The following is a 72,089-nucleotide window of genomic DNA, read 5'->3' as shown; positions in this document are numbered from 1 at the left end:
ACGGAATTGGGAACTTAATATTCCTGGTTATAACATTTGCAGGAGGGTATAAGGAGGTGGGGTGGGTGGCAGTGTTAGTAAAGGATTCTATCATCACACAAGAATCTAAGGATGTCCTGGAGGGTTGTGTCAAGACAGAATCTATGGCTGCGATTTTATCAATGGAGGCGGGTTGGGTGCGGGTCAGGTGGTTTCCGGCTTCCAGTCCCACCCCCAGCTGCATCCGGCCCACAGACGTGATTTTGCCTTGATTGACCTTGTTAAGCCCCCCCTGTGGGCTTGCTGACCAATTAAGAGGAAGCAGGTAAGATTACGTCATTTGATGATGCATCATCTGCTGGTTTCCTTAAAGGGACCACGCACAATTTTATTTTGACAGTTGATTTCGCAGTGTTTGACAGCATTGTGGTGCTGAAAACACTGATAATCACTGCACCCAGGCTCTCCAATGACTCCCTCCATATGTTGGAATAGATGGCAGCTGCAGGTGAGGTGGCTGAAGCGATCTGTCACTGGTGAGAGAAGTTCTCCCAGTAAGGTGGCACTGGACATGGATTTAAAAACTTGTAACCTAAAGAAAAGTGTAAGTGTATAAAAAATGCAGTTCCCAACATTTTCTTTCCTCTGAGGCTCACCATGGGCAACATTGGATCCTTCACACCACTTCTGCAGCTGTCATCAATCCAGAAACATTACAGCAGACTTACAGCATGCCACACTTACCTGGTGTGGTGTCCAGATGTCAGGAAACCCGAGCCAGAAATGGTAAAATTCAAAAATAGGCTGTCAACTACTGGCAACTACCTGTTAATAGACAGGTAATTGCCTTTAATCCTCTTCCTGCCGCTAGGTGTCGGGTCCATTCACAAATCGGGGACCCGACACTTGGGAAAGTTGTTTGGAGGCGGGTTGATGGCGGGATCACAACCCGCCGTCAATCAAAGCGATTTTAACCTTTGACCCGCCTCCAAACCCGCCCTCTGAGCGCCGGCAAAATCGCGGCCTATATGACTGAAGTCAAGAAATAAGAAAAAAAAATGTACAATTCTTGGTGTGCATTACAGGCCTTCAAACAATGGAGAAGAGATACAGGTCGAGAACTGCAGACAGTTTAGAGATAGGTAAGAGTAATAAGGCAATATTAATGGGTGATTTTAACTATCCTAAGATAGGTGGTCAAAGTGGGGAATATTTTTTATAATGCATCCAGGACTGCCTCCTAGATCAATATGTTTCTAGTTCAAAAATCAAAGGAGCATGACTTGTTTTAGTTCTGGGACATGAAGTGCGGCAAATACTGATAAGAAATAGTAACCACAGCATAGTCAAATTCATTGTAAGAATAAAAAATGATTATGAAGATTCGAAGATAAGGATGCTGGACTGGAAAAAAGTGAAGTTCAGTGAGCTAAGAAGGGATCTGGCCCAAATTAACTGGATGTAAAAGTTAGCAAACAGATCAATGGATCTTCAAATATGACATGGTTGGCATACAAAATAAATATATTCCTAAAAGCTGAAAAAAAAGCAATAGCTTGCATTTATATAGTGCCTTAATGGAGTAAACCATCCCAAGGTGCTTCGCAGGAGCATTAACAAACAAAATTTGACACCGAGCCACGTGAGATATTAGGACAGATGACCAAAAGCTTGATCAATGAGGTAAGTTTTAAGGAATGTCTTAAAAGAGGAGAGAGAGGTAGTGATTCGGAGAGGTTTGAGGTGGGAATTCCAGAGCTTAGGGCCTAGGCAGTTGAAGGCAAGGCCGCCAATGGTGGAGCGATTAAAATTGGGGCTACACAATAGGTCAGAATTGGTGGAGCGCAGTGATTTCGGAGGGTTGTAGACAATGTTTCCATTAATTTATTTTTGGGTGCACAGCACCTTTAACAGGCTGCCCGTCCTATTCAAATTTCTGCGCATGCGTGGTTTTTCCATTCAACCGCCGGTGAGCCGGCTGTGTGGGGCCTCCAGACCGCTGGCGGCTGTGCAGCTTAAAGGGAACATTGGTTGTGGGGCCGGAGGAGGTTACAGAGATATGGCGGAGCGTGGCCATGGAGGGATTTGAAAACAAGGGTAAGAATTTTACATTCGAGGTGTTGCCAATGTAGGTCAGTGAGCACAGGGCTGATTGGTGAACGGAACTTGGTGCGAATTAGGGTACGGGCAGCCGAGTTTTGGATGAGCTCAAGTTTATGTAGGGTGGAAGAGGGGAGGCCGGTCAGGAGAGCATTAGAATAGTCAAGTCTAGAGGTAACTAAGGCATGGATGAGGTTCTGCAGCAGATGAGCTGAGGCGGGGGCGGAGTCAGGTGATGTTACGGAGGTGGAAGTAGGCAGTGTTGGTGATGGCGCGGATATGTGGTCGGATTCTCATCTCGGGGTCAAATACAACACCAAGGTTGCAAACGGTCTGGTTCAGCCTCAGACAGTTACCAGGGAGAGGGATGGAGTCGGTGGCTAGGGAACGCAGTTTGTGACGGGGACCGAAGACAATGGCTGCGGTCTTCCCAATATTTAGTTGGAGGAAATTTCTGCTTATCCAATACTGGATGTCGGACAAGCAGTGTGACAAATCAGAGCCAGCACCTCGATTGTAGGGGTTGAGAGAAGTGATGGTGAGATAGTGCTGCGTCATCACCGTACATCTGGAACCTGACGTTGTATTTTCAGATGATGTTGCCAATCGGCGACATCATCCAAAAATGTGGAGCATCAAAGTGTAGAATCATGAACAAATAGATTAAAACTAAACTGAAACTTAAAAGGGAGCCATATAATAAAGGCAGAGCCAAAAATACTAAGATAATCATCAGCAATATAGAGAGTGTCTTGGGAGGTGAAAAGGGAGATTAGAAGGGCTAAAGGGGAATATGGAAAATAAGCTAGCAGATAATAAAGAACAAAATAGTTTTAATAAGCAACTAAAAAATGAAAGAATTGTTAAATAAATGATAGGGCTGTCTAGCGATGAAGAAGGGAGTCTAATTGTGGAGGATGCAGGTATGATGGTGATATTAATTACTTTGCATCAGTTTTTATAAACGATGGTGGAAGGAAACTGTAGGCGTAATAGAGAAGGAAATGGAACATGTGTTCGAGATAACAGTCGAAAAGGAATTGATTCTGAAAATAATAGCAGAATTCAAGGTGGATGAGTCATCGGACCCTGATGACAAACACTCCAGGCTGTTGAAAGAAATCGCAGAGGAGATAGCAGAGGCTCTAGCCAAAACTTATCAAAGCTCCTTAAATATGCACATTGTCTTAAAATTGGCCTTAATTATGCAAATCTTTATGATGGGGATGTCGAGTTTACAATCTGTCAGGTTCAACCTGAGACAATGGCCGTGGAGGGGAGTGGAATTAGTGACAAAGGTATGGAGTTTCTGGTGGGGACCACTTCCTTCATGGGAAGACTGAAGGCATCTTTTAAGAGAAAAGAGGAAATACAAGGCTACAAGAGAGAGCAGGCCAGCAAAGAGTTGACATAGACACAAAAGCGCCAGTTTTAACCTAACTCGTCCAGTGGGAATGGGGTAGGTTTGGGTCGGATGGCCATTTTAATCCCTACCCAATTTTACACTTCATTGACTTCATAAAATGTGCAAAATGGGCATCCGGCCCGAACCTGTCCTGTTCCTGCTGGGCGGGTTAGGTTAACATTGCCCCCAAAGGGCTGAAAGACCTCTTTCACCATACCTGATAGGCATATACCTAAACCAGCCTTCTGGTAACCCAAAGAAAGTAGGTGCCTTGCCAAACCATCGGACTGTTTTGACATATATAAACAACCATAATCTCAACACAAATAAAATCCCAAAAAGAACCCAAGGTAAAAATGATGGCATCACTTTATTGCGATTTCCTACATTACAACAGTGACTACACTTCAAAAGTGTTTAATTGGCTGCAAAGCGCTTTGGGACGTCCTGAGGTCATGAACAACGTTATATAAATGCAAGTCTTTCTTTTCTTTCTTTACTGCTCTATGTGCCAGATGAGCTCCGAGAAGGATTAAAGTATGAAGCTCATTATGATAAATTCCTTTCCTAATTACTTTCAGCATTATTTTATCTTGCTTAATCAATGCCGTCAGCAGCAGGAGCATTCCTACTTGTAATTATCGTGCTTTCTGAATGTTTACATTTTATTTAAAAACTGATCAGTTGGCTGACTGGACGTGAGTTTGGTTTCAATTCTTTCATTTGGACTATTATCCTGGGGATAGCCAATCACAGGCAGGTACACAAAACAAATTAGAGTCGTCTGCATTGGGTCATTTTTGAAATGTTTGTGTTGATGGCAGCCATATTGATCCAGTGTCCTAATATACTTGTTGCATTATGTTAACGATAGGATTTTCAGAATTTTACATTTATATAAAATTTTGACTCTCCTACTCTCATTCTTTTCAGGAATCTCAAAAATATGGAAATCCTTACCTCACTCACTTTTCCCTCCTCTAGGCTTAAAATCCCACGCTTAGGCCCCGATATTTACAGGGGAGCGGGGAGGGAGGAGCTCCGGACGGGAAACCCAGAAGTAAGGGTTTCTCGCTCGTCCTGATGATATTAATAGCACGACGCGTTTTTAAATTTTTTCACCAGGATTCCTGCCCTACAGCCAGCCTGCCTGTCAGGCGGGAATGCCTACAGCACAAGGCCGCAGCCATGGAGAAGAGAGGAGGGAGGGAAGGAGGGGGAGATCGTGGTCAGGGCAAGAGATCGTGGCCGGGGGGGAGATTGCGGGGAGCAGCAAGAAATCTTGGTTGGGGGGCGAGATCGTGGTCAGAGGGGCGATTTCGTGGTGGGGGGAGTTCGTGGTCAGAGGGGAGAGTTCGTGGTCGGGGGGAGTTCGTGGTCGGGGGGGAGAGTTCATGGTCGGGGGAGAGTTCGTGGTCGGGGGAGAGTTCGTGGTCGGGGGAGTTCATGGTCGGGGGGAGTTCGTGGTCAGAGGGAGAGTTCATGGTCGGGGGAGAGTTCGTGGTCAGGGGGGAGAGTTCATGGTCGGGGGAGAGTTCGTGGTCGGGGGAGAGTTCGTGGTCAGGGGGGAGAGTTCATGGTCGGGGGAGAGTTCGTGGTCGGGGGAGAGTTCGTGGTCGGGGGGAGAGTTCGTGGTCAGGGGGGAGAGTTCGTGGTCAGGGGGGAGAGTTCATGGTCGGGGGAAAGTTCGTGGTCGGGGGAGAGTTCGTGGTCGGGGGAGTTCGTGGTCGGGGGGAGTTCGTGGTCAGAGGGAGAGTTCGTGGTCAGGGGCAGAGTTTGTGGTCGGGCAGAGTTTGTGGTCGGGGAGAGTTTGTGGTCGGGGGAAGAGTTCGTGGTCGGGGGGCGAGTTCGTGGTCAGAGGGGGAGTTCATGGTCGGGGAGAGTTCGTGGTCGGGGAGAGAGTACGTGGTCGGGGGCAGAGTTTGTGGTCGGGGAGAGTTCGTGGTCAGAGGGGAGAGTTCGTGGTCGGGGGGAGTTCGTGGTCGGGGGGAGTTCGTGGTCAGAGGGGGAGTTCATGGTTGGGGAGAGTTCGTGGTCGGGGGGAGAGTTCGTGGTCGGTGGGAGAGTTCGAGGTCGGGGGGAGAGTTCGTGGTCGAGGAGAGAGTTCGTGGTCGGGGGCAGAGTTTGTGGTCGGGGAGAGTTCATGGTCAGGGAGAGAGTTCGTGGTCGGGGGCAGAGTTTGTGGTCGGGGAGAGTTCGTGGTCAGGGGGGAGTTTTCATGGTCGGGGGGAGCTCGTGGTCGGGGGGAGCTCGTGGTCAGAGGGGGAGTTCATGGTCGGGGAGAGTTCATGGTCGGGGGGAGAGTTCGTGGTCGGGGGGAGAGTTCGAGGTCGGGGGGAGAGTTCTTGGTCAGGGGGAGAGTTCATGGTCAGGGGGAGAATTCGTGGTCGGGGGAGAGTTCGTGGTCGGGGAGAGTTCGTGGTCAGAGGGGAGAGTTCGTGGTCGGGGGGAGAGTTCATGGTCGGGGGGAGAGTTCGTGGTCAGAGGGGAGAGTTCGTGGTTGGGGGGAGTTCGTGGTCGGAGGGAGATTGTGGTCGGGGGGAGTTCATGGTCAGAGGGGAAAGTTCATGGTCGGGGGGAGTTCGTGGTCGGAGGGAGAGTTCGTGGTCGGGGAGAGTTCGTGGTCGGGGGGAGAGTTTGTGGTCGGGGGGAGTTCGTGGTCGGGGAGAGTTCGTGTTCAGGGGGAGAGTTCGTGGTCAGGGGTGAGAGTTCGTGGTCGGGGGGAGAGTTCGTGGTCGGGGAGAGTTCGTGGTCGGGGGGAGATTGTGGTCGGGGGGAGAGTTCGTGGTCGGGGGGAGAGTTTGTGGCCGGGGGGAGATTCTGGTCAGGGGGAGATTGTGGTCGGGGGAGAGTTCATGGTCGGGGGGAGAGTTCGTGGTCGGGGGGAGAGTTCGTGGTCGGGGGGAGAGTTTGTGGTTGGGGGGAGATTGTGGTCGGGGGGAGAGTTCGTGGTTGGGGGGAGTTCGTGGTCAGGGGAGAGTTCGTGGTCGGGGGGAGTTCATGGTCAGGGGAAGAGTTCGTGGTCGGGGGGAGAGTTTGTGGTTGGGGGGAGATTGTGGTCGGGGGGAGAGTTCGTGGTTGGGGGGAGTTCGTGGTCAGAGGGGAGAGTTCGTGGTCGGGGGGAGTTCATGGTCGGGGGGAGATTGTGGTCGGGGGGAGAGTTCGTGGCCGGGGGGAGAGTTCGTGGTCGGGGGGAGAGTTCGTGGTCGGGGGAGTTCATGGTCCAGGTTGAGTTCCTGGTCGGGGGGAGTTCGTGGTCGGGGGGAGAGTTCATGGTCAGGGGGAGTTCGTGGTCAGGGGAAGAGTTCGTGGTCGGGGGGAGAGCTTGTGGTCGGGGGGAGTTCGTGGTCGGGGGTGAGTTCGTGGTCAGGGGGAGTTCGTGGTCGGGGAGAGTTAGTGGTCGGGGGGAGAGTTCATGGTCAGGGGGAGAGTTTGTGGTCGAGGGGAGTTTGTGGTCGGGGGGAGTTCGTGGTCGGGGGAGAGTTCGTGGTCGGGGGGAGAGTTCGTGGTCGGGGGGAGATTTTGTGGTCGGGGGGAGAGTTCGTGGTCGGGGAGAGTTCATGGTCAGGGGGAGTTTGTGGTCGGGGGAGAGTTTGTGGCCGGGGAGAGTTCGTGGTCAGAGGGGAAAGCTCGAGGTCAGAGGGGAGAGTTCACGGTCGGGGGGGAATTCGTGGTCAGAGGGGAGAGCTCGAGGTCAGAGGGGAGAATCCGCGGTCGGGGGAGAGTTTGCGGTCGGGGTAAGATCGTGGTGGGGGGAGTTCATGGTCAGAGGGGAGAGTTTGTGGTCGGGGGAGTTTGTGGTCGGGGGGAGATCGTGGTGGGGGGAGTTCGTGGTGGGGAAGATTGTGGTGGGGGGGAGTTCATGGTCAGATCGGAGAGCTCGCGGTCGGGGGGAGTTCGTGGTCGGGGGGAGATCGTGGTGGGGGGGAGTTCGTGGTCAGATCGGAGAGTTCGTGGTCAGGGGGAGTTCGTGGTCGGGGGGAGATCGTGGTGGGGGGAGTTCATGGTCAGAGGGGAGAGTTCGTGGTCAGGGGGAGTTCGTGGTCGGGGGGAGATCGTGGTGGGGGGAGTTCATGGTCAGATGGGAGAGCTCGTGGTCGGAGGGAAAAGTTCGCAGTCGTTAAAACTGGAAGAGGTCGGGCTTGAGATATTTTTAATTTTTACTTCTCACCCGTACCCATCCCACCCACTCTTCGGGGTTAAAGTTCCTCCCTTTGCACCTCCTAACCACAACTTATTTTACCTTTTCTTCTCTCATAATTTGTGAACCTTGGGGAAGTCTTGCACAAGGGTTAATGCTTCACTGAGGTTTCCAAATTTTAGGAAAAATAATCACTAAGTAACAGAATAGTCAATAAAGAGAAGAATAATTAACAACAACTTGCATTTATATAGCTCCTTTAACATAGTAAAATGTCCCAAGGTGCTTCACAGGAGTGTTATAAAACAAAGTTGGACAGCGAGCCACATATGGAGATGTCAGGACAGACGACCAAAAGCTTGGTCAAAGAGGTACGTTTTAAGGAGCATCTTAAAGGAGGAGAGAGAGGTTGAGAGGCGGAGAGGTTATAGAGAGGGAATTCCAGAGCCTAGGGCCAAGTCAGCTGAAGGCACAGCCACCAAGGGTGGAGTGATTAAAATCGGGGATGCGGAAGAGGCCAGAATTGGAGGAGCGCAGCGATCTCAAAGGCTTGTAGGATCGGAGGAGGCTACAGAGATAAGGAGGGGTAAGACCATGGAGGAATTTATAAACAAGGATTTGAATTTTAAAATTGAGGTGTTGCTTAACCGGGAGCCAATGTAGGTCAGTGAGCAGAGGGGTGATGGGTGAACGGGACTTGGTGCGAGTTAGGACACGGGCAGCCGAGTCTTGGATAAGCTCAAGTTTATGCAGGGTGGAAGATGGGGGGCCGGCCTGGAGTGCATTGGAATAGTCAAGTCTAGAGGTAACAAAGGCATGGATGAGGGTTTTGGCAGCAGATGAGCTAAGGCAAGGAGCGAAGTCGGGCGATGTTACGGAGGTGGAAGCAGACGGTCTCAATGATGGCGCGAATATGTGGTCGGATTCTCATCTCGGGGTCAAATACGACACCAAGGTTGCGAATGGTCTGGTTCAGCCTAAGACAGTTGCCAGGGAGAGGGATATCATGGGTGACTTTAATCTACATATAAATTGGGCTAACCAAATTAGTAATAATACTGTGGAGGAGGAATTCCTGGAGTGTATACGAGATGGTTTCCTGGACAAATATGTCGAGGAACCAACTAGAGATCAAGCCATCTTAGACTGGGTATTATGTAATGAGAAAGGATTAATTAGCAATCTTGTTGTGCGAGGCCCCTTGCGTCGGAGCAATCATAATATAATAGCATTCTTCATTAAGATGGAGAGTGAAGTAGTTGACTCAGAGACTAGGGTCCTGAATTTAACTAAAGGAAACTACGATGGTATGAGGCGCGAGTTGGGTAGGATTGATTGGGGAATGTTACTCAAAGGGTTGACGGTTATTGGCAATGGCAAACATTCAAAGATCGCATGGATGAACTATAGAATTTGTTCATCCCAGTTTGGCATAAAAATAAAACAAAAAAGGTGACTCAACCGTGGCTAACAGGAGAAATTAGGGATAGCATAAGCTCCAAGGAGAAGACATATAAATTGGCCAGAAAAAGCAGTAAACCTCAGGACTGGGAGCAGTTTAGGATTCAGCAAAGGAGGACAAAGGGATTAATAAAGAGGAGGACAATAGAGTATGAGAGTAAGCTTGCAGGGAACATAAAAACTGACTGTAAAAGCTTTTATACATATGTGAAGAGAAAAAGGTTGGTGAAGTCAAGCGTAGGTCCCTTGCAGTCAGAATCAGGGGCATTTATAATGGGGAACAAAGAAATGGCAAACCAATTAAATACATACTTTGGTACTGTCTTCACAAAGGAGGACACAAATAACCTCCCAGAGATGTCGGGGAACATAGGGTCTAATGAGAGGGAGGAACTGAATGAAATCGGTATTTGTAGGGAAATGGTGTTAGGGAAATTGACGGGATTGAAGGCCGATAAATCCCCAGGGCCTGATAATCTACATCCTAGGGTACTTAAGGAAGTGGCCCTAGAAACAGTAGATGCATTGCTGGTCATCTTCCAAAATTCGATAGACTCTGGAACAGTTCCCATGGATTGGAGGGCAGCTAATGTTACCCCACTGTTCAAAAAAGGTGGTAGAGAGAAAATGGGGAATTATAGACCGGTAAGCCTGACATCGGTAGTGGGGAAAATGCTAGAGTCCATTATAAAGATGTAATAGCAGAGCAGTTGGAAAACAGTGACAGGATCGGACAAAGTCAACATGGATTTACAAAAGGCAAATCGTGCTTGACTAATCTACTGGAATTTTTTGAGGATGTAACTGGTAGAATAGATAAGGGAGAACCAGTGGATGTGGTGTATTTGGATTTCGGAAGGCTTTCGATAAGGTCCCACATAAGAGATTAGTGTGTAAAGTTAAGGTACATGGGATTGGGGGCAAGGTACTGACTTGGATAAAGAACTGGTTGGCAGACAGGAAGCAAAGAGTTGGAATAAACGGGTCTTTTTCCGAGTGGCAGGCAATGACTAGTGGGGTACTGCAGCGATCGGTCCTAGGACCCCAGCTATTCACAATATATATAAATGATCTAGACGAGGGAGCTAGATGTAATATCTCCAAATTTGCAGATGACACAAAGCTGGGTGGGCGTGTGTACTGTGAGGAGAAACTCCAGTATGATTTGGACAGGTTGGGTATTGGGCAGAAGCATGGCAGATGCAGTATAATGTGGATAAATGCGAGGTTATCCACTTTGGTGGCAAAAACAGGAAGGCAGATTATTATCTGAATGGCAATAGATTGGGAGAAGGGGAAGTGCAACGACACCTGGGTGTCCTTGTGCACCAGTCGCTGAAGGTAAACATGTAGGTGCAGCAGGCGGTTAAGAAGGCAAATGGTATGTTGGCCTTCATAGCGAGAGGGTTCGAGTACAAGAACAAGGATGTCTTGCTGCAGTTGTACAGGGCCTTGGTGTGACCACACCTTGAGTATTGTGTGCAGTTTTGGTTGCCTTACCCGAGGAAGGATGTTCTTGCCATGGACGGAGTGCAGCGAAGATTCACCAGACTGATACCTGGAATGGCAGGAATGACGTATGAGGAGAGATTGGGTCGATTGAGCTTATACTCGCTGGAGTTTAGAAGAATGAGGGGGGATCTCATTGAAACTTATAAAATTCTAACAGGACTGGACAGACTGGATGCAGGAAAGATGTTCCCGATGGCCGGGGAGTCCAGAACCAGGGGTCACAGTCTAAGGATAAGGAGTAAGCCATTTAGGACAGAGATGAGGAGGAATTTCTTCACCCAGAGAGTGGTGAACCTGTGGAATTCTCTAGCACAGAAGGCAGTGGAGGCCAATTCATTAAATATATTCAAGAAAGAGTTGCATATATTTCTTAAGGCTAAGGGATGAAGGGATATGGGGAGAAGGCAGGGACAGGGTACTGAAATTGGATGATCAGCCATGATCTCATTGAATGGCAGAGCAGGCTCGAGGGGCCAAATGGCCTACTCCTGCTCCTATCTTCTATGTTTCTATGTTTCTATGGAGTCGGTGGTTAGGGAGCAGAGGGGACCAAAGACAATGGGCTGGATTTTGTCAATGGAGACGTGATGGAGGCAGGACTCCCAATTTTTGTTTTCTAGTCCCACCTCCATCGATTTGTGGCCAACCCACGCAATTTTCCCTTGATTGACCTTGTTGAGCCCACCCAGCAGGCTCAGCAGGCCAATTAAGGGATACCCGGTTACAGGTGACATTAGGGATTGACATTTCACCTGTCAAGAGCTTTTGACAGATGAAATATCAGCGTTTGACAGCTCTGTGAAGCTGTCAAACACTGACAATCTGACTTCTAACATGTGTCCTTCTCCACAGACTCAGTTAGAAATCTCTCCAGAACAGAAAGCTGAATGCTACAACTTTTGACAGCTCACGGCCATTCTGCTTTCTGTGCCGGTGAGATGAGGGACTCCCGAGACCCGAAGGAAGGAAGCCTGCATTAGTAAGTAAAGGTAAGTAAAACTTATTTAAACACTTTACACACACCAAACACACTTACCTCTGCACTCATGCACCCATCACTCACCTGAATACCGGACATCTCGAACCCTCCAAGCGCTTCAGCCCGACAGTCCGCCTCGCTAACTTGGAGTGGTTTGGAGCCGTCGGGAAGCCCACACTTCAGGGCTAAAAATAGGGATTAGGCCAAAAACTGCCGGTTAACTACCTGTTAACAGGCAGTTAATTGGCACTAATCCACTTCCCGCCTCGGGGAAGATGACTCCCAGCACAGGTCGGGTCCCCGCCTCCTGGGAAACGGGCATGGAGGCGGATTGAGGGCGGGAAGGGTTCGTGACCCCGATTCTGCAATTTTAACAGCCCACACACCTCCATTCCCACCTGCACAGCCCTGGGAAATTCAAGCCCAATGGCTTCGATCTTCCCAATATTTAGTTGGGGGAAATTTCTGCTCATCCAGTGCTGGATGTTGGATAAGCAGTGTGACATAGAAACATAGAAACATGGAAGATAGGAGCAGGAGTAGGCCATTCGGCCTTTCGAGTCTGCTCCGCCATTCAATGAGATCATGGCTGATCATCCAAATTCAGTACCCTGTCCCTGCCTTCTCCCCATATCCCTTGATCCCTTTAGCCTTAAGAAATATATCCAACTCTTTCTTGAATATATTTAATGAACTGGCCTCCACTGCCCTCTGTGGCAGAGAATTCCACAGGTTCACTACTCTCTGGGTGAAGAAATTCCTCCTCATTTCAGTCCTAAATGGCTTACCCCTTATCCTTAGACTATGACCCCTGGTTCTGGACTCCCCGGCCATCAGAAACATCCTTCCTGCATCTAGTCTGTCCAGGCCTGACAGAATTTTATAGGTTTCGATGAGATCCCCTCTCAATCTTCTAAACTCCAGTGAGTAAAAGCCCAATCGACACAATCTCTCCTCATACGTTGTGATAAAAATGCTAACTTCCGAGAAGTTATGTCATCACTTCCTGTGAACTATGAACTATGAACTATGAACTGTGTACATACCTCACTTCCTGTAAATGTCACTTCCTGTTGGACTGGTATAAATACTGGTCTGTTCAGTATTGTAAGAGGCTTCTACCAGAGGCATGGTAAAGACCTCTCTTGTATATAGTGTGTTTATAAGTTACTTAAAGCTTACTTTAAAGTTACTTGATGGTAAGTCTCCTTTTTCTTACATCAATTTAAGTAACTTAGTATTTACACTGACAAATACTAGACCTTCAGACAAACTCGGAAGTTAAGGATCCAGGGAACCACCCATCATGGAGAAAATCCTTAGACCTATTCGTCTGGACTTGGACCCGAATACACCAGCAGCTGGCAGGGTATGGAAGCATTGGTATCGTACTTTTGAGAATTTTCTGGATGAATGTAAAGCGGATGCTCCTGCTAAATTGAAGATACTTGTCAACTATGTGACCCCAAAAGTGTTCGAATATGTTGATGACTGGGATAATTACGAAGAGGTGATTCGGGCACTTAAGAAACTGTATGCGAAGACCCCAAATGAGGTCTATGCTAGACATCTACTGGCCACAGCCCGACAAGGGCCAGGGGAATCAATTGACGAATTCCTGCAAGAACTTCGCAGGCTCAGCGTAGATTGTAACTTTCAGGCAGCCTCAGCTGAGCTGTACCGCCAAGAAATGATTCGTGATGCTTTCATCTGCGGGATTGCCTCTCCATTTATACGCCAGCGTCTACTAGAAAGTAAAACACTTGAGCTACAAAAAGCTTTTGAACTAGCTTGTTCACTGGATTTGGCAAAGAGAAATGCAGACCTCTATCAGCTGCCCAGATCTCGATCTGCTGCTGTAGCTGCAACCAGACAATTCAAGCGGTCTCAGGTGAACCCTATCATGGGGGAATCTAATTCTGATAATTCTGATGAAGAAGAGGAGGACGACCCCACTTTAGCAGCCTCTTGGCAATCTAGGAAGGAATGCTTCTTTTGTGGAGATGCTTTTCACCCTAGGAAAACCTGCCCTGCTCGCAATGCAATCTGCAGTTATTGCGGAAAAAAAGGACACTTTGCTAAAGTTTGCCTATCAAGGGCCTCTACGAGGGCCAATCCAGCTAAGGCCTACCGAACTGCCCCAATTAGGGCCTATCAAGATGCTCCAGCTAGGACCTATCAAGCTTCCTCTCGAGCTCTCTCCCGAAGAAGCACACCGAGAGTTTTAGCCACTCTCTGTGCAACGACACCAATTACAGCTGCTTGCCCACAGAACCTGTCTCAGGCAGCCACAAAAATTTCAATTAAAGGGCATACCTTAGATGCCTTAATTGACTCAGGAAGTACTGATAGTTTCATTAAGGAACAGATTGTTGCGAAATTGAAACTACATGTCTTCCCATCGGACCAGGCAATTGCGATGGCCCAGTCATCACTTAATACCAGAATCTCCGGCTTTTGTGTTGTTGATATGACACTTCATGGTCGTATGTATCCCTCCACCCGACTTTCAGTGCTCAAAGACTTATGTAGTGATCTCCTCTTAGGGCTGGACTTCCAAAAACAGCATAAGAAACTCACCATTGAGTTTGGTGGATCCAAACCCGGACTTACTATTTCTAATATACCATCTAAATTACCATTTTGTGCACTATCAGCAGCTTCACTTGATGAACCCTCATTATTTGCCAGTATTCCGCCTCAATGCCAACCGATAATAACGAAATCGCGGCGCTTTAATCAGGGAGACCAATCTTTTATTGCGGCTGAAATCTCTCGACTTCTAGCAGAGGGTATCATTGAACCATGTTCGTCGCCCTGGCGGGCTCAAGTCGTCATTGTCAAGAACCCTCTAAAACCTCACAAACAACGACTATGCATCGATTATTCGCAAACCATCAATCAATATACCGACTTGGACGCCTACCCATTGCCACGCATTGATGATATGGTTAATAAACTGGCCGAATACAAAGTGTTCTCAACTTACGATTTAAAAAGTGCCTATCATCAGTTACCCTTGAAGGTCTCAGATAAGCAGTACACAGCCTTTGAGGCTAATGGACGGCTGTACCAATTTCGTCGCCTCCCATTCGGGGTTACTAATGGAGTGGCTGTCTTTCAACGGGCAATGGATGGCCTGGTTAAGCAGGAAAACCTAAGGGACACTTTTCCCTATCTTGATAACATTACCATTGCAGGTCACGATCAACAGGAACATGACTCCAACCTCCAAAAATTTCGGGATGCCCTCCATCGCCGTAATTTGACCCTGAATGAATCCAAATCTGTTGAGTCGCAACCGACCATCAACATCCTTGGCTACTGCGTAGGCAATGGTATCATTAAGCCAGACCCAGAAAGACTTCGCCCGCTCCAAGAGCTCCCGTCACCTAAGAATCCGGCTTCTTTACGTCGGGCTCTCGGTCTGTTTGCATACTACGCTAAATGGATTCCTCATTTTTCAGACAAAATCCAACCCTTGCTGCATGCTAGATCATTTCCACTGGGAACAGCGGCTGTTGCAGCCTTTAACCTTCTCAAAAAACAGTTGGAGAAAGCGGCTCTTCACTCCATCGATGAGAATCTCCCTTTCGTGGTTGAATGTGATGCCTCGGAGGTGGCGATCTCGGCTACTCTGAATCAGGAAGGTCGTCCTGTAGCATTTATGTCCAGGACCTTACAAGGTGCCGAGCTACATTATCCTCCGGTTGAGAAAGAAGCCACAGCCATCATAGAGGCAGTACGGAAGTGGAACCATTTTCTAGCTCGCCAGCACTTTACATTGATCACGGACCAACGATCAGTCGCCTTCATGCTCGATAATCGAAAACGAACCAAAATTAAGAATAATAAAATACAACTTTGGAGGATGGAACTGGCCTCTTTTGGTTATACCATTCTCTATCGGCCTGGCAAGGAGAATGTGGCCCCGGACACCCTCACACGGGCATTCTGCTCCACTATGTCATCCTCCACTCTCATGGATGTCCACAATGGTTTGTGTCATCCTGGCGTTACGCGCATGCTACATTTCGTACGATCACGGAATCTCCCTTTTTCCACTGGAGATGTAAAAAAAATATGCTCAGAATGCCGGCTTTGTGCGGAATTAAAACCTCAGTTCTTCCGCCCCTCAGATGGTATACTCATACATGCAACCCAACCGATGCAACGACTTAGCATCGATTTTAAGGGCCCAGTGCCCTCTTCAACTCGGAACACATATTTGCTCACCATGATCGATGAATATTCACGTTTTCCGTTTGCCTTCCCCTGCTCCAATATGCTGGCGTCCACAGTAATCTGCTGCCTTGAGCAGGTATTTTCTCTCTGTGGCATGCCGGCTTATATTCACTCAGATCGGGGTCCATCCTTTATGTCAAGGGAACTCAAGGACTACCTCTCAGAACGGGGAATTGCTACAAGCAAAACAACACCATACCATCCCATCGGAAATGGGCAGGTAGAGAGGTATAACGGTATCATCTGGAATTCCGTACGTCTCGCTTTAAGATCTCGGGGCCTACCAGACCAGCAATGGGAAACAGTGCTTCCGGATGCATTGCACTCTATACGGTCCCTGCTTTCTACAGCCACAAATACTACACCTCATGAGCGGTTCTTTGGATTCCAGCGTCGCTCATCTCATGGGACATCACTCCCGTCATGGCTAACTACTCCTGGACCTGTTTTACTCCGAAGATACGTTCGGACGTCTAAAAATGACCCTCTTGTAGACGAGGTCGAACTAACCGATGCCAACCCCACCTATGCAAACATACGATATTCCGACGGCCGAGAATCTACCGTATCATTACGGGATCTGGCTCCCTGCCCACCAGGACCTAGTGGGACATCGGGTGATGGCATTTCACCAGGAAACTCTTGGGACCTATCGGGTACCCCTCTCCAGGATCCTGATCGGACACCAACTAGCTTGGTGCCGGTAGAACCCCGTGCTCAAGGTTGCGACCCTCCCAGTACCGCGCATGAAAGTACTGATCCGCCACAGACCAGCTCTGCACCTCCCTCTGAACAGAGGCAGTCCGACTTTGAACCTATTGGGGCTCGTACTCGAAGCCATGATCTCCCCGACCCTTCAGAGGGCAATCCAGGCCACACAGACTCTGACCAATGGCCAACCGCATGTAAGCGGACCAGCGACCCTCTACGACGGGAATCCAAACGGGTGCGACTCTTCCTTGTTTGGCGGCTGCGGACCAAAAGGTAGACCACAGCCTCCTAATCCTGCAGGAGGGAAGAATGTGATAAAAATGCTAACTTCCGAGAAGTTATGTCATCACTTCCTGTGAACTATGAACTATGAACTATGAACTGTGTACATACCTCACTTCCTGTAAATGTCACTTCCTGTTGGACTGGTATAAATACTGGTCTGTTCAGTATTGTAAGAGGCTTCTACCAGAGGCATGGTAAAGACCTCTCTTGTATATAGTGTGTTTATAAGTTACTTAAAGCTTACTTTAAAGTTACTTGATGGTAAGTCTCCTTTTTCTTACATCATACGTCATTCCTGCCATCCCAGGTATCAGCCTGGTGAATCTTCGCTGCACTCCTTCCATGGCAAGAACGTCCTTCCTCAGGTAAGGCGACCAAAACTGCACACAATACTCAAGGTGCGGTCTCACCAAGGCCCTGTACAACTGTAGCAAGACATTCTTGTTCCTGTACTCGAACCCTCTTGTTATGAAGGCCAACATACCATTTGCCTTCTTAACCGCCTGCTGCACCTGCAAGCTTACCTTCAGCGACCGGTGCACAAGAACACCCAGGTCTCTTTGCACTTCCCCTTCTCCCAATCTATTGCCATTCAAATAATAATCTGCCTTCCTGTTTTTGCCACCAAAGTGGATGACCTCACATTTATCCACATTATAGTGCATTTGCCATGTTTCTGCCCAATCACCCAACCTGTCCAAATAGTACTGGAATTTCACGACATCCTCCTCACAGCATACCCTCCCACCCAGCTTTGTGTCATCTGCAAATTTGGAGATATTACATCCAATTCCCTCGTCCAGATCATTAATATATATTGTGAACAGCTGGGGTCCTAGGACCGATTCTTGCGGTACCCCACTAGTCACTGCCTGCCACTCGGAAAACGACCCGTTTATTCCAACCCTTTGCTTTCTGTCCACCAACCAGTTCTCTATCCAAGTCAATACCTTGCCCCCAATCCCATGTGCCTTAATTTTGCACGCTAATCTCTTATGTGGGACCTTATCGAAAGCCTTCTGAAAGTCCAAATACACCACATCCACTGGTTCTCCCTTATCTATTTTACCAGTTACATCCTCAAAAAGTTCCAGTAGATTAGTCAAGCATGATTTACCTTTTGTAAATCCATGTTGACTTTGTCCGATCCTGTCACTGCTTTCCAAGTGCTCTGCTATTACATCTTTTATAATGGACTCTAGCATTTTCCCCACTACCGATGTCAGGCTTACCGGTCCATAATTCCCCGCTTTTTCTCTACCACCTTTTTTGAATAGTGGGGTAACATTAGCTACCCTCCAATCCATGGGTACTGTTCCAGAGTCTATCGAGTTCTGAAAGATGACCAGCAATGCATCTACTATTTCTAGGGCCACTTCCTTAAGTACCCTGGGATGTAGATTATTGGGCCCTGGGGATTTATCGGCCTTCAGTCCCATCAATTTTCCTAACACCATTTCCCTACAAATACTGATTTCTTTCAGTTCCACCCGTTCATCAGACCCTATATTCCCCGGCATCTCTAGGAATCAGAGACAAATCAGAGACATATAACAAATATATTAAACTCATCTTTCAAAGAGGTAATCCAGAAATTCCAAAGCACTCCCAATCCAGTTATTGTATTTTAATTTGTTTCATTATTTTTCAGTTTGCTGCAGTAATTGAATGGGAACTAAATGCTGGCAACCCCTTGTTATTCCATATAGTCAGCATTGCTTCGAGGTCAGGAAACAATTTACTGCGCAAAGCAAATCATTGACATTGAATGTGTGATGTAAGTGATTTTGGATGATCATAATTTGAGCTGAACTCAAACAGAAGTGCTCCAAAATATACCACCATGTCATAAATTGTCTTCTTCCACACATATCTATCAATGCTTCTTAATATTGTTGTCTGAAACTGTCTAAATGGTCTGGGTATAAAACCTATTAATATATTTTGAGATGTTTCATTTTCTGTGTTGCCTGAAGCGATTATGGCATAGATGATGGATGTCGCTTGATGTGGAAGGCTAATAAGAGAGTAATGTAGATTAAGTCCTTGGGTCTTATTATAACAATAGGATAATCCACACAGTTAGATATTCTAATGAAGTGGCTGCTAAACAAATATTAAGGAATACATGTCATGTGGAGAATCTACTCTCTAAGCCACAAACTCCAATTTACACAATTTAACAATGGCAGCAGATCAGTCTACACACCCCTCTATAGTGTCAAAGTGCCATTTCAATAAAAAAGCCTTCAAATTTGAATCTTACCGATGTGTTGACAAGGCATAGGTACTGTTATTCCTTCAAATTAGCCTTTGCAATGCAGGGTGAAAGGAAAATATCCGCATTTTATTTATTTATGTTGGTGTGGCCAACCAACCCTTAATCCCAGAATGAGGATGTGACTTTGGCATTTGATTTCTGATAGGCTGTTTTCTCTCTGAATACCAAAGGGCAAATATAGGGCCCACAATCATTGGATATTATTGAGTCCAATGTGCTTAAGAGACTAAGCCCAAGTGTCATGAAAAACTGATCAGATATCACAGGATTTCCTCATTATCATCATCTTTGTTTTTTGTTGAGTGGCAGGACCTAGGCTCTATATTCAGTGATGTGGAATCCAATAGTTGATATGGTAGGACTAGTTCATCTCCCTTGTTTCTGAATTTTGAGCGCGAACAGCCCACTGCCATGAAATTCCTCCGTGCAGCTCCATGGCCTCCTGAAAGCACTGATCAGGGAGAGATTACAGGGGTGCAGTTGGCATAGCTAAAGAGCTTTGTGGCATTCAGAACACTGCCACCAAGATTGGTAAGATGCACTGATTAGAAAAGAAAGAAAAAGCTTGCATTTATATAGCGTTTTCACCAAACTGGGACGCTCCAACACTCGCACTGCCAGTGAAGTACTTCTAAAGTGTAGTCACTGTTGTAATATAGGGAAACGCAGCAGTGAATTTGTGCACAGCAAGGTCCAACCAACAGCAATGGGATAAATGTTTAGATTATCTGTTTTAGTGATGTTGGTTGAGGGATAAATATTGGCCGGGACAAATAGTGTCACAGGATCTTTTACATTCATCTGAGAGGACAGTCGGGGCCTTGGTTTAACGTCTCATCTGAAAGACAGCACGTTTGACAGTGCAGTGCTCCTTCAATACTGTACTGTCAGACTGGACTATTTGCTTAAAGCTGTTGAGTGGGGTCTGATCTCTTGACCTTCTGACTACCACTGAGCCAAGACTGATGAGGTTCCAAATAGAGTGTATGGAGGTTCTGTGCAGAGGGTTGAAGCTAACAAGGAAGCTATTGTCGTTTGTGACCCTACCTGCTGCTTGTAGCTAAATGTACTCCCCCAATTATAAGGAGGAGCCATGCCAAGAGAGGCATCTATCAGGAGACTACGTTTGTTAAGATACACTGAAGCGCTGTCCATGCCTCCTACTTCAGCATTACCCTCTGGATATGATCGGATTGCTTCCATTGGGTGTTTTTAAGATTAAAATGACCCCCTGTGTGTGAGTGAGAGAGAGACATAGATATAGACATAGAAGATAAGAGCAGGAGTAGGCCATTCGGCCCCTCGAGCCTGCTCTGCCATTCAATGAGATCATGGCTGATCATCCAAACTCAGTACCCTGTCCCTGCCTTCTCCCCATATCCATTGATCCCTTTAGACTTAAGAAATATATCTAACTCCTTCTTGAATATATTTAATGAATTGGCCTCAACTGCCTTCTGTGGTAGAGAATTCCACAGGTTCACCACTCTCTGGGTGAAGAAATTCCTCCTCATCTCTGTCCTAAATGACTTATCTCTTATCTTTAGACTGTGACCCCTGGTACTGGACTCCCCGCCATCGGGAACATCCTTCCTGCATCTAGTCTGTCTAGTCCTGTTAGAATTTTATAAGTTTCAATGAGATCCCCTCTCATTCTTCTAAACTCCAGCGAATACAAGCCCAATCGACCCAATCTCTCCTCATACGTCATTCCTGCCATCCCAGGTATCAGTCTGGTGAATCTTCACTGCACTCCGTCCATGGCAAGAACATCCTTCCTCAGATAAGGTGACCAAAACTGCACACAATACTCAAGGTGTGGTCTCACCAAGGCCCTGTACAACTGCAGCAAGACATCCTTTTTCCTGTACTCAAACCCTTTCGCTACGAAGGCCAACATACCATTTGACTTCTTAACCGCCTGCTGCACCTGCATGCTTACCTTCAGCGACTGGTGCACAAGGACACCCAGGTCTCATTGCACTTTCCCTTCTCCCAATCTATTGCCATTCAGATAATAATCTGCCTTCCTGTTTTTGCCACCAAAGTGGATAACCTCGCATTTATCCACATTATATTGCATCTGCCATGCATCTGCCCAATCACCCAACCTGTCCAAATCATCCTGGAGTTTCTCGGCATCCTCCTCACAGCACACACGCCCACCCAGCTTTGTGTCATCTGCAAACTTGGAGATATTACATCTAGTTCCCTCGTCTAGATCATTAATATATATTGTGAATAGCTGGGGTCCTAGCACTGATCCCTGCGGTACCCCACTAGTCACTGCCTGCCACTCAGAAAAAGACCCGTTTATTCCAACTCGTTGCTTCCTGTCTGTCAACCAGTTCTCTATCCAAGTCAATACCTTGCCCCCAATCCCATGTGCCTTAACTTTACATGCTAATCTCTTATGCGGGACCCTATTGAAAGCCTTCTGAAAGTCCAAATACACCACATCCACTGGTTCTCCCTTATCTATTCTACCAGTTACATCCTCAAAAAATTCCAGTAGATTAGTCAAGCACGATTTACCTTTTGTAAATCCAAGAGAGAGAGAGAGAGATACTTCATAGAAGTTGTAGTTTTTAGCCTGTTCCTATAGAACAACAATATCCAGAGTGTACTGTGACAAATCAGATAGAAAATTTACAAATAACAACTGTGAGGTGTGAGAAGCAGAAAAATATATATATATTTTTAATTTCAACATTTTATGCAATTTAAGCCATTAAATAAAAATTCTGAGCTGGCAGTGTTTTATTGGGTGAAGTGTGCTTTTTGTGTTGGTATGGGTGAGTGATGTTTACGTGAGACTAGTGAGGAATGCTTATCAGATGATTTAATGTCAACCTTAAACTCTATTGTGGCTGGAGTCAGTCAGTTGGGCAGGGACAACGGAGAATGATCACCTATGAGACCCAAGATTGCAAACATCTCCCTGGGCAACATTACAACAAAGGTAACTTCAGCAAGGACTGCAACCGCACCGTGGGAAGTGAGAGGGGGGAAACAAAATCTAACAGGGAAGAAGGCATAACATTTATAATGTAAATACTTGGGAATAAGAGGTGTTGAAATAGAACAACTGCCAACGTTACTTATATCTTAAGCACATTTTGAAAAGTAGTAAGTAAATAGTAATTTTAATATAACTGCCAGGTCTTTGCCTTTCAGTATTAGTAAGGTATGTGACACTTTTACTTTGAGTTAGTCAAGTGTTCTATTGCTTCAGTAAGTTTATTGTATTACAGTAATGGATGAACCGCTGTTGTATGTTTTGGTACATCAAGCAACAGAAAGGGCTACAGCTGGCAATAGCTTCCCCGTCACCCCACCCCTCTGCGCAAAGCCAATGCATCTTGCACAACTTTGGATAAACATTTAAAAATGATTTAGAAATATACAACAGGCCCCAGACTGTCCAGAAGCAAAGCCACAGGAGAGCAACTAGTTTATGGTAACATGTGCATCAGACTTGATTTTATTTTTGTTGTCCTTTGCTCTAGAAATTGTGAATGATATGTTGTCATTCCTGTAATAGTGAAGGCTACTCTAAGATTTTATCAATAGTATATTACTCTTGCCCGAACCCACAATAAAATAGGCTTTTTATCTATTCCAGCATCATTCACTTTTCCATCAATGTCACTGAAACTGGGAACTAAAACAACAAGATTAATAATTACGAAAAGAAAATACAATTACTACCCACTACTCATTATTCATAGCACAAAAGAAATGTCACCTTGTTGCTTGACTTTCAAAAAATAATACTTAGGCAATCAAATTTACTGAGGCTGTTACAGGATGAACCCTTGTCCCTGTAATGTGGTGGAAATATGCTAACTGAGACCTCTGTGGGTTAAAAGATTGAACAGCATTATTCTTCATGGAGCTTTGATCCATAGCCCAAGGATATTTGACACACAAACCTCCAGCTACTTCAAAGCTCATTAACAAACATAAAACAGAAAGTCAACAAATAATACATTCTTCTTACAGACGGCTGCTTCTTATAAAATCAATTTTTCAACCACAAACAAAATCTCGGAGGAGCGTTACAAACTAGAAAAAGCTTCACAATTAGTTAATGGCTGACACTGAAGAAATGCACAGGAAACCCTCTGAGCTTCTCAGTAGCAATTGTCAAGCATAGCTGCGAAGAATTTTAAACACATGAAGCATTGCGATTTAACACTTGTGTGTCTGTCAGAGAGGAAGGCCGCAAAAATGAGGCAGTACTTTAGCATGATTCAAGACGGTAGGCCCATGAGACCAAAACGGAATTGAACAGAAAGACAGGTAGCCGTGATATAGTCTGTTAAGTCAGTAACGTGCAACGGCAGCTTTTGTGGGGTAGAAATTGTTTTGCGTCGGCCTGCCAGCGTAAACTGGCTGTGATCCCTAAGCCGGAACCGGTAGCCCCAAGGTCTGATTGGGCCTCATTTTAATAAGACCGGCGAGCTGTAGACGCCTACCCCACATCGCCAGGCAACTCACCAACGAAGCTCAGGGCAATCCGGGGTAGGTGGGAGGTGACTGAGAGGGGGATGAGTGGGGCACGCAGTGGCCCTCGGCAGTGCTATGAAGTGCCTGGTTAGGTCGGATGTAGCCCAAGTAATCCTGAGGGGTGCAGGCCCAATGTCTGTTCCACTCTGAGCCACCTGGTTTCCTGAATGTGCCCTAAAGCGAGCCTTTATTTGCATAGTCAAGGGGAATAGCGCCTGTTTTAGGCTGACGCCAGTGACGCCTCTAGTGCACCTGAACAAATATGGCATCAGGCGTGTTTCCAATGATGCTCAGACGCAGGAGGGTGGCCCCCTAAATGAAACCTCTATGTCCTTGTATTCTGCCCAAGAAATGGGGATAATGAGGTTCAATCTCATCCCCTATGACTACACTCCTGGAGCACAGACATGTTCAATGGAAAGGTAGATTGGACAATCAGCCACCCAATTTGAAGCTGTCCAATTTTTCATTAATTGGCATTAATAACATTAAATCTGGGAGGGCCACAAAGTTTGACACATTGACCTGTGTGGCCGATTGTCCAATCAGCGCTCCAGTTGAATGATGGGGCCTGTGAGCTTGTAAAATTTACTCAATAGTGCATAAGTTCTCATAATGGACAAAGGGATGTGTAATGATCAGTAACATGTCATTCTAGAATGGTACACTAGGTGGAGCTGTATGTTGAGTGAGGGGCTACCCACAAGGCAGTAGTCAAGATGGATGCCTGTACACTAGTCCACATGACTGAATAAATGACTAGCTCAAGCAGCTGTTCATAATGAAAACGTCTATTTATTTATGAACATAACATGGTACCAGGATTGGTAATATCTGCTGAATATTGTGAAATGCGACATGGAGAATTTGAAGCCACTGGAGGGTTGAAACTCATGGGGAATGTCGACTGCAATTGGCGGACTTTCAAACAACAATTCGAACTCTACATTGCTGCCATCGGGTTCGGTATGAAGCCAGACGCAAGGAAAATAGCATTACCGCTCATGGTTGCAGGCCCACATGCGATAGAGGTATTGAATACATTTGTATTTGATCAAGAGGAGGACAGAGAAAAGATGGACGATGTGCTAAAGAAGTTTGATACACATTGATCTCCCAAAAAGAACGAGACCTATGAGAGGAACGTGTTTCGTTCACAGACACAGCAGCAAAATGAGACTTTTGATAGCTTTGTGACCGATCTGAAGCTGAAAGCACAGACATGTAATTTCTCTGAACTGAAATCATCCATGATTCGTGACCAGATTGTGTTTGGTATTCATGATAAAAAAGTCAGGGAACGTTTGTTGAGAGAAACCGAACTAACATTGGAGGATGCTGTGAAAATAAGCCATGCCAGTGAGCTAGCTCGGCAGCACGCAAAGACTTTCAGTGAAATTAATAATGATGCAACTGTAATGAGTGACTGTGCTGCTGTCAGTGCTATGTCCTACAAGGGGAAGAAACATGGCCAGAACAGAAATGCAAAGCAATCGTAGGATGGAATTTTTAATTGTAAACGCTGTGGTTACCAGCACCAGTCAAGACAATGCCCAGCATTTGGGAAAATATGCACAAAATGTAATGGAAAGAATCACTTTGCCAAACAATGCTTTTCAAAAGTAATAACAAAGAAAGGGCAACAAGTCAATGTGATAGAGGACACTGATTTCAGTGAGACATTTTTTGTAGGAATGGTGTCATATGACAATATCGAAAAGGATACAGAAAATGTGCAGCCCTCAGGAATGGACAATGCTGAACATAAAGTTAATGCAGTAAAAGAGGATAAATGGATAATGTCACTGCAGGTAAATGGAGCATTAGTTACATTGAAACTAGACACTGGGGCAAAAGCAAACTTAATCAGCATGAGTGACATAAAAAATATGAAAGAAAAGCCCAAAATACAGAAAAAGTCAGTACTACTGAAGAACTATAATGGACAGAAAATAGATAGCTTAGGTGTATGCAGACTTAAAGTGACAGTCAAAGACAAAGTGCATCATCTCATGTTTTCTGTTGTGGCTGAAGGACTTGATTCACTACTAGGTGACAAAGCTTGTGAGGACTTAGAACTGGTCAAGAGAGTCTACCGTATAAACTGTGCCATAAGCAGACCAGATGACTCGGTGGATTCTGTAGTGAGTAATTTCCAGGATGTGTTCAAAGGATTTGGAATTCTACCATTCACTTACAAGATCCAGCTAGAGGAGGATGCTCAGCCAGTGGCTCATGCTCCACGGAGAGTTCCAGCACTCCTGCGTGACCGGCTCAAGAAAGAACTGGACAGAATGACCACACTAGGAGTCATCAGGAAAGTCAAAGAGCCAACAGACTGGGTTAACTCCATGGCATGTGTAAAGAAAAAGAACAATGATCTAAGAGTATGCATGGATCCAAAGGACTTAAATGCAAACATAAAACTGAACACTACCAGATTCCCAAGTGAGAAGAAATCACCAGTGAAATGTCAGGTGCCAGATACTTCACAAAGTTCGATGCCTCACAAGGATTTTGGCAACTAAAACTGGATGAAGAGAGCACCAAATACTGTACCTTCAACACACCATGTGGCAGGTATTGTTTCCTCAGAATGCCTTTCAGGATAATATCTGCATCTGAAATCTTTCATAGAATGATGGAACACATAATTGAAGGTCTGGAAGGAGTTCGGGTCTATGTTGATGACATCATCATCTGGGGCTCCACACTGAAAGAACACAATGAGAGACTGACTAAAGTGCTACAGAGCATACGCCGGAATGGACTGAAGCTCAATAAAGCCAAGTGTCAGTTTGGCGTCCAGGAAGTCACTTTCCTAGAAGATAATCTATCTGGTAAAGGAATAGAGCCAGATATGGAAAAAGTAAACACCATACTCAACATGCACCGACCCACTGACAAAAAAGGAGTGCTACGCATCATGGGGATGATAAACTTCATTGGAATGTTCATTCCTAACTTGTCAGCCAAGACAGCCTGTCTGCGAGACCTGCTACATAAAACAAATGAGTTCGCATGGACAGAAAGACATGAACAAGAGTGGATGAACCTCAAAACAGTGCTGACAACCACACCTGTACTAACCTTCTTTGACCCAACAAAGAGAATCAAAGTGTCAACGGATGCATCAAATGATGGCCTAGGCGCGGTCTTGCTACAAGCAGAGGGTGAAGATTGGAAGCCTGTTGCCTATGCCTCCAGGTCTATGACTGACTCTGAGTGTCACAGAATCCCCACAGTGCAGATAGAGGCCATTTCGGCCCATCGAGCCTGCACCGACACATATCCCAGCCTATCCCCGTAACCCCACGTATTTAATCCCCTAACACTAAGGGTCAATTTATCATAGCCAAATCAACCTAACCCGCACATCTTTGGACTGTGGGAGGAAACCGGAGCACCCAGGGGAAACCCACGCAGACACAGGGAGAATGTGCAAACTCCACACAGACAGCCGCCCGAGGCCGGATTTGAACCCGGGTCCCTTGCACTGTGAGGCAACAGTGCTAACCATTATGCCACCGTGCCTCCCTTTGTCGATACGCCCAGATTGAAAACGAATGTCTAGGCTTGGTAGTTGGACTAGAAAAGTTCCATGGCTACATATATGGACTTCCCACCTTCACAGTTGAGACAGACCACTGCCCACTGGTTGCCATCATAAAAAAGAACCTGAATGAGATGTCTCCAAGGATTCACCGACTCATGATGTAGCTGCAAAGATATGATGTGGATGAGGCCGGCAAGTGACTGCATGGCAGCAGTGAGGACCTGTGAGCCAGGTGCCAGTGCTTTGGAGAAGCCCTTGACAGTTCTTTCCATTGCTTCGGACAAGGCCGGTGCTGACCGCTCCACTGCCTCGGACAAGCCCTGCACAGACCTTTCCAGGGATTGTCCGAAGCCCTGAACAGTCCTTTCCATAGCGGCCTCGAAGCCCTGGACAGTCCTCTCCATTGTTGGCCCAAAGCCCTCGACAGACCTCTCCATTGTTGCCCCGAAACCCTGGAGAGTCCTGTCCATTGTTGCCCCGAAGCCCTGGAGAGTCCTCTCCATTGCTGGCCCGAAGCCCTCGACATACCTCTCCATTGTTGCCCCAAAGCCCTGGAGAGTCCTGTCCATTGTTGCCCCGAAGCCCTGGAGAGTCCTCTCCATTGTTGCCCCGAAGTCCAACACACTCTTTGCCAGTGTATCTATTGACTGAGGCATCCTCCTCACTGCAGCCGTCAGCTCAGTGTGCCTGAGCCGGGCCTGGGTGCTCATTTCAGCCAGGCGACGCACCTCCTCTGCACTCTGTGCAGCAGTCATCACTACCTGCCTTTCCCTCCGGGGAGACGGTGGCCGAACTTGCCTACCCCCCTTGCGTTGCTGCATGCCGCTTGGTCCGGCAACTGCCTGATCCTCAGAGCCCCCTCCCCTCCAGGGAACTACTATCCCCAGTCTGTACATGTGTATGCTCCCCTGAGATTGGAACAGATGGTCCGGCTTCCTCCTGATCCTCACCTCCGGAGGCACTGGCACTGGCAGCTTCAGGGCGTGGAGCCCCAGTTGGTGATGCATCATCTGAAAGCAGGGAGGTGGAAGAGTGGCTTTAGCAAAAGGACAGGTTGGCGGAAAGGTATGGCAGATTGCGGCACACTGAGGAAGCATGCTGGCGGGGGGACCAAGTGGAAGGAGACAGCTGCAAAAGGTGAGAGCCTTACCCTCGCTGTCGAGAATGGGGTCAGCAGCTGCAGTGGTAACAGGACCAGGCAGACGTCCTCCAAGAATCTGGTGCACTCTCTCCTCGAGATCCGTGAGAGTGACCACTTGTGGAGGTCTGCCACCGGTTTGACGCTGCTCCTTTCGCATCGTCGCCAGCTTGGACTGCAGGGGAAAGAAGGGGAAGTTCTGTAACATGATGCCTTGAGAGATCATCTCATCCCCCCCATGGTGCAAGAGCCCTTACATGATGCCTTGAGAGATCATCTCATGCCCCCCATGGTGCAAGAGCCCTTACATGATGCCTTGAGAGATCATCTCATGCCCCCCATGGTGCAAGAGCCCTTACATGATGCCTTGAGAGATCATCTCATGCCCCCCATGGTGCAAGGGCCCTTACATGTGGCCTTGAGTGAAATGTCCATGTGTGTGCCCAGAAAGGGCCATGGGTGCTTGCTGACAGATGGCCATTGGGGCATCATGGCAACAGGGTCCTCGAAGTTAGGTGCAGATGGAGGGAATCAGAAGTTTGCATAACCAACACTCACCCTAACGACCCGAGTGAGGTCGTTGAATTTCTTCCTGCACTGAACAGGGGTCCTGGTCGCCATGCTGTTGGAGTTGACCGTCTGAGAAACCTCCCTCCAAGATCGCCGGTAAGCCTTTTGATTCGGCCTCTTGCCATTGTCAGGATACAGAACATCTCGATGGCGCTCAACTGCAGACACCAACTGGTCCAGAGCCTCAGTGCTGAAGTGCTCTGCTCTCTGTCTCACCTTCTCCATCCTCACCAAATTTCTTGCGCCAGAGAAGGGCGAGCGCCGATTCTGAGGACTACAGGGCGTTGAGTGTAGCAGCTCAGGCTGACTGACCCACCCCTTTAAGAGCCGGCCGGTGCCTGGAAGTCTCGTGGTCTCCGGTAATTGAGATCACCTGCGCTGCGCCCGTCCGCGCCGATATTGGGTAGCGCCTGAACTTTTGTGCCTTAGGAGCCCCGTGCAACGTCTGAGTTAGCGCCTCAATCCCCTTTGGGGGCGATGCAACCCAATATCTCGCCAGGCAGCGATAAGTTTCGTCTGGCTATAAACTTTGCGCAGCGCCAGTTCTAACGCCTCAAGCGGGGCTATACCCAATTTCTAGGCCACAGTGTTACAAACAGTAATAGAGAACATTCATCATGGTTGGCCAAAAGGTTCCTGTCCAAAGTACTATCACATAAGGTCAGAGTTGAGTGTCGCAAGTGGACTATTACTAAAACAGAACAGAATAGTCATTCCACAGGCTCTACGTCAAGACATGCTCAAAAGGATTCATGAGGGACACCTCGGAATTGAAAAATGCAAAAGGAGAGCAAGAGCCACTGTTTATTGGCCTGGCATAAATAAGGACATTGAGAACATGATAGGCTTATGTGAGACATGTCAGAAACACCAAAACAAACAAGCAAAGGAACCAATGATAGTAGCTGACTTACCAACAGCACCATGGCAAAAGGTTGGTATGGACCTCTTTCATTTGAATGGTAAAGACTATCTAATAGTGATTGACTATTATTCTAACTATCCTGAGATGGCATTGCTCTCAAGCACATCAGCAAGCAGTGTCATAATGCATGTTAAATCCATCTTCGCCAGACATGGAATTCCCAGGATTGCCGTTAGCGACAATGGTCCGTGCTTCAACTGTAAGGAGTGGCAACAGTTTGCAGCACATTATGACTTTCAACACATCACATCCAGTCCTCTGTATGCTCAGTCGAATGGTAAGGCAGAGGAAGGTGTTCAAGTTCTCAAACAGCTGCTGAAGAAAGCAACAGAAAGCAAGTCTGATCCTTATCTCGACCTGCTGAGCTACTGAGCCTCCCCTTTAGACTGTGGTTCTTCACCTGCTGAACTCCTAATGGGTCGCAAGTTGTGTACCACGCTACCCTGCTGTGCAAAAGAAAAGCAGAGTAAGGAACTGAGACAGAGACTTCAACTGTTAAAGCTGAAACAGAAATCACACTTTGACAAGTCATCCAAAACTCTGAAACCATTGACAAGGGATGATGTTGTCAGGATTGAGGATCCAGATGCATGGAACAGGAAAGCTACAGTTCTTGAGGAAGTAGGACCAAGGTCATACACCGTTAGAACTGAGGAAGGACAGATTCTCAGGAGGAACCGCCGTTCCCTCCTGAAAACACAAGAAACTATCCAAGAGCAAATCGATGACAATGCCGCAACTGAATCTTGTCACTCACCACCAGAACAATCTAACACAAACACACATACAGGCTCTCATGAAAACACATCAGACTTACCTGTGCTGAGAAGATCCACACGTGAAGTAAAAAAGCCTGATAGACTTAATCTTTGAGTACAAAGAAAACTATAATAAAAGAATGAAAAGCTTAGAGTTCATAAAGTAAAGCTTTGAAAATGTGTTGACTGTTGTGAAGATGTTATGTCATTATGATTGATTAATATTGATTGATATTGATTTTGTTTAACCTCTAAGGAAGGGGGATGTAATGACCAGTAACATGTCATTCTAGAATTGTACACTAGGTGGAGCTGTATGTTGAGTGAGGGGCTACCCACAAGGTAGTAGTCAAGATGGATGCCTGTACACTAGTCCACATGGCTGAATAAATGACTAGCTCAAGCTAGCTGTTCATAATGAAACGTCCATTTATTTATGAACATAACAGGATGAAGCTATTGAAACACAGAAAACAGTCAAACAGTGACATTCTCTGTAGTTTGATGAGGTCTTGAATTCAAGGGCCATCTGTCATCTCCAAAAAGGGGATAATCCTATTTTCTGCCGTTTCAGGCAGTTAATTGGCTTTAATCCCTTCCTGCCTCCAAGGAGACGGGACCCTGGGCAGGACGGCCTCCCGCCTCCTGGCAAGATGGCATGGAGGCAAGTTGGGGGCGGGTTGGGCACCTGCCCCCAAATTCTGCCATTTTCTTGGCAGTCCCGCCTCCATATCCACTTCCCCAGGGCTGGCAAAATCATCCCCATACTTTTTTTTGAGGCATTGCATTAGATGTATGGAGCAGACCCCAGATAAAAGTAATTGGAAAGGGTTTGACTTAACCGCTTCGAAAAATTGCTGGATAATTGTCTGGGAATTAGAATTTCTCTGGCTACTATGTGCGGTGGAATCGCGGCCCAACGGGAAATCCGCTACTTTCAGGAGGCAGAGGTCTAGTTAAAGCAGGAATGAGCCTTTTAAAGTGAGTTCACATTCCTTTCTGGCTGATTTTGCAGTTTTATTGCTGAAAAAGTAAATTGCTCAGAAAGATTTGCAGGCAAGCCCCCATACCTCCCTGGAGGTCCTCATAGAAGAAGTGAGGGTGAAGAGGGAAGTTCTGTTTCCAGCCAGTGAGAGGAGGATCCCTAAACATGATGCACACCAGGCCTGGAGAAAGAATGCAGAGATTGACAACTCCAAGAGCATCACCCCCTAGAACCTGAATGTAGATCAGGAAGTGCTTCAATTATCTCACAACAGGAGCAAGAATGAGTACAGCTCTTTATTGCTCTATAACATATGGCAACAGTCCTTTTGCCCCCTCCTCCAGTGCTCTGAACAATTCCCTCCCCTCCATCACATCCTTCACCACCAAGCACAAGGACACACTATATCACCTCTCATTCTTATTCCAAACACATACTCACTTGCTTCTTGTTCCTTTCACTGCAGCCACTAGCATTATTCTCTTATCACTTGGTCGCCTTTGCAGAATGAGCAACTTCTTTCATGGTTCCTTTCTCACTTCACACTACAGACACTTGCTTCCGCTTGCACATCTCCCCATTCTGCTTGCATCATGCTTCCCGTGCACTCTCAGCATGTACACAAGCAGAAGCCCCACACATCCTCGTGAGTGTTGGTAGGCCATAAGCCCCCATGGGGCAGGGAGGAGGAGGGGGTGGCATCGCAGCTTGGCATGATGCTGTCCTCACTTGACAGTCACACCAATACATTTTCCAGCAGAGGCCCTCTGGATAGCAAACAAGAGCAGTAAACCGGGCTGATTTTTATTTTCTCCTTTGAGTGATGAGACCAATGGTAGCGTCCATTTACTGCCACCCAGGCAGACTTGTCACGGAGCACGGATTGAGCCTGGGCCCTTTTGGCTCAGAGCAGCTGAGTTTCACATTGGATGGTGCATTTACTCACTAAACCCTTGGGGAGCCTTGAATGAACCTTCAGTACCAAACAAGTGTCCAATTGTTCAATTTCCAGAAATACTTAATTTGATTAACATAGGCTGTATTAGAAAGAAATTTAACAAACCTCCCTTTTTAGCAACATTTTACTAGCAGGCATCCACAAATAACAATGCAATTATATGGTATGGCAAGTGATGGACAGTGTCTCATCGTAGTTCTGTAACTAACAGTATACTACCAATAAATAACTTCCTGATTGTAATGTCAGTAGAACTACAGTAATAACTTTGTAATTACATACCCTGTGGTTTCATGACTGTCAAAGAGAACAATGGCTATCCTGAAGTGTGTAACAGAGATACAGCAGGCCTCAGATGCTTTGCTTACAGTTTGACAGATTGAGTGGTTTATAAATCTCCCCAACTCTTCCAATTGTCTCCTGAAGGTGCTGACCCTTGCTGTGGTGCAGTTCCACACGTGCCTGCAGCCACTAATAAATTTTTCGAGTGGCCATTCTTCAGGGGCAAGCCTAGCCAGTCAGTTTGCTGGGTTATTCGACCGTGGTGGGGCACCCAATCCTGACATCACCAGACTTCCACACATGCATTTTCCACGAAATGTGAACAGTAAAAAGGAATGGGAAACTTGACTCTTTTCCACATCTTTTTTCATACTTTATCCCCCTCTCGAACTCAGTGCCACTTTGGCCAATTGTAGTCTCTCAGAGGACATCAGCAATTTCAACTTAAACTAAGGAGTGAACCTGGGCTCTTCCTGATCTATTTGGCTTAGTCTCACATTGGCGAGTGTACCTACTAGCTAACCCATCACCTTTAGAATGGATCATTAGAAGACAACCCCCAGTCCCCATAAAAGAAAGGACTTGCATTTATATAGCGCATCTCATGACCTCAGGACATCCCAAAGTGCTTTACAGCCAATTAAGTACTTTTGAAGTGTAGTCACTGTTGTAAGGTAGGAAACACAGCAGCCAATTTGTACACAGCAAGCTCCCACAAACAGCAATGTGATGATGACCAGATAATCTGTTTTAGTGATGTTGATTGAGGGATAAATATTGGCCAGGACACTGGGGATAACTCCCCTGCTCTTCTTCGAAATAGTGCCATGGGATCTTTTACGTCCACCTGAGCAAGCAGACAGGGCCTCAGTTTAATGTCTCATCTGAAAGACGCCACCTCCGACAGTGCATCACTCCTTCAGTGCTGCAGTGGAGTGTCAGCCTAAATTTTTGTGCTCAAGTCTCTGGTGTGGGACTTGAACCCACAACTTTCTGACTCAGAGGTGAGAGTGCCATCCACTGACCCACAGCTACCTTGGCCAGAATCCTGCAAACTGTTCATTTTAATGAGGTGTGTTTGGAAATTTTCCAGCTCCTTTGTGTGTGTGAAAGGTCAGCCGATTGCACCCAAAGTGGAAACCCTACCCTAATATTCCTGCCAACATAATATTGGGGTAGAGTTTCGCTGTGGGCGCAATCAGCGATCCAGACACAAAATTCGCTCAAAATTAGGCTAGTTTTGAGAAGTAGTTTTCTTTCCCCAGGTTTCCATTCAAAATCATTTGCATATCACTGAATGTAAATTCTGCCATGAGCCAGCGCAATTGGGCAGCATTTTAGAACATCATTTAAAAAATATTCCTTGATATATTTAAGAGTGAAAACCTGGTGCAGTTTGATTAATGCAGCTGAAAATGGGTTTATCACAAAAAGTAATCATTTTTAATCAGAGTGTCGAGTCCACCAGCTGTGAGTAACCCGATTTTAAATAACTGAAATTGACTTTAAAAAAAACTATACAGAACCATTTTCTAGTTATATTGGTATAATGTAGTCAGTTTCTTAGCAAATTAAAAAGAATTATATTCAAAAGCTTTTAAAACGTGCCTATTAGTGTCCTTGCGCCAAAAGAACCTGCTTAATTTTGAGCCTCCTCGAAGGCCCGCAAACAAACGCAATTAGCAAAAACTCGCCACGGTGATTAATTCATCATGTGCCCATGGCCAGTTTTGTGGGCGGGTTCACCTTCCAGTGCGATGTTTTCAAACTAGCGCAAAAGATTGCGGAAGCGCAATTTACGCTGACTTAACTTGCGCTTGAAATTCCTTTCTCTTTTGGTTTGGCCGGTTTTGAGCCAATTGCACGGGAAATAACAGGGCAACCTAGCGGAAACTCTACTCTATTGTTTGGCTAATGGAATTTTTGTGTGCTAGAATGGTTTTGTACATTAATTGATCTGTAAATAACATCTCAAATTAGTGCTTTGGCCTTGCTATTAATCTACTGTACAAACACTTTTTCTCACAACACCATTTGTTTGATTTATTTAGTTTTGCGAACATCAGTGACCTTTCATATACATTAAGAAGCTGGAAAATTTCCAAATTCGTCACATTAATATGGAAAGTTTGCAGGATTCTGGCTGATGTAGATGCTATAAAAAAAACAAGAGTAACATGCTCTTGTAGCAGTCCCCAGAGGATGATTTTTTAAAAACTTTTTCTTAATAAGGAACTCAGTCAAACAGCCAAAGATTATAATGCAGGACACCACCAAGGTCAAAGAGGGGAGGGCAGAGTTCCTCCAATGGTTCATTTATTTCCGATAGGTAACTGAGCAATGCAAATCCTAAAGATCCCAGGTTTGATCCTCCCCATCTCTATGCAAAATTAGCTGATCTCAATTGAGGCAGTGGTACAGTTGGCCTCAGTGCCCTTGAGTTAGGGAGATGAAAATCAAGCAGACATCATACTCTTAATGACTTTCTGAAGACCGCCGCTCACTGTCAAGCTTCACAACGGGCGTGGTACCAACTGGCTCCTGTAGAACCGTTTCCCTAGAAGGAGTTAATGGCTTCAGGAGAGGAGGGGAGGAAAGAATAGACAGAGAAGAAAAACAGCAGTAGCAGAACAAAAGGAGATAAGTGGAGGTGTAGTAGTTAGGGAGAACGCCAACCTTGCTTTCTAAAAGTCTGTAGATTGTAGAAGGAAGGAACGACTGAGGAGGTAGAGTTCGACCGTTCTGAGTTGTTTGTCCCAGGAAAGAATGAGTTATGGTAGGAAAGGGTGATGCTGAAAGGAAAAGATGTGTTTGGGCCCATTTCTCTATTTTAGCTGATATATTAATATCATAATATCACATTGGCCTGGATTTTGCTGTATTAATAAGGACGAGACTGTCAGTGCTTTCTGTTATTACTGGATAAAACTGACAACAACCTCTGGCATCTGCACATGCGCAGTTAAAAGTGGAAATCCAGAAGTTGCTGTCAGTGATACTTAGCACCTCCACAGGCTGCTCTGTTGTAGTCTTCACCAATGGAATCTGCAGAGATCACTGTAATGGCGTGAACTTTGGCTACTTACCCACTATTCTCACTCTAAAAACAAATGTAAAATTAGGGCTTGTACATTCTGGAGTAACTGAGTTTTTAATGGCATAGTAAGTGATCATTACTGATGAAGAACCTCTCTGGTCCTTAAATTTAACTTTACAAGTGTGCAGTCTCATTTCCTCAGAAGAAAATGTGGCAGTCATTCTTTTTTGTTTTTCTGCTTTTCTCTTTAATGTCTTTCCCTTAATCCCAAGTGTGTGTCCCAATCAATATTTCGCTTCCTGTACAAAGATTTAAATGTAATTTATATTTCCTGTTTTTTTACTTCCTGCTTTGCAGTCTGCGTGCCTCAGTGAGGATTCTTCATTCTGATTGGTTGAAGAGCCTCCCTGCTGCATTCGCTACTCGCAGATGCCACAGATCCCCTGTAAAGGGTGCTGAATTCAAACCGACACCGCATGACTGGAAATCTCTGCTGACAAGCCCACTAAAAGTTTGTGGGCAACTATAGACGAGGTGAATGGCGAAAGCCATTCCATCGCCACTCACAACAGAATCTGGACCGTTACATTAATGTTGCAGTTTGACTTTTGTGGCTGATGGCATTTGCTCGATAACTTTTGGGAATCAAGGAGTATTATCACAGAACTTTCCCTCAGGAAATTAAATGGGTTGGATAGAGTCCATGCTTGGGTAGTTTGTGCGAGTTTATGGAAGGAACACCACTACTGGACTGAATGGTCTTATTTTGTGTTTTGTTTTCTTAGATTGTTATGGTTCACTTTTTTGCATTATCTTTAGCTAATTGGAAATACCTAAATAACATTTTTTCCCTTTTAACACATCATGGGGTAAGAATTCCTCATTAGTATGGCTAGCAACATCATGAATATGTTTTGTATTAAATCCGTGTGTTAATGGAGACACGGAATGCAGGAGTTGGTTTAACAAGTCTTTACTGAATGGAGACAATCTGGAAACTGAAACTACAGAAGCCTGCTAGGACCTTTTATACAGGGGTGGTCACTGCCGGTACAGCAGTCTGAGACCAGTTATTCCCTTAAAGGGACATACACAACAATTCCTCCCCTTTTAGATAAATAGTACATAACATTCATTTAACAACTAAATAATAACTAATTACAATTACAATTACGGTTGTTAGATACATTAGTTGAAGTTAAGCAATTATAAGTTCAGTCTTTGAGGAGGCTTCCTGATTCTGTCAGGATAACGCCTCTTTGGGATATCAGGTTCTTCTGGCAAGGTTGAGTCGGGATCAATGTCGTTGTTTGGTTCGTCTGCTTCCAATATCACCGATTCTGCGGTAGATGCAATTGGTACTTCGGTTTCATCGCCAGGTGTATCAGATCGTGGTGTGGAGTTGAGGTTTTCCAGTGATTCTAGAATCTGGTCAGCATGGCGTCCAATGTCCACGGTATACATTAGAGGTCCTTGCCGTGTACAGATCGTTCCTGGCTGCCATTTCTCTGTGCGGCAGTCCCGGGCCAAAACTGGTTGACCTATCTTAAAACTCCTGGCCGGCCTTTCATTCATATTCTGAAACTGCCTGTTCTCCACATCTCTTCTGACATTTGGCTTAACCAAATCCAAGCGGCATCGTAGTCTTCGATTGAAGAACATCATGGCTGGAGTTTGGTTGGTAACCGCATGTGTCGCATTCCGGTAGGCAAACAAGAAGTTATCCACCTTGTGTTGTAGGGGTATATCTTCATTACACATTGCCTTGATAGCCTTCTTGGATGTTTGAACAAACCTCTCGGCCAACCCATTAGTGGCTGGATGATATGGGGCGGATGTGTAATGCTTAACACCATTGTTCTTTAAGAACCTCCGGAACTCTTCAGACACAAACTGTGGTCCATTGTCAGAGCAAATCTGTTCAGGCAGCCCATTCCTGGTGAATATGGTTCGTGAGACTGTGATAGTTTTTTCTGTGGTGGTTGAGGACATTTTTATTACCTCTGGCCACTTTGAATGTGCATCCACCGCAATTAAAAACATCGAGTCCATAAAGGGGCCAGCAAAATCAATGTGCACCCTTTGCCATGGAGATGAGGGCCACTCCCATGGATGTAGAGGGGCTTGTGGTGGGGCGTTTTGGACCTTCTGGCATCCTGTACAGCTCTTGGTCATCTCTTCGATTTCTCCATCGATTCCCGGCCACCACACAAACGCTCTGGCTAAGTTCTTCATTTTTACCCCTCCCAGATGACCCTCATGAAGCTCATTGAGTTCTCTATCCTTCAATTTGGGTGGAATTACTACTCTGGATCCACACATCAAGGTTCCTCTGCACACTGACAGCTGTTCTCTTCTCGGCGAGAATGCTGGCAGCAGTGGTTCGCCATGTGCTGGCCATCCCTGCACCGTTAAATCATAGACCCAGGAGAGTGTCAGGTCATTTCGTGTTTCCTTTTCTATGTTTGCATTCATCACAGGGAGACATTCGACAATAGTCGAGTGGAATAACTCCACTGGATCCACTGCCAGTTCTTCTTCCACCGTCAGCAACGGTAGGCGCGACAATCCATCAGCATTCCCATGCTGTTTAGTTCCTTTGTACTCTATGTCATATTGGTGTGCCCCTAGGAAAAGGGACCACCTCTGTAGCCGTTGTGCTGTCATTATCGGTACGCCCTTCTGAGGGTTGAAAATTGAGACGAGAGGTTGATGATCAGTTAGTAGAGTAAATTTCTGACCGTGCAGGTAGTGATTGAACTTCTTCACCCCCCACACCAGGCTGAGGGCCTCTCTGTCAATCTGGGCATAGTTATGCTCGGCAGAAGTTAACGAGCATGACGCAAAAGCTATCGGCCTCTCAGAACCATCAAGGAATTTATGTGACAGTACCGCCCCAATGCCGTAGGGAGACGCATCACACGCCAGTCTTATCGGTAGTGATGGGTTGTAGTGAGCCAATACTTCTCTTGAAGTGATTAGGTCCTTGCTCTTCTGAAAGGCCCGCTTACATTCATCACTCCATTTCCATGCTACTCCCATTCGTAGTAGGGCGTTCAGTGGATGCAGAATTGTGGACAAATTCGGCAAAAACTTATGGTAGCAATTCACCAATCCGAGGAATGACCTCAGTTGCGACACATTTTCAGACGCTGGAGCCTTAACTACTGCTTCAATTTTGTCAGGGGACTTATGCAATCCCTCTTCATCAATCACGTGGCCACAATATGATATCTGTTTCTTGAAAAACTCGCACTTGGGGCGATTGGCTCGTAGCCCATGTTCACGTAGTCTAGTGAGCACCTGCTCTAGGTTGGCAAGGTGTTCACTGTCATCTTCACCTGTCACTAGGATGTCGTTCAAGTAACACTGAGTCCTCGGAATCCCTTGCAGGACTTGTTCCATCGCTCTTTGCCATATCGCGGGAGCTAATGCTACTCCGAATACCAGTCGATTATACTGGTAAAGACCTTTGTGAGTGTTTATCGTGAGATACTTCCTAAAGGATTCTTCAACCTCCATCTGCAAATATGCCTGTGCTAGGTCAATTTTTGTAAAACGCTTCCCTCCAGATAGTGAGGCGAAGATATCTTCTATCCTTAGAAGAGGATATTGTACTGTGTGAAGGACTGGGTTCACTGTCACCTTGAAGTCCCCACAGATGCGAACCTTCCTTGGCTCCTCAGACTTATTGTTTAACGTTTTCTTCATGACAGGAAGGATGGGTGTCGCCCACTCGCTCCAGTCTACCTTAGATAACATGCCTGCATTCTCCAGATTCTCCAGCTCTGCCTCAACGGCTGGGCGAATTGCATATGGTACCGGTCTTGCTTTGAAAAACTTGGGAATTGCATTCTCCTCTATTTTTATCGAGGCGGTTACGCCTTTAAGAGTGCCCAGTTCTTGTTGAAATACCTCTTTGGCGTCAGCTAAGATTGTTGACAATCGTCCAGGAGTGACGTCGTCATCCTTTTTACCAGCCACCGTCAGTACCTGAATGGAGTGCCAGTCTAAACTTATCTTTCTGATCCATTCACGTCCCAATAACGGTTGTCCACCATCTTGCAGAATGTAGAGATACAATTTCCGTATTTTCTTGCCATTGTATTCGACAGGCACCCTTATTTTTCCTCTGGGGTATACTTTTTGCCCCGTATACATCCTCAAGACAATGAATGTCTCTCTCAAGGGTATGTGTGAGAATAGCCGCTCGTAGTCTCGTCGATTCATGATGGTTAGAGCTGATCCTGTATCCAATTCTATTTTGACTTGGGACCCTGCTATCGTGAGGGTGACCCAAATGGTTCGGTGATCCTCTTTTGCGATTACGTTGTGAAGTTTGAGACAGCTTAGTCTCTTGTTCCCGGATTCACTATCGCTCATCTGGTCTTCGGAACTACTGTCCGTCATCTTTTGTACTTTCCTGTACGGTTCCTTAGCAGCCTTTTTATTGTCGTTGGTCTTCTTCTCAGTCCTGCAAACTCGTGCAATGTGTCCCATCTTTCCGCATTGCCTGCATATTTTGTCCTTGGACCAGCAGTCCTTCTGGTCATGGTTTGTTCTGCCGCAGCGATAACATTTTGCAAATCCCCGTGTCATTTCGTGGGTGCCGTATTCCTGTGGCTTTTGTTGTATTTCCGCAGCTCCCCTTGCTGCTGCTTCATACGATACTGCCACGCTGAAAGCCTTATCTAGCGTCAGCTCTTTCTCTGAGAGTAACCTCTTCTGGGTTCCTTCACTCAGGAGTCCACAGACAAATTTGTCCCGTAAGGTATCTGCCAGTCCTGCTCCGAATTGGCAGTGCTTTGGTAGCTTGCGTAGTTCCGTAAGGTAATCAGCATTGCTCTCATTTTTATGCTGATTTCTCCTGTGGAATTTAAATCTTTCTGCTATCAGCAGCGGTGTAGGATTTAGGTGTTCCTGTAGGATAGCAACAATTTCGTTAAAACTCTTCGCCTTCCGTTTGGCTGGAGTAATCAGGTCCCGCAATAGGCCGTACGTTCTTGCACCCATTAAATTTAGCAATACCAATGCCTTTTTCTCCTCGGCTATTTCGTTTGCCTCGCAGTATACCTCGACTCTTTCCACATACGTGGTCCAGTCTTCTATTGCATTATCGAAGGCAGTGATATCGCCAGTCTTTGGCATCTTGAAAATCTAAGATGGCGTCTCCCGCGCTTTTCCTTCGTCCCCGATGGATCAAAATGGCACCTCCCGCGCTTTTTCTTCTTCCCCGCCGAGTTAAGATGGCGCCTCCCACGCTTTCCCGCCGCTGCCGCTGCTGTCAACGCCGCTCTCCGCGATATTTTTAACCGTTCCCATCATGGAGCGGACACTCTGGGACACTTCCCTCCCTCTTCTTAGGTCCGAACGCTGCCCGGCTGCGAAGCACCGGCCGCGCCCTGTGTGCTCCACCCTCTCTCTCTCTCTTTGCTTCCCGACTCGCTGCCCGGCCCCGTTGCAGAGCCACCCGATCGAGCTCTAGCCCGCCGCAGCCCAGGAAGGATCAGTGCACTATCTGCCACCAGCCCGATTAGCTGGGAAACCACAGACTGGAGGAACCAAGCCTGGCTCTTGACAGTCTCTCCTGCAAGTTTTCAATCCGATGATTTGGAGGGCGGTTGCCCACGGTCGACGCCCATTTCTCGAGTTTCTTTGGATTATAGTTTTTTTCTTTCTTCTGGCTTCGGCCTTCAATAACGTCGTCTGAGGTGCTGCCGAGTTGCAGGTAAGTTCGTTTCTTACTCGTCGCCAGTATTAAATCCGTGTGTTAATGGAGACACGGAATGCAGGAGTTGGTTTAACAAGTCTTTACTGAATGGAGACAATTTGGAAACTGAAACTACAGAAGCCTGCTGGGCCTTTTATACAGGGGTGGTCACTGCCGGTACTGCAGTCTGAGACCAGTTATTCCCTTAAAGGGACAAACACAACATTTTGAAGGGTTCCTCTATTCAGCACTCCCTCAATACTGCATTAAGGTGTCAACCTAGATTATATGCTCAGAATCCTGAGGGGAGGGATGGCGGTGGGTTGAACCCAAAAACTTCTGACTTAGCAGTATAGAATATAACCAACTGAGCCAAGCTGACTGTCTAACTTCCCTCAAATTAACTGGCCAATATAACAATCCTGCAATAACTGCAAATTGTAACGTTCTCCTATCTCTATGCCTCTAAATAACAAACTACAATTCTGAAAATTTTCTTTTAAAAAGAGGAAAGACTGAAGGTCACATTGAACCTCCTGTTTATTAGTAGTGCAGTAGCTGGGAAAATGCTTCTTCATTGTTGGATATCCTGCAATTCATTGTTGAAACAGAAAAAGCTGGTCTGGTTAATGTGCAGCAAGTTCCACTACGTCTTTATAAAGCAAATGTAACCCCACTGTTCAAGAAAGGAGGGAGGGAGAAAACAGGGAACTATCGGCCAGTTAGCCTGACATCAGTAGTAGGGAAAAAGTTAGAATCTATTATTAAGGAAGTGGTATCAGGGCACTTAGAAAATCACAATATGATTAGGCAGAGTCAGCATGGTTTTATGAAAGGAAAGTCATGTTTGACAAATCTATTAGAGTTTTTTGAGGATGTAACTGGCAGGCTTAGATAAAGGGGAACTAGTGGATGTAGTATATTTGGATTTTCAGAAGGCATTCTGTAGTAACCTGGGAGGTTATGAGTAACCTGATCCACCAGGTGGTGCTGTGGCAATTGCTCTCCTGAGTTAAGTCTGATCTGTACTGTTGTACTCTTTGTTTATGCTGCCTCATGGCAGAAGCTTTTATGTGCAAGGGTTGATTAAACCATGTTACAGAGTTAACCTGTGTCTGTCTCCATCTATGGCCAGCTCAAGATACCACATATGGCGACGAGAATAAAGGACGGAAGAGTTTTGGAGTATTCGGAAGAGGTGCTCGGGTTGGTTAGCAAACTAGCCGGAAAAGCACGAGGCTAGGCCGCGGGAGTCGAAACGGAGTTTGATTTTTTGGCTGAAGTGACCGGACTCCATGGATGGCAGGAACGGTAGGCTCCGTGGTACCTTTTGACAGCAAGTCGCAGTCTTGGGAGGAGTATATTGAAATACTGAGCCATTTCTTTATGGCAAACGAGGTGGACAGTGCTGAAAAGAAAAGGGCCATTTTACTGAGTTGTGTGGGAGCGCAAACCTATACACGGATGAGGAATCTGCTGAGCCCGGAGCGGCCAGGAGAAAAATCTTTTGACGAGTTGGTGAGTCTGCTAAAGAATCATTTCAATCCGAAACCTAGTGAAATAGTACAGAGATGGAAATTCAATTCGAGGATTAGGAGGCCGGAAGAAAGCGTTACCGAGTATATGGAGGAGCTTCGGAAGCTCGCACAGGACTGTAATTTTGGAAATGCGCTCACAGTCATGTTAAGGGACAGACTAGTATGCGGAGTTAACGACGACAGTATACAGCAAAGGTTGCTGTCAGAAGAAGGATTAACATTTGAGACGGCACTTAAAAAAGCACAAGCCATGGAGACGGCTAACAAGGACATTAAGGACTTAAACAGTATGAGCAAGGAGAAATGGAGTAAACCAGGGGGAGGAGCTGTTTTCAAGATGGAAGCTGGCGCGAAAAGTCCACCAGTCGGGGTTGGGGATTGCTACCGATGTGGCGGGACGAGCCATTATGCAAAGGACTGCAGGTTTGCAAAGGCAAAGTGCCACAATTGTGGAAAAATAGGGCACTTAAAGAAAGTCTGTAAAAGGGCAGTGAGTGAGAGAAGCAGTGCTAAAGGGGCAAAGCATGCAAAAGGGGGGAGGGAGAAGTACACAAAGTGGGCAAATTACATACAAGAGGAGGAAGAGTCTAGTGAGTCTAGTGAGGAGGTTTTCACTGTATACAGTATAGACACTTCAAGGCCCAACGTACCCCCTCTCACTCAATATTTGATAGTGAACGGAGGTCAAGTAAAGTTTGAGATTGACACCGGATGTAGTGTAACCATAATGTCGCAGACTGAGTACGCCAAGCTATGGGGGGAAGCAAAAGTACCAGAGCTAGGTACATGCCCCATTAGTCTCAAAACCTACACAGGACAGAAGGTGGACATTTTGGGGGCGGCCGAAGTACAAGTGGAACACAAAGGAGTCACCAAAGAGCTTACGGTGGTAGTGGTAGCAGGGTCAGGGCCAAACCTGTTAGGGCGAGGGTGGATCAGTGAGTTGAGTGTGTACTGGCAGGCAATGAATAAAATGGAGGACAGTACAGAGGCACTGCAAGAAGTGCTGATGAAGCATGAGTTAGTGTTCAAGGACGAACTGGGCACCTTAAGGGGAGCCACAGCCAAGATTCATGTAGCCAGTGATGCCACGCCTCGTTTCTTTAAACCAAGGTCAGTACCTTTTGCAATGAAAACCAAGGTTGAGGCGGAACTAGATCGCCTGCTAAGGGACAAAGTAATAGAACCAGTGACATTTTCAGACTGGGTGGCACCAATAGTCCCGGTATTGAAGCCCGACGGTAACGTAAGGGTGTGTGGTGACTATAAGTTAACAGTGAACAGAGTATCATCACTGGAACAGTACCCCATTCCGAGAATGGAGGACATGTTAACATCGCTCGCTGGGGGAGAAAGATTCAGCAAACTGGACATGAGTCATGCGTATCAGCAGATATTGCTAGATGAAGAATCAAACAAGTTTGTCACAGTGAACATGCACAAGGGGCTGTTCACGTATGCCAGGTTACCATTTGGTGTCAGTTCTAGCCCAGCAATATTCCAACGGACTATGGAGGGCATTCTGCAGGGCATTCCAAAGGTGGCCGTGTACTTAGATGATATTCTGCTAACAGGAAGTGACGATCAGGATCACTTAAAAACACTGGACAAAGTGCTACAGCGGCTGGAAGAGGCGGGGCTTCACCTGAAACGGAGTAAGTGTAGTTTCATGGAGAAGGAAGTTACATTCCTGGGACATTGGGTGGATGCCACAGGCCTCCATCCATTACCAGGGAAAGTGCGGGCAGTGCAGGATGCACCTGCACCCACCTCAGTGACTGAACTGAAAGCCTATCTAGGGCTCCTGAATTATTATAACCGGTTTCTTCCAAACTTATCGATGCTGCTGGCACCCCTGCACAAACTGCTGAGAAAGGAGGAGCCATGGCGTTGGGGGCCAAAGCAAGCGAAAGCGTTTCAGCAGTCAAAGGAGCAACTTCAGTCCAGCAGGGTGTTGGTGCATTACGACGAGAAGAAGGAGCTGATAATGTCCTGCGACGCATCACCCTATGGAGTGGGGGCAGTGTTGGCCCACCGCATGCCAGATGGAGCAGAAAGGCCCATCGGGTTTGTTTCACGCACGCTCACAGCTGCGGAAAAGAACTATTCACAGCTTGATAAAGAGGGGTTGGCCATTATATTTGGAGTAAAGAAATTCCATAAGTACATATATGGGAGGAAGTTTGTAATCAGTACTGACCACAAGCCTCTTATTAGCTTACTGAATGAGATGAAAGCGGTGCCTCAAATGGCATCACAGAGAATAATGAGATGGGCAGTAATACTAAGAGCCTATGAATATGTGATCACGTACAGAGCCGGCAAGGAAAACGGGAACGCGGATGCTCTCAGCCGCCTGCCCCTCTCAAAATCTCCTCGCAGTACTTCCCCTGAGGAGCACGTCCTGATGCTGGATCAGGAGATCAGTCCCTTGATGACTTCAGCGCAAATCCAGGGCTGGACAGCCAAGGACCCCGTTCTGTCAAGGGTCCGTGAGTATGTGTTGAAAGGCTGGCCAGATCATCGTGAAGGACCGGAGTTCGCGCCGTACAGACAGAGACAGCACGAGCTCAGTGTCCAAGATGGATGTGTGCTATGGGGAGCACGCATCATAGTCCCAGAGCGGGGACGCTCTACTTTGATGGAACAGTTGCATCAATCGCACCCAGGAATGACTAGACTGAAAGGACTGGCTAGGAGCTACCTGTGGTGGCCTAACTTGGGTGCTGAAATTGAGTCAAAGATAAAGTCATGCACTATATGTCAGGAACAGAAGAAAGCACCTGCCGGGGCACCACTCCATCCCTGGGAGTGGCCCAGCAAACCCTGGAGGAGAATTCACTTAGACTATGCGGGACCTTTTATGGGCAAAATGTTTTTGGTGCTGGTTGACGCTCACTCAAAGTGGATCGACGTTTATCCAGTGAGCTCTGCAACGACTGATGCCACACTGAATTGTCTCAGGAACAGCTTCAGCACGCATGGTATTCCAGAAATGATTGTATCCGACAATGCACAGTGTTTTGTTAGTGAAGGGAGCAAAGAATTCATGGTAAGGAATGGAATCACACATGTCACCTCGGCTCCATATCACCCAGCCTCAAATGGGTTAGCCGAGCAAGCCGTGCAGACTTTTAAGGAGCTCATGAGGAAGAGCTCAGGTGACACCCTGGAGACCAAGCTCAATAGAGCCTTGTTTAGTTATCATATAACACCCCAAGCTACCACCGGGCTTTCTCCGGCTGAGTTGATGATGGGGAGAAAGTTGCGGTGCACGTTAGACCTGATACACCCAGATCTCAAAAGCAAGGTTGAGACAAAACAAACAAACCAAAAAGCGTACCATGACAAACATACTAAAGCTCGCCATTTCGCCATAGGGGACTCTGTGTACACCCGGAACTTCGGTTATGGACCTAAATGGATACCAGGACTAATCCAGGACATTACAGGACCTGTGTCGTACTCCGTGTTACTAGGGGATGGTCGAGGGGTTTGTCAGCATGTGGATCAGCTTTTCAGCCGGCAGCAGGGGGAACTGCCTCAGATGGAACAAAGGGCAGCAGAGGAGGCTGTTCCAGGACCCAGCACGGCTCATAAGGTGCCAGTGGACACTGGTACTGGCAGGCCACAGCGGGACAGAGTAAAACCAACATCAGAGACTACTCCAATCTCAAGTGCGAATGAATCTGAGAATCCACCACAAGTGGGATTAAGACGTTCACAAAGGATTCGCAAGCAACCAGAAAGACTTATACAAACCTGTTAAATTAGTCAGGGGTTAACCATGGTTAGAGCATACTGGTTAATTAAAACGTAGTACCTAGTAAGGGTTATTGTTTAAGAATTGCATACTGCAATCTTAAGGGGGGAGGAGTGTAGTAACCTGGGAGGTTATGAGTAACCTGATCCACCAGGTGGTGCTGTGGCAATTGCTCTCCTGAGTTAAGTCTGATCTGTACTGTTGTACTTTTTGTTTATGCTGCCTCATGGCAGAAGCTTTTATGTGCAAGGGTTGATTAAACCATGTTACGGAGTTAACCTGTGTCTGTCTCCATCTATGGCCAGCTCAAGATACCACACATTCGATAAGATGTCATATAAGAGGATGTTTCACAAGATTAGGGCTCATGGGATTGGGGGTAATATATTAAAATAGATTGAGGATCGGTTAACGCACAGAAAACAAAGAGTAGGAATAAATTGATAATTTTTGGGATGGCAGGGTGTAACTAATGGAGTACTGCAAGAATCACAAGAATCAGTGCTTGGGCCTCAGCTATTTATAATCTATATCAATGACTTAGATGAGGGGACTGAGTGTAATACATCCACATTTTTTGATGATACAAAGCTAAGTGGGAAAGTAAGCTGTGAGGAGGACGCAAAGAGGCTGCAAAGGGATATAGACCGGCTAAGTGATTGGGCAAGAAGGTGGTAGTTAGAGTATAATGTGAGGAAGTGTGAACTTTTCTACTTTGGTAGGAGGAATGGAAATGCAGAATATTTTTTAAAAGGTGAAAGATTAGTAAATGTTGGTTTTCAGAGGGATTTGGGGCACCTTGTACACGAATCACAGAAAGTTAACATGCAGGTATAGCAAGCAATTAGGAAGGCAAATGGTATGTTAGGCTTTATTGCAAGGGAGTTGGAGTATAAGAGTAAGGAAGTCTTGCTGCAATTATAAAGGACTTTGGTGAGACCACCTGGAGTATTATGTACAATGTTGGTCTACTTAGCTAAGGAAGGATATACTTGCTTACAGGGGGTGCAACAAAGGTTCACTAGACTGATTCCTGGGATGAGAGGGCTGTCCTATGAGGAGAGATTGAGTAGAATGGGCCTGTATTCTCTGGAGTTCAGAAGAATGAGAGGTGATCTCATTGAACATATAAAATTATTAGAGGACTTGACAGGGTAGATGCTGAGAGGCTGTTTCCCCTGGCTAGAAAATCTAGAACTAGGGGTCATAGGGCTAGAAATTCAGTAGGCTTTGCGCCCAGTTTTCGCCCAAAGAGGGCTTTTGCGCCACTTGCTGAGATTGCGCCGATATTCAGCGCTGCGGTAATGGCGGCGTTAGCCAGTAGCGCTGCGCCGCCACCGATGACATCATCGGTGTGCGCAGTGCCCCGCTACCGGCCCGACCGCCATATTTAGTTGCGGCCGCCTCTTCCGCAGCGGCCGCAAACAGCGATCTGAAAACGGGGCCGTCCTGCAGCCTTAGTGGGGCGAGTTAAGGCGGAGGTGCGGCCGGCCGCTTTTTCGGCGGCCGCCTGCCCGCACCTCCTTCCCCGGCCTCCTCCACCACCCCCCCACGGCATTGCCGGCTGTTTTCCGGGAGCCCGGCACTTCTCCGTGGTGCCGGGCTCATTTGCCGGCACTAGCGAGCGGCGATCTCGCTGTTGCAGGCACCTCCCCCTTAAGAGAGGGAGGAAGGCCTGCAGTACCGCAGCCTGCCACTCCGCAGCGGGTGGCGCTGCGGCACCTAGCGCGCCGAAATTCAGTTTCAGCGCCCCAAGCGGGGGCGGCCACACCCTTGAATAGCGGCCGGCTTCGACTTGGGGCGCTGAAACTGAATTTCCGGCGGGCGCAAGTGGCTCCGCGCGCAGCAGTAACTTCTGGGCGCAAGCGAGCTGGCGGGCCCAAACTGAATTTCTAGGCCATAGTCTCAGGATAAGGCGTTGGCCCTTTAGGACTGAGATGAGAAGAAATGTCTTCACTCAGAGGGTTGTGAATTCTTGGTATTCTCTACCCCAGAGGGCTACGGATGCTCATTCAATGAGTTTATTCAAGACTGAGATAGATAGATATTTGGGTACTAAAGGAATCAAGGAATATGGGGATAGGACGGGAAACTGGAGTTGATATAAAAGTTCAGCCATGATCTTATTGAATGACAGAGCAGGCTCGATGGATGTATGGCCTACTCCTGCTCCAATTTCTTACGTAACTGAAATAGTCTCTTTAATGTTATATCGCATTTCTCCCAATGGCTTAGTGCGCAAATATATTGCTTGGCATGGTAATGAAGCATACATACCAGAAGGCATTCAATGCAGTCCCTCGCCTGTGCTGAGACATCTGATCTCAGCCGTTAAGGCGATATAATTGACTTCAGCACCTTTTAGGAGAAAAATCAACTGGGATTCCTGCTCTTGATTCAAATGTAATGACTGGAATCACTGGAAAGTGTGTTTGTATGGATATTGGGTGAGGACAGGATTGAGGTTGGCTGTGATGGCCAAATTGCCTGCCAGCACTCAATATCCGGGCTTGCATATGAAGAATGGCTACGTGGGGACAAGGCACCAGAGGTCAGACAAAGCTTCAGGAGGAGGCATTGTGAAAATCGTTATGAGCTGAAGAATATTGTCCATATGTTTTTTGCAAGATAAATTTAAAATGCCTACATGTACTTGTTTGATGTTAAAGGAGTGTGGTTATAATCATCCTCTTACTTGATTAGTTCTACTGCCTGTGATCCTAATCAGTTACCAAGCAACTACAGTAATTCTAACTAGTGTGCTGAGGTTCAGCTCTCCTACTCAAGCCTGCTGCTTCCACCCCTTGTTAGCGTTTTGATTTGGTGTGTTGTGAAGTTTATTGTTCTGTGAAAATGGGATTTCTTTCCATTAACTTCCTCTTGTTTTATGTTATATTCGTCTTTGAACAATTTCTGCCCTAACACTGTTGAAGGCCAACTGATTAACCTGGATTAAAGACCTCTGTCGACTTGAAGGCAGAAAATTGCAAGGATTCACTACATAAGAAATTATATTGGGTTGCTTATTTCTTAATTCTCACCTTTTCAATGATCTGTTAGCATATTTATAACCTCAAAAATGGTTGCAATCTTCTTGCTTTCAAACATCAGAATTAAAACCATAAATGTATGTAGGTTTAGAATGTAGAAGGTGATTACAAGGTCACTAGGTTAAGTTTCAGTAAATTGCATTTCAAATCGTTAAAATATTAATAGAGAGAAAATGTAATTATCAAAATGAATTAAATTATACAATAGGGTAAATGTAGTTAGTAACCATAGGGAAGATTTTATTAATCTGTCCTTCGAACACAGAGTTTTGCACATTGGGAGTGTATATTGGGAATTGGGGTGTGGAGGTCACTGGGCCCCACAGGGTTTGCTTTGTGGAGCCCAGTGACCTCCTTGCCCAAATTCTCAATATCTGCTCCTCGTACACAAAGCTCTGCACCGGGAGCATGAATTGATAAGATCTACCCAATGGTTACTTGTTACATTTACCCTGTTAAATACTTCATTTTCATTTTGATAATTACATTGTGCTTTTCTCTGTATTAATGTTTCAATAACTTGAGACGCACCAAGCTATGATGGAACATTGATCAATGCTAACAGTTGCATACACAGGGAACTCTTGATTTCAAATGTTCCACCTTGGGCAGTTACGGAATGGAGGCTAGACTTTTAGGGGGAAAAATTCGGTGGCTTTGCGCCACCCTAAGAGGGTGCTAATGGGGTGCAAAGCAACTAGCACCTGGGTGCGGCGATGTTTGAGGCGCTCGCGAAATTGACCAGACATTTTGCGGTGCCGCTAAACACTACCGCCACGATCTCCTGCGCCCGCAAATCATGACGTCAGTCGAACGTGCAATGCCCCGGTAGCGCCTCGAAACGGATATTGTGAGGCACCCCATAGCTTTCCGCCTGCCGCTAACAACAACAGGTAGAGGGGAGCATTTTGCAATCAGGAAGGGACTGGGGGAGCGCTTTTTAAAGGCGGCTGCTTCCTGCCTTTTTTTGTCAGCGACATTTTTGCACCACGCATTCTGAGAGAGAGAGAGACTTCTGGAGAAATTCAACGCTGTGTGAAGGAGTTTTGGGTACTGAGCAGCACTTTGCAGGTTCATTTTGATTTGACCTTCCTTGCATCGATTTAGAAGAGACTATGGGGACTGCACTCTGAGCTCTTTCCCTGGGCCTCTCCATTGTTCTTTCCAGCAGAATTGATGTACAGGTCTCTCCAGGCCGAGATTCAAGGCTGCAATGAGCAGGGTGTGGATGGAGAACAAGATCGACCCTCCCCTTTAAGAACTGGCCGGCGCCAGTGTGTCTGTGTTCCATTGCTGACTGACATTACATGAACGTCGCCAGAGCTCTGAGGTAGCGCCTCGCTCCTTGGCCTTTGCGCCTTAAGAGAGGTGTGTAGCGCCTGATTTAGTGCTCCAATCACCTCCAGGGGCGATAGAAGCCAAGTTTGCAGTCGGAGGCGATAATCAGTGGCAGGCGCCAAGCTTTGTGCACGGCCGATAATTGCGCCCCAAACGGGGTGATACCAAATTTCTTCCCCCTATTGAAACTATTGATCCTATAGTTCTGAAGCACTGTGTGTAATTTTGGCCACCCATCCTGGAAAGGACATTAAAATTATAGAGAGGAGTACACAATACATTCACCAGTGTGATATCAGGGATGATAAACTATAATTATGAGAAGACCCTTGAAATACTTAGGGGAAGAAATTCATTATAGCCCTGTTTGGGGCGCTAACTTTTAAAAATTGAAAAAATTAGCACCAGGCACTAATGGTTCTCAACTTTAAAAAAAATCGGTTTTGTGCCCCAGGAAGGAAGTGGGGCGCTAAATCAAGCGCTCCTCTTCCTTCCTGGAGCGCAACAGGCAGCAGGCGGGGCGGTAGGTGTGCAGCTCAGTACACTGGGCCGTGCAGCGTTGCCGTATTGGAAGGCTCCTTCCCTCCCTTAAAGGGAAGGGCCATCACTGCAGGCTCTGCAAGAGGAAAACTTACCTGGTCCCCGACGACAGCCGCGATCTGGCCCGATCAGCCTGATACACTGCAGCAGAGTGCCGGGCTGACCAAGCACTGGGGAAAAAAGCCATAAAAACAGAGAACGAGCATTTGAGTATTTTTGTTCCTGCCTCGGCCACCTCGCCTTTAAGTATCGCCCCTAAAGTGCCCGGCCTCCCAATGAACACTTCCTGCAGCTGCCGGTGTTATTGCCCGGCAATGCTGCAGGGGTGGAACCAAAGTTTGGGTCCAGGGCGATGCGCACAGCAATGATGTCACGATCTCCGGCAGATGGAGATTGGGGCGCAACGCCATACCGCCGCCACAAACCTCCCGCCGAATTTAGTGGGAGGCAATATTCTCGCCGCACCTGGGCGCTAAGTGGTTAGCATCCTGTTATCGCCCCCCAGAGGCGCCAACGGGAGGTGTTAACCAGACGGATTTCGAGTCCTTGGACTATTTACATTGGAAACAAAAAAGAAGAGTTTTAATAGAAATTTTTAGAATTATGAAGGGTTATAGATAGGACAAATAGGAAAATACTATTTCCTCTAGTCTATCCACGTAACACAAGTTCCTCATCCCTGGAATCATTCTCGTAAATCTTTTCTGCACCCTCTCTAAGGCCTTCACATCCTTCCTAAATTGCAATGCCCAGAACTGGACATAATACTCCACTTGAGGCCGAACCAGTGTTTTATAAAGGTTCATTATAGCTTCCTTGCTTTTGTACTCTATGCCTCTATTTATGAAGCCCAGGATCCCGTATGCTTTTTTAACCGCTTTCTCAACCTGTCCTGCCACCTTCAACGATTTGTGCACATATACACCCAGGTCTCTCTGTTCATGCACCCTCTTTAGAATTGTACCCTTTAGTTTATATTGCCTCTCCTCATTTGCAGGGGGTGGTGTGGGGTGGCGCATGCGCCCAGTCAGTTATGCCCCTGACTGTTTGTGAGCGGTTCGAATCGCCCCCACGCCCCTGGGTTCTAGACACCGGACTTAGGTACAGGCAGTGATACAGAAAACTCGAGTAGACAGGTGGTTTGGATGCAAGCAAAACCAAGATTTTATTGAACAGAGAAATTAATACAGTCTTTAAAGGAAGTTATCGTTATAACATTACAGGCAAATACCAATAACTGCACTTATGCAGGGAATGGGGAACACACGGCATATCGAGGGAAAACAACTATCTTAACAATCCCCTTATCCTTATCCCACCCCTATACTTAACTAGATTAAGCTATGAGGGGTCAGAATTCATGCTCACCAATCCAAAGATAAAAGCCAACTGTTAATGAATGCGAGTTTTGAAGTCTGGGTTTTTGGTCCTTCTAGGTACCTCGTCGCCACGTGGTCCCCAGAGGTGCGGTGTTGGGTCGGTAGCTGTGACACCCCCTCTCCCCTCCGCTACTGTCATCGTCTCGTCTCGATGGGCTCTCCTCTTCTTCTCCCTCAGGCGGTTGTCGGCGGTAACATTACGTCGATGAGACAATTAGCAGTTTTTACTGCTTAGATTTTACTACCCATCCTTCGAACGCTAGCATATTCGTTATGCCGTGGGCACCTGCGTTTATTTGCAGTGTTCAAGGTGTTTGCCTTCACCATCCTTAAGGACTTTCTTCCCCAAGCATCAGCTTATAACTAGGCGCTTGGTTTAAATTATCGTTGCGTTTTTCGCTGCCTTGCTCTGCCCTTATCGAGTTATTATCATCTTCTTCGTCTCCACTCGTCTCGTCTCGTCGGACTACTATACAAGTCCTGGGCAACCTGCTCAACTCCATCTCGCCCCCTTTTCTGCGGCCTGGGCATCCTAGATGGCTGTGGACTTGGGCCTCGCTCCCCTTCCTAGCAGTTGGTATGGTGTCTTTGGCTACTGAAAATCTGCTCCGGGGAGAGAACCCGTCACGAGGCCAGGGCACGAGTACGAGCGGCAGCCCAAGAGGCTGGAGCCACGAGAGCAGGGTCAAGGGCAAGAGCAAGAGCGCAAGAGAGAGATTGCTACCCGGGGCCTTCAGTTATACCTTTTTCAAAAACCCTTATCTTCACGCCAAATCAGGTTAGTTCTTTGTCTTAAACTTGGCGGGCTAGTTTAAACAATGGTAGCAATCTATACTGACAGTTTTTAGATGGCCGGTAATCGCAGTTACTGGTCCAATAATTGACTTGTATTGTCCTGAGATTTCCTTGATGGGCTTGTCCAACCTCGATGGCTGTGTTAATCTGTTTCTGATAATGTATGCAGACTGTTTGATGGCTTTAACTACAGTCCTCACTGAATTTAGATTTGTCTCCAATTCGGTCTAATACATAATTCAAGGTCCTGTCTCGTTCCAAAATACAAAGTCTCTCTTCACAGAAAGCCTGCAGCTTTAGTTTTGATTTCTCCCAAGCTGTCTGTGCTGCAGAATCCATTTTGGAAACCCACAGGCTTTCTGCCACGAGGCATGGACGCCATCTTGGGTACCCTTTTTAATTTAAAAATGTCCACACAGGGTCCCTTTTATTAATAATAACCTTCGGGGAGATGCAGAAATTTTGTGAATCTTACACTCCCCCCTGTGATACTAAAACTTGCTTGAAGTATCATACTTTAAAGTGAGCAAAAACATTTCTGACCCTCCATAGTCAACCTTCCCCTGTAATTATCTATCTAATACACCCACGACACATGCACTTCCCATTCCGCGAAAATGTAGTGTACATCAGCATACAGAGAGTAAAATTACAGACTTTACACACACATCCAAGCATGGAGGGGGTCTAACACCCCTGCACCACTTGGTACACATATCTTTATTAAACCGCGTCGCAACACAAACAACAGAAGAAAACCTTTAATTAAAAAAACAACACAAAGAAACAACACTTCTTTTATCGAAATACAGGGAAAAAGACTTAAACCGGTGTATCTTCCTCCACCTTTACATAATGTACTTTCCAAAAGCTCTGGTTTCGGAATTCTGACCACCGACTTTTTCCCTTACACTGAATGCAAACTAAACACAGCACTATCCCTAACTGGCAAACCACGAGAATGTGGGAAGCCAGTCTGATCCACGAAGGGCCCTCTATATTATTGAAAAGGTTCCACCAGGGTGGAGTCACAATATCCAATATCTTGGTCCCTATCTCTACTGTTTTCTGCTCGAGAGTGTAAAAATGTTTCTGTGAAACTATAACGGCTTTTAGAATTTTGGTCAAATGTTCAGGGAGAGGGGAAATTTCGTAGCCAAAGTGCGCTACGTACTTTTGCAAGTTCGTAAAATTCTCCTTCACAGTGAGGTGAACAGTGGAGCGTTCAGGAATGGGGACAATTCGTTCCTGGGCCACTTGAACTTCTGCCTCGGGTTTAAAACAGAAACTGCTGTCACTGACCGGACACCAGCTATGCTGTCCATGCTGGTAGTGGGACGCGCCGGTAGTGACACAATATGTCCCACCTGTAGTGTCCGAGTATAAATAATACACGGACTGCAGGAGAACAATAATAACAGGCATTTACTGAACAGAGGGTAACTTAAGACTGAAGTACAGAAGCCTGCTATGGCTTTATATACAGGGGTGGTCACTGCCGGTACTGCAGTATAGAATCAGTTCTTCTCTTAAAGTTACATACACAACAATTCCTCCCCTTTTAGATAAACAGTACATAACACTCATTTAACAACTAAATAATAACTAATTACAATTACAATTTTCTCTGTACTATATACATCAACTGAAATAATCATTTATAAGTTCAGTCTTTGAGGAGGCTTCCTGATCCTGACTGGATAGCGCCTTTCTCGAGTATCCTGTTCTTGCGGCGGAGTTGATTCTGGCTCATTGTCATTGGTTGGTTCATCAGCTTCCAATACCACTGCTTCTGAGGTAGACGCAATCTGTACTTCGGGTTGATTACCAGGTGCACCTGCTCGTGGTATGGGTTTGGCTTGTTCCTGTGACTCTAGAATCTGGTCAGCATGGCATCTCACGATGCTCTCTCCAACGTCCACTGTGCACATTAGTGGTCCCTGCTGTGTGCATATCGTTCCTGGCTGCCATTTTTCTGTTCGTTAGTCGCGGGCCAAGACCAGTTGCCCTATCTTGAAGCTCCTGGTTGGCTTCTTATTTATGTGCTGGAATTGCTTATCCTCAACATCTCGTTTTATGTTTGGTTTGAGCAAATCCAGGCGACATCTTAGCCTTCGGTTGAAGAACATTATGGCTGGAGCTTGGTTGGTGACTGTATGTGTCGCATTCCGGTAAGCAAACAAGAAATTATCCATCTTGTGTTGTAGTGGTATAAGAACATAAGAACATAAGAAATAGGAGCAGGAGTAGGCCAATCGGCCCCTCGAGCCTGCTCCGCCAGTCAATAAGATCATGGCTGATCTGATCCTAACCGCCAATCCACTATGACAGGACTATCTCCTGAATCTAACAGAATTAGACACACAAAACAGGAGCAGGATCAGGCTACACGGCCCCTGGGCCCGCTCCGCTACCCACAGAGCCATGACCGATCCGAACCTAGACTCATGTCCAAATTCCTGCCCGCTCCCCGTAACCCTTAATTCCCTTTTCTTCTAGGAAACTGTCTATTTCTGTTTTAAATTTATGTAATGATGTAGCTTCGACAGCTTTTTGGGACAGCATATTCCATGGACCTACCACCCTCTGAGTGAAGTAGTTCCTCCTCATCTCAGTTTTGAAAGAGCAGCCCCTTATTCTAAGACTATGCCCCCTAGTTCTAGTTTCACCCATCATCTGGAACATCCTCCCTGCATCCACCCAATCCAACCCCTTCATAATCTTATATGTTTCAATAAGATCGCCTCTCATTCTTCTGAACTCCAATGAGTAGAGTCCCAATCGACTCAACTTCTCCTCATATGTCCATCCCCTCATCCCCAGGATCAACCGAGTGAACCTTCTTTGTACTGACTCGAGAGCAAGTATGTCCTTTCTTAAGTATGGACACCAAAACTGTATGCAGTATTCCAGGTGCGGTCTCACCAATACCTTGTACAACTGAAGCAATACCTCCCTATTTTTATATTCTATCCCCCTAGCAATGAAAGCCAACATTCCATTGGCCTTCTTAATCACTTGCTGCACCTGCATACTAACCTTTTGAGTTTCGTGCACCACGACCCCCAGATCCCTTTGTACTTCAGTACTTTCCAGTTTCTTGCCATTAAGATAATAACTTGCTCTACGATTTTTCCTGCCAAAGTGCATAACCTCACACTTTCCAGTATTGTATTCCATCTGCCAAATCTCTGCCCACTTACTTAGCCTGTCTATGTCCCCTTGCAGGTTTTTTATGTCCTCCTCACTCACTACTTTCCCTCCCATCTTAGTATCATCTGCAAACTTTGATGTCGTCATTATGCATTGCCTTTATTGCCTTTTTAAAGGTCTGAACAAACCTCTCAGCCAATCCATTTGTGGCTGGATGATATAAGAAATAGGAGCAGGAGTAGGCCAATCGGCCTCTCGAGCCTGCTCCACCATTCAATAAGATCATGGCTGATCTGATCCTAACCTCAAATCTTCTATCACTGTGCATCCACCCGAACTCATGTGATCTCCCGGGAGAGGCGAAAAACCAGATAAAGACCCAATGGCCAATTTGGGAGAAAAAAATCTGGGAAATTCCTCTCCGACCCATCTAGGCGATCGAAATTCTTCCAGGAGATCACTCTGTCCCTATATTTTCTACATTACTTACCTTCTGTAAAGGCGATCTCCACCCCAGCCAGGAACAGGAATAAAACCATCTCCTGAAATCTAACACAGAATTAGAACACAGTAGGAGCAGAACCAGGCTACACGGCCCCTGGGCTCACTCCACTACCCACAGGGCCATGACCATTCCGAACCTAGACTCATGTCCAATTTCCTGCCCGCTCCCCGTAACCCTTAATTCCCTTTACTTCTTGGAAACTATCTATTTCTGTTTTAAATTTATTTAATGATGTAGCTTCCACAGCTTTCTGGGGCAGCAAATTCCACAAACCTACCACCCTCTGAGTGAAGAAGTTTCTCCTCATCTCAGTTTTGAAAGAGCAGCCCCTTATTTTAAGATTATGCCCCCTAGTTCTAGTTTCACCCATCATTGGGAACATCCTCACCGCATCCACCCGATCAAGCCCCTTCACAATCTTATATGTTTTAATAAGATCGCCTCTCATTCTTCTGAACTCCAATGAGTAGAGTCCCAATCTACTCAACCTCTCCTCATATGACCACCCCCTCATCCCCGGGATTAACCGAGTGAACCTTCTTTGTACTGACTCGAGAGCAAGTATGTCTTTTCTTAAGTATGGACACCAGGGCCTAGAAATTAGGTTTGCCTCCGCCAGGGCTTTTGCGCCCGAAATTTTGCGCCCGCGATAATTGCCGCTGCGCCCGCCAAAAATTCAGCTGCCCCGCGCCCAGACGGCTGCGGGCGCTAATGGAGGGTTTCAGCGCCTCGCTATGGGCGCTGAATGCAGGTTTGCGGCGCTAATCCCCCGCTGCGGCACCCGATGCGGTGCGGCAGGCTGGGGTACTGCAGGCCTCCTCCTTCTGTTAAGGAGGAGCTGCCTGCAGCCGACCGCTGACTGGTCGAATCGCCCGACAAATGAGCCCGGCACCTCGGAGAAGTGCCGGGCTCGTGGGCCACACACATCAGTGCCGCGGGGGGGTGGTGGAGGAGTCCGGGGTGGGAGGTGCGGGCAGGCGGCCGCCGGGAAAGCGGCCGGCCGCCGCTCCACCTTAATGCGCCGGCGCTACGTGCTGCAACATCCCGTTGAACAATCGTTGGTTGCGGCTGCCACGGGCGAGGCGGCCGCAACTGAATTTGGGCGTCCGGCCGCGTTGCCACGGCAACTGGGACGCTGCGCACACCGATGACGTCATCGGTGCCGGCGCAGCGCTACCGGCTAACGCCGATGGTAGGGCCCAACGCAATTTCGATCGCGGCTATAATTCCGGCGCAAGGCCCTCTAACGCCTCTAATTGGGCGCTAACCCCACCGAATTTCTAGGCCCAAAACTGTATGCAGTATTCCAGGTGCGGTCTCACCAATACCTTGTACAACTGCAGCAATACCTCCCTGTTTTTATATTCCATCCCCCTAGCAATAAAAGCCAACATTCCATTGGCCTTCTTGATCACTTGCTGCACCTGCATACTAACTTTTTGAGTTTCGTGCACCAGGACCCCCAGATCCCTTTGTACTAAAGTACTTTCAGTTTCTTGCCATTAAGATAAAAACTTGCTCTGCGATTTATCCTGCCAAAGTGCATAACCTCACACTTTCCAGTATTGTATTCCATCTGCCAAATCTCTGCCCACTTACTTAGCCTGTCTATGTCCCTTTGCAGGTTTTTTATGTCCTCCTCACTCACTACTTTCCCTCCCATCTTTGTATCATCTGCAAACTTTGATATATTACACTTGGTCCCCTCCTCCAAATCGTTAATATAGATTGTAAAGAGTTGGGGACCCAGCACTGACCCCTGCGGAACACTACTAGTTACTGGTTGTCAATCTGAGAACGAACCATTTATCCCAACTCTCTGCTTTCTGTTAGAGAGCCAATCCTCCACCCACGCCAGAATATTACCCCCAATCCCGTGATTTTTTATCTTGAGCAATAATCTTTTGTGTGGCACCTTGTCAAATGCCTTTTGGAAGTCTAAATACACTACGTCCACTGGTTCCCCTTTATCCACCCTGTATGTTACTTCCTCAAAAACTCCAGCAAATTTGTCAAACATGACTTCCCCTTCATGAAACCATGCTGAGTTTGTCCTATTAAATTATGTTTATCCAAATGTCCCGTTACTGTCTCCTTAATAATGGACTCTAACATTTTACCAACCACAGAGTTAGGCTAACAGGTCTATAGTTTCCAGCCTTCTGCCTACTACCCTTTTTAAATAAGGGTGTTACATTAGCAGTTTTCCAATCTGCCGGGACCTTTGCTGAGTCCAGTGAGTTTTGGAAAATTATTACCAATGCATCCACAATCCCTACCGCTACTTCCTTCAAGACCCTAGGATGCAAGCCATCAGGTCCAGGGGATTTATCCGCCTTGAGTCCCATTATTTTACCAAGTACCACTTCCTTAGTGATTTTAATCGTATTTAGTTCCTCCCCCCCTAGAGCCCCCTGTTTGTCCAGTGTTGGGATATTCTTAGTGTCCTCTACTGTAAAGACTGATACAAAATAATTGTTCAGTGTTTTTGCCATCTCCATGTTTCCCACCATTAATTTCCCGGTCGCATCCTCTAAGGGACCAACATTTACTTTAGCCACCTTTTTTCTTTTTATGTAACTATAGAAACTTTTACTGTCTGTTTTTATATTTTTTGCTAATTTACTTTCATAATCTATCTTCCCTTTCTTAATCAATCTTTTAGTTATTTTTTGCTGCCTTTTAAAGACTTCCCAATCTTCCATCCTCCCACTAGATTTGGCTACCTTATATGCCCTTGTTCTTAGTCGGATACTATCCTTAATTACTTTACTTAGCCACGGATGGCTATCTTTTCTTTTACACCCTTTTTCCCTCAGTGGAATATATATTTTTTGGAAGTTGTAAAATAACTCCTTAAATGTACACCACTGATCATGTACCGTCTTACCCTTTAATCTATTTTCCCAGTCCACTCTAATCAATTCCGCTCTCATACCTTCATAGTCTCCTTTATTCAAGCTCAGCACGCTTGTTTTAGATCCAACCTTCTCACCCTCTAATTGAATATGGAACTCAACCATGTTATGGTCACTCATTCCAAGGGGATCCTTTACTAGGACATTTTTAATTAATCCTGTCTCATTACACAGGACCAAATCTAAGGTTGCTTGCCTCCTGGTCGGTTCAGTTACATACTGCTCAAGAAACCCATCCCTAATACACTCAATGAACTCATCCTCAAGGCTGCTCTGCCCAATTTGATTTGTCCAGTTAATATGATAATTAAAATCCCCCATAATTATAGCTGTTCCCTTATTACAAGCCTCAACTATTTCCTGATTAATACTCCGTCCAACAGAGTTGCAACTGTTCGGAGGCCTATAGACTACACCCACTAGTGTTTTTTTGCCCTTACTATTCCTTATCTCCACCCAAACTGTTTCACTATCCTGCTCCTTTGACCCAATATCATTTCTCTGTATTATAGTGATTCCTTCCTTTATTAACATAGCCACCCCACCTCCTCTCCCTTCCTGCCTGTCCTTCCTGATTGTTAAATAACCTGGTATGTTTAATTCCCAGTCGTGGTCACCCTGCAGCCATGTTTCTGTAATGGCCACAAGATCATACCCATATGTCGTTATTTGTGCCATTAGCTCATTAATTTTGTTACGAATGCTACGTGCATTCAGATAAAGAACTTTCAAATATGTTTTGTAACACTTAGTTCCTGTTTTCTCCCTTTTTAGTACTTTACTTTTTGCTCCATACCTTCTGTCCCTTCCTGACACATTCTGTTTTTTAATTCCCCCACTGCTACCTAAGTCTATGACCTTCTCTGTTGTCATTTCTATTATTTGCTCTCTAGAAACCTCCCCCCCCACTAATTAGTTTAAAGCCCTCTCTACAGCCCTAGTTATATGATTCGCCAGAACTCTAGTCCCAGCACTGGCCAAGTGGAGTCCGTCCCAACGGAACAGCTCCCTCCTGTCCCAGTATTGGTGCCAGTGTCCCAAGAAGCAAAACCCATTTCTCCCACACCAGTCTTTGAGCCACGCATTTAACTCTTTAATTTTATTTATCCTAGCCATATTCGCTCGTGGCTCAGGTAATAACCCAGAGATTATTACCCTTGAGGTTCTGTTTTTTAATTTGACCCCTAGCTGCTCATACTCCTTTAACAGAACCGTCTTCCTTTTCCTATCTACGTCGTTTGTACCAACATGGACCACGACAACTGGATCCTCCCCTCCTACTCCAAGTTTCTTTCCAGCCCAGAAGAGGTGTCCTTAACCCTCGCACCGGGCAGGCAACACAGACTTCGGGACTCCCACTCTTGACTGCAGAGAACCTATCTATCCCCCTAATGATACTATCCCCTACCACTACAACATTTCTTTTTACTCCCTCCACTTGAATGGCCCCCTGTACCACGGTGCTGTGGCCAGGTTGCTCATCCTCCCTGCAGTCCCTGCTCCCGCCCTAACAGGGAGTAAGAACCTCGATCCTGCTGGACAAGAACAAGGGCTGCGTCTCCTTCAACACTACATCCTGGATCCCTGTACCTTCCTCACTCGTAGTCACACCGTCCTGTCCCTGACCACGGACTACATCTGCAGTAATTAACTTCATAGGTGTGACCATCTCCTGAAACATAGAGTCCAGGAACTTCTCCCCCTCCCTGATGTGTCGCAGTGTCTGAAGCTCGGTCTCAAGCTCCATAACATGGAACTCGAGTTCCTCTAGCAGCAAACACTTGTCGCAGATGTAATCACCGTGAGCCTCAATGGGGACCACTGGCTCCCACATCTCGCAACAGTAACACATCACCTGCTCCATTCTATATAATTAATTAAATTTCTTATTATTAGTTATGAAGACCCTGCACGGATATAGATGATAATGTCACACCACTATTCAAAGGACTTACCAACTTAAAGGTATAAAAGAGAAGAGAAGGAAGAAAACCAACCAACCAGCTGATCACCAACCTCCTCCTTGAATACTGTCTGTGGGGCCTGTTTGGTTGACTCGTCTCGCTGCTCCGCCTCCGCAGTGTTGTCCAAGCCTCGGGCAGATGTGTAATGTTTCACCCCATTATTCCTCAGAAACCTCCGGAAATCCTCGGACACAAACTGTGGCCCATTGTCGGAGCAAATCTGTTCTGGCAAGCCATTCCTGGCGAAGATGGTCTGTAGGACTGCAATAGTTTTCTCCGTGGTGGTGGAGGACATTTTGATGACCTCTGGCCATTTCGAATGGGCGTCCACAGCGATTAGGAACATTGAGTCCATAAATGGACCAGCAAAATCAATGTGTACCCGTTGCCATGGAGATGAGGGCCACTCCCATGGATGTAGCGGGGCCTGTGGTGGAGCGTTTTGGACCTTCTGGCATCCTGTGCATCTCTTGGTCATATCCTCAATTTCATTATCGATTCCCGGCCACCACACAAACGCCCTGGCTAGGCTTCTCATTTTTACCCCTCCCAGATGACCCTCATGAAGCTCATTGAGCACTCAGTCTCTCAACTTGGGTGGAATTACCACTCGGGATCCACACATCAAGGTCCCCCGGCACACTGACAGCTGTTCTCTCCTTGGCGAGAATGCTGGCAACAGTGAGTCGCCATGTGCTGGCCATCCCTTCACCGTCAAATCATAGACCCGAGAGAGTGTCGGGTCATTTCGGGTTTCCTTCTCTATACTTGAGTTTGTAACAGGCAGACATTCGACTATGGTCGCATGGAATATCTCAACAGGGTCCACTGCCGGTGCTTCCTCTACCATAGGCAACGGTAGGCGCGACAGCCCATCAGCGTTTCCATGCTGTTTCGTACCCTTGTACTCTATGTCATACTGATGTGCCCCTAGAAGAAGTGACCATCTTTGCAGCCGTTGCGCCGTCATCACCGGAATGCCCTTCTTTGGGTTAAAAATGGAGACCAGGGGCTGATGATCATTCAGTAGGGTGAATTTCTTCCCGTGCAGATAGTGATTGAACTTCTTCACCCCCCACACCAGGCTGAGGGCCTCCCTGTCAATCTGGGAGTAGTTACGCTCGGCTGAGGTTATCGAGCGCGACGCAAAGCCTATTGGCCTCTCTGAACCGTCAAGGAATTTGTGTGACAGCACCACTCCAATGCCGTAGGGAGACGCATCACATGCTAACCGAATCGGTAGTGTTGGATTGTAGTGGGCCAATACTTCTTTTGAAGTGATTAGGCATTTACATTTCTGAAAGGCACGCTTACACTCATTACTCCATTTCCATGTTACTCCAGTTTGCAGTAGGGCGTTCAGTGGGTGCAGAATTGTAGATAAATTCAGCAAGAACTTATGGCAGTAGTTCACCAACCCGAGGAACGACCTCAGTTGCGACACATTTTCTGGTGCTGGAGCCTTGACTACAGCCTCAATCTTGTCCGGCGACTTATGCAACCCTTCCTCATCAAGCATGTGGCCACAATACGAGATTTGTCTCCTGAAGAACTCACATTTGGGGCAATTGGCTCGTAGCCCATATTCCTGTAATCTCGTGAGCACCTGCTCCAGGTTGGCAAGGTGTTCACTGTCATTTTCGCCCGTAACCAGGATGTCGTCCAAATAACACTGGGTCCCCGGGATCCCTTGCAGGACTTGTTCCATCGCCCTCTGCCAAATAGCCGGGGCTGATGCTACCCCGAATACCAGTCGATTGTACTGGTAAAGGCCTTTGTGAGTGTTTATCGTGAGGTATTTCCTAGATGCTTCTTCCACCTCCATTTGTAGATACGCTTGGGCCAGATCAATCTTTGTAAAGCGTTTCCCTCCAGATAGTGAGGCGAAAATATCTTCTATCCGTGGAAGTGGATATTGTACTGTGTGCAGGACTGGGTTCACAGTTACCTTGAAGTCCCCACAGATGCGAACCTTCTTCGGTTCCCCAGGCGTGCTGCTCAATGATTTCTTCATTACAGGAATGATGGGTGTGGCCCACTCGCTCCAGTCCACCTTGGACACCACACCCGAATGCTCCAGACTCTTCAGCTCTGCTTCAACGGCTGGGCGGATCGCGTAAGGTACCGGTCTGGCCTTAAAAAATTTTTGGGTTTGCGTTATCTTCGATTTTTATCGTTGCCGTTACTCCTTTTAGAGTCCCAAGTCCTTGTTGGAACACCTCTTTCGCGTCAGTTAGAATTTTTGACAGTCGTCCAGGTGTGACGTCATCATCCTTTTTATCAGTCACAGTTAGCGCCTGAATGGAATGCCAATCCAATTGTATTTTTCGGATCCATTCATGTCCCAATAATGGTGGTCCTCCATCTGGTAGTATATATAGATACAGTTTCTGTGTTTCCTTGCCGTTGTATTCAACTGGCACCCTTATTTTTCCTCTGGGGTAGACATTTTGCCCCGTGTATGTCTTCAATACAATGGACGTGTCCTTCAAGGGTATGTGTGAGAATAGCCGCTCATAGTCTCGTCGATTCATGACAGTTAGGGCTGATCCTGTGTCCAATTCCATCTTTACTGGGGACCCTGCTATCATGAGGGTGACCCAAATGGTTCAGTGATCCTCCTTTGCGATCACGTTGTGTAACTTTAGACAACTTAGTCTCCTGCTCCCGGAGTCCTTATCACTCTCCTGATCTTCCGAACTACTGTCTGTCAATTTCTTTACTTTCTTGTACTTTTCCTTAGCAGTTCTTGTAGTGTTGGTTTTCTTTCCCGACCTGCAGACTCTTGCTATGTGTCCCATTTTCCCACATTGCCTGCATACTTTGTCCTTAAACCAGCAGTCCTTCTGATCATGGGTTGTTCTGCCGCAGCGATAGCACTTTTCTGCTCCATACACCATTTCGTTCGCGCTGTATTCTTGTGGTTTCTGTTGTATTTCCGCAGCTCCCCGTGCTGCTGCTTCGTAGGATACTGCCACGCTGAAAGCCTGTTCTAGCGTCAGGTCCTTTTCCGAAAGTAGTCATTTCTGGGTTCCTTCACTCTGGAGCCCGCAGACAAACTTATCCCGTAAGGTGTCTGCCAGTCCTGCTCCGAACTGGCAGTGCTTCGATAACTTGCGTAGTTCCGTAAGATAGTCAGCATTGCTCTCATCTTTGTGCTGGTTTCTTTTATGGAACTTGAATCTTTCTGCTATCAGCAGCGGTGTAGGGTTTAGGTGTTCCTGTAAGATATTAACAATCTCTTCAAAACTTTTCTCCATTGGTTTAGCTGAGGTAATTAAATTCCGCAATAGGCCGTACGTTCTCGCGCCCATCAAATTTAATAATACCGACGCCTTCTTTCCATCGGCCACCTCATTTGCCTCGCAGTACACTTCAATTCTTTCCACATACCTGGTCCAGTCTTCTACCTCATTGTCGAAAGCAGTGATACTGCCACTTTTCGGCATCTTGGGTGGTTTTAAATGGCGCCTCCCGCGCTTTTTCTTCTTCACCAATGGATTAAAATGGCACCTCCTGCGCTTTTCCTTCTTCCCCAATGGAATAAAATGACGCCTCCCATGCTTTTCCTTCTTCCCCTTGCTGCCACGCTGCTCCTAGCGTTCTGCAGGGTAATGGCGGCGACCCGCGGCTTTGGCGCGTCTCACTTTTCCTTCCCCTTGTTTTATTTTCGCTACGCTGCCCGGTTCTTGAGCACCGACCGCGCCCTGTGTGCTCCACCCTCTCTCTCTCTCTTTTCCTCCCGACGACGCTGCACGGCCCCTTTGCAGAGCCGCTCGATCGAGCTCGAGCCCGCCGCAGTCTGGAAGGGTCCGTGCACTACCTGCTACCAGCACAATTTGCTGGAACACCTTGACTGGGGAGCCAAGCCCAGCTCTCCACAGCCTCTCCTGCAACTCTCCGAACTCCGATGGATCCTTGGGCGGTTGCCCGCGGTCGACGCCTGTTGTTCTGACTTCGACCTCCAAGAAGCTTCTTCTCAGGGAAAGATCCCCGTGAGGTGATGCAGTACTGCAGGTGAGTTCGAACCTGTTCGTCGCCAATATAGTGTCCGAGTATAAATAATACACGGACTGCAGGAGAACAATAGCCTGCTATGGCTTTATATACAGGGGTGGTCACTGCCGGTACTGCAGTATAGAATCAGTTCTTCTCTTAAAGGTACATACACAACACCACCCCCTATATATGCTACCTGCGGGGGGACATGGCCTTGTGCCATTGCCTCCATGGTACAATTTATAGGCTTTGCGTCAGCAGCTCTGAACCCACACTGCGGTCTTGAAAAGGCATTCAAGTGCTGGGGACACAGGATTATATGTGCTCCCCGGCTTGGCACCCTGAGAGGTCAGTACCTGTCATAGCGTGCTCCCACTTAATGACGTAAGGCGGGACCGCTATGAAATGAATGTGTGCGCCCCCTTGAATGACTCCAATGTTCTCAACCCTGTATACCGGTGCGGGTCGGGCTGTCCTACCCATGACCGGCATCCTAACTACTACTCCCATGATTGTGTGGTTGGACCGCCCACAATCCACGGGGACTGGATAGGCTTCGGAGGCTAGCCGGAGTTGGCAAGGGCTCAATGCATTCTCAAAAGGGTGGAGGGCTGCGAGGTGCTTGTTGCTAATGCAGGAGGGGACCAAACCTTGTTTTATATCCTCCAGGTTACTGCGGCCCTCGCCCAGTAACCATGCCCCGTATAACACGCACACCTCATTCTGTGCAGCCTGGTCAGAAGCATTTCTGTCCTCCCTTATGCAAGCATTTACCGTCTTTGCATGCTTTTGCAACTGGGCTATGAGCTCCTTTAAATGGATCGTCATGGCCTGGTCCTCATGCAACTCCGAGCCCACTACCTTGTTCTCATCCAGTAATATCCTTTTTAATTACGTTTTTAAACTGTTTATCTGGGTCTGCAGCTCTATGTCATCCAGGCTGTTGATTAAACGCAGTAAAAACATCATTCCATACACCCCTTCTTTGCCTCCCTGGGTTACCCAAAAATTCTCAGTGTGTGGTGTAGAGTTCGGTCTTGTCCACATGGGCAAAATCGAACTCGTAAAACTTCTTGAACATGTCCTTTAATAGGGCCTGGTATAACTGCTCTGTTTCTTTAGGGCACCACTCCGGTAAATGTACCTCCGTGAGATTTAAAATCACGGAGGCCACCGTGTAGTGTACCCCCTGGTACAGCATCTGATCGGTGGGGACTAATACCAACCCATTGCCTGGTCCCTTGGTGGTGGTGGGGCAATCTTCTCTGGATAACCTCGCCGCCTGCGCCGTGGGCAGGGGCTTATGGGGGCAGGTAACCAGCTCAGTGGCATTGACCGGGATCAGGGAGAATGGGACTGCGCACGCCTTCAGACTGGTATACCACCTTATCCCCTCCCCGGTGTCTTGCCACTGCCAGTGGAAAACAATGGATATGCCTGCGGGGCAGACCGTCTCTGACCCCCACATACAGATGAAAATCCCTTGGTCCGGTTCCCACCACTTGTCCCAACATACACTTAGTCCTCCATGAGTCCCGGTAATTGTCCGATGGGTGTTATTACCCAAGCGTTCCCATTCGACTTCAGGGTTCCTCATGTCCTTGCTCAACTTTCTGAGCCACCACCATCTATCCAGTGGAAGGTGTCCTTTACACGTCAAACATATTCACTTTCCAACGGTGACGCTGACCCTCGTGGTAACGACTCATACCCGGGGGCACAGGAGGGAGGCTTCCCCATACGTGAATCCGGTTTGGCTGGAGTAGAGACGAATTGGACCCCAACCATCCTGGCCACCTTCCCTTGTGGAAGTAGGCGGCGGTCTCCTCCGCATCCCGTTCGCCGATCCCGTCGATCGCCAGGGGCGCCGTGTCTCCCGAACACCCGTAGATGTGGGAGTTCTGGACGTCGCCCCTCCTCTCCTTACTCATCCCGATCAGGGCGAATAGGATCACGATCCATTCCATCCCGAAAATCTTTCTGCAAAAAGATGTAACAACATGCAGCCAGGTCCCAAAGAGATTCTCTGGCTTGGTGAGGCATGGTCGGGCCCCGCGACCTCGACCCAAATATACACTCTCGGCAGATTTCTTATTCAAACTACCCATCACCTTATTTAACCTAAGCTAAACACCCAGACTTAAGCTAAATAATTACACCTTACTTAAAACTTGAACTTAAAACTATACTATATGCAACCGCCGCCCGTCTCCGGGCGGCCAGGCTAATCCCTGGTCGGACTGCGGCTCGCCGCTACCCCCGGCGTGACCGCACCGTCCTTCACTGTTGGTCCCTCGCAGCCCGAGGCTGCCGGCTGAGGACCTGTGTCCTTGGACCTCTCCCTGGCTCGAGGGGTGGCCCTTGGGAACTGGAGGGCTGGTGACCATGGCTTTCTCGGCTGGGGTGTCTGCGGGGACTGTCTGGGGGCTTTGGCGGGTGGGGCTGTCTTGGCCGCTGGGCCTTTTACCCGAGTCGCTGCTCCCCCAGGCTTGACCCCTCCCGAACCTGGGTTGGGGGCAGGTAACTTTTCGCAGCCTGCTGCTGCGAGCTGAGAGTCTCCGCCCTTGAGTCCCATGGCTGGGTCCGGGGCGGGGTTTTCGATCTCAGGTCCCTCACTCTCTACACCTGGGTTAGGGGCGGGATTTTCGCCCTCAAGTCCCTCCCTCTCGTCTGGATCCCAGAAGAGTGGGGGCATGTCCCAATCGATGGGCTGGATGGCCCCTCCCTTCAAGCAAGCCACAGCGCCTGCTTGTGTGGTCTGTGAGCTCACCCGTGCTGCAGGCTGAGGATCTTTATCCTCAGACTTTACTCCAACTGGCTGTTTTCCCCTTTCAGGCTGAAACAGCTTGCACTGGTTGATGTGACCAGCGGCCTGTTTTAAAACCTGTGCTGAAGGCTCGCCCGCTGCCCCGGATGGACCTTCTAGGGGCGGTCTTTTCTGCTTTCTCACCGGGGCGGTCTTACCTCCGGCCCTTTCTCCGGCGCGCACGGTCAGACCGAGGAATTTCACCTCCTGCTGGCCGATCTGCGCCTTCTTGGGATTCACTTTGAAACCCTTCTGTCCTAACAGCTCCAGTAGTTCGGCCAATAGTGGGCCATGCTCCTCTTTCGAATCAGTGAACAGGAGCAGGTCATCCACATATTGTACCAACTGTCCGGGCTGACTAAAGTCCTTCAAACTGTCTGCCATGCACTGATGGAAGATGCTGGGGCTGTTATGGAAGCCCTGAGGCAAGCAGTTCCACGTGTACTGTTGCCCTTTAAACGTAAAGGCAAACTTGTACTGATCCTCCCTCCTTACAGGGATGGACCAAAACCCATTGGAAATATCCAGCACCGTGAAAGTGGTCGCGGATGCTGGAATACTCCCTATCAGGTCAGCAACTGCTGCCACTGTGGGTGCACAGGCTGGGATGTTACTATTGAGCAATTAGGGATGGGCACTAAATGCAGGCCTAGCCAGCGATGCCCACATCCCATCAATGAATTTTTTAAAAATGTTTTAAGTCCACCGTGGCCCTCCAGGAATTGTCCGGTTTTCTAACCGGCCACAACGGAGAGTTTACATGGGTGGCTATCGGCCTCAGAACTCCCTGCTGTACTAACGAGGACATGGCTGCTTCCATGTTCAGCTCTGCTTCCCTGGGGAAGTTATACTGTTTCTGTGGTCAGGCCATGGGGTCCCCGTCTACTCTGACCTCAAACCCTGTGACCCTCCCGCAGTCGTGTTTGTGCGTGGCAAATGTGGCCAGGTGGGCCTGCACAAATGCCTGGAACTCTGGTGGGGTGTTGCTGACCATGAGTCCGAGGTTATAATCCTCTTTGGGCTTCATGGTGCAGAGGGTCCCCTTCCCTTCCTTACCCGGGATAACTATGATCTCACCGCTATTTACTTTTCCTGCCCCCCAGAGGCAGTGATTCTTCAAATCCACCAGGATCCCGTGACCTATGATAAAGTCAACCCCCAGGACCCCTCTTCCCCCCTCCACTTCCCAATTCATCAGGACACACGTCCACTTGGAGCAGAGCAGTCCTATCCGAATGGCGAGTGGGATGGAGACCGAGCCAGCCTGTTCCTTACCCGTGAACCCCGATAGACTGAATGGGACCCCGCTGGAGAGAGGTGAGGTGGCGGGGCTAGCTGAGTAGATCACGGTGCACGATGCCCCCACGTCTAACAGATAGGTCCCCGCTACCTTTTCCACCTCCATCTCCAACATGGGTCTCCTCCACTCATCATATCGGAGCGAACACAGATACACAGGCTGCGCTGGCTCTAGTCACGGCTGTGGGTTGGATGGGGCTGACGGGGTGAGAGCACCGGTGGCATCTGCTACTCTCCCCTGGCCAGTCAGTAAGGACCTCATGGCGTCCAAAAGCGACTCGACCTCTGCGGAAGGGGTCCCTACCCCTGCCTTTTGGGCTGGGGCTGTGGGATGTTTTCCCTTGTTATCCTTCCAAGGGTTCTTACACTCCTTCCACCAGTGACCATCCTTCCCACACCCGTAACAATTAGTCTTTGTGCTGGGGGGGTTACTCCCTTCCTGATGCCACTCTTTCCTACCGGGTCCGGGTTTTACCTCATGCACCTTACCCTTGGGTGGGTGTGCATCGGCTCCCCTACCGTTTTTATAGGCCAGAGTGAGCTGCCTAATTACCGTGATCTCTGTGGTCTGGGGATCTTTGGGGTCGAACCAGGCTTCTGCTTTGGCCCGGGTCTGTGGCAAGCTGTTCGCCACTAGACAACGGAGCCAATGCGTCAGAGAATCCCCGTTGAGGAATCTCCAGTCCGGCGTCCCTGGGCAGACTTTCCGGTACACCGGCCACAACCGGTCCGCAAAAGACTGCGGGGTCTCCCCTGATAGCTGTACCGTCTTCTCCACGCGGGAGAAAGGACTTCCCTCATCCATCCCCATGGCCTCCAGAACCGCGTCTCTAAGCTCCTCGTACCTGCTCTGTCCCCTCTTACACTCTTCAGAGAGGGATTGGAGGAGATTACTCTCCAGGGAGAATAGCAGCATCTTGGCCTTTTCAGCGACATCGCAGTCATTGATGCTGGCGGCCTGCTCTATTTCCCTGAAGTGGATCGAGGGGTCTCCCTTGGCGGAAAGCTTCGGGACATGGTTGACCATAACCCTAAGCTGCTGGGCGTTAAAGGGTAATACGAACTGGTTTTGGAGGGGTCCCTCATCTTCGCCATTGGCAGGTGGGCCGAACCTCTGATGCCGTGCTGGGTACATCGGTTCCGGTTCCAACTTTTCGGGCGGAGGTTGCTCTACCTTCGCCTCCACCTCTGGCTCCACTCTGGGTTCCACCCCCCCTTAATCCCAAACCTCGCTGAAACTTGGCGCTATGGGTGGTGGTCGTGAGGTCTCCTCTCTTTCAACCGGGTCGTCCCTAGACACTACCGGTGACATTGGAACTGTTCTCCCCTCGTTCCCCATAAAATCTGCCTGACCTGCCTTTGGGCTTATGAGGCATACCATGGCTTTTGCCTTCCGGAGGGCCCGGCTCAGATTTTCTATCCTCTCTTCACAGGGGCCGTGGTCTGCCTCCTCAAACCCCCGTTCATTCGCTAGCTTGTAGGCGGCTTTTACCTCCTGCACTTTCTCTTCCT

The sequence above is a fragment of the Somniosus microcephalus genome, chromosome 13, assembly GCF_052327205.1.
Source record: "Somniosus microcephalus isolate GS21.2 chromosome 13, FLI_Smic_1.0, whole genome shotgun sequence".
Lineage (NCBI taxonomy): Eukaryota > Metazoa > Chordata > Chondrichthyes > Squaliformes > Somniosidae > Somniosus > Somniosus microcephalus.
Note: the sequence above shows the minus strand (reverse complement) of the source record.